A 72,089-nucleotide genomic window follows, 5' to 3' on the forward strand; every position below is an offset into this window, starting at 1 on the left:
TGGGAGGGTGGAAGAGACCTCACTATCTGCCTGCCAATATCTGGCCCGGCTCGTCGATATCGGATCGATTCCTCAAGTTGGTCAAACTCAACCTAGAAATTGCCCCCTCACTCAGGTGGGTAAGGTCACACCCCTTTCCAACCGACCACGACATAGTGGGAGACGCGGCCTACTGGTATACCACCCTTGCACGCTCGTGTATCCACTCGGTCTCGACGTTGGAGTCATCCTCTAGTACCATCGGGTTTAGGAATTTTCACCCAGGGACATCTATGGCGCCCGTATGCTAGAACCAAATATTTTCGGTATCCAATCCTGCCATCCACGATGTGTCTGTGGAGGCTATGGCCCTGATGTCGCTAGGGCATATAGTAACTACAATCACACAAATGCAAGTGCATGAGTCACACTATCAGTCATGCAACAGTCCTGCGTGTACCATGCACTTATATGGGGCAACTCCGCCTATCAGGGAGCCCATAAACCATCTACCCGAAGGCATGTGTAATGATCAATCAATCCTTACATCAGGCATACAATGATGCGTATGATCATGAATCATGAATCTATACTAAGCATGTTATGTGGTGATGGGCTCTGATCAAAACGAATATGGGCCTAGACGAACTATATGCTACAGGTATGGGCCTATTGATGGGCCTTAGGGGGAGTGATAATGCGGACATCTAACCAACATCATCATTACAATGTGGACGTCAAACTAACATTGTTCCCAAGGCATAGCCCACTACAATAGTCAACACATGAACCATGGTAGAATCACGTTGTAATGGGCCTTATATAGATCTTGTTGGGCCTCGACCCAAGGGCCCAAATACACCAAATGGGCCTCAAACCATGGGCTTATATATCTCAAGTGGGCCTTAGTGGGCAGGCCACAAGTACATTAAGCTGGGCCTAATCACACGAGCCTTACATACTTCACAATGGGCCTCATAATATGAGCCTTATACAAGTCAAGGTAGGCCTCAACAAGGACCACTAATACATCAAGATGGGCCTCAACAATGGGCCTTAAATTATCTCCAAAATGATTGGACAGTTGGATGAAACACATGCATCATGGTGGAGCCCACACTAATGGAGGGTGTGGATTACAATACATACATAGGTGGGTTCTAAGTAGGACTCACCATAATGTTTATTCTCCACCCAGCCTAGGGCTCAACATAATGTTTATTTTCCACCCAACTTAGGGCCCAACATAATGTTTATTTTCCACCCAACTGTTGATAAAGCCACGTGGACTAAGGTAGGGCCCACTATGATATTTATTTGCAATCCAATCCATTCATAAGGTCACGTGGACCTTGAGTGGGGCCCACTGTGATGTTTGCTTGCCATCCAGACTGTTCACGGGTCTCATGGACCATGGGCCCACGGTAATGTTTATTGTCATCCATCCTGCTCAAAGGGTCACGTGGGCCAGGGGGGTAGGGCCCACTGAAATATTTATTGCCACCCAACTGTTGAGAAGGTCACGTGGGCAGGGAGCCCACCGTGACATTTGTCCGCTCGACCTGTTTATAAGGTCACTTGGACATGGGGGTGGGCGTGGGGCCCACCGAAACGTGGTTCACAAATCCAGCCCACCCATTATGTGTCCCACTGACTGATGGTCCAGACCAAGTTTCAGCAACATCTAAAACTCAAGTAGGCCCCACCAAATGATTTTATATGTTTAGGCATGTCCTCACATGATTTTAGATGGAATGGCCCACCTGAGTTCCATATACGGCTGATTTTTGGGTGGACCGTAGCAAGGAGGATGGCCCACCAAATGTACGGTGTTGATGTTTGAAACGCATCACGTGGGGCCCACAGTTGGGGCCGTGAGCCCCAGCCCGGTCGTCCGTCAACAGCCAGCGCAGGCGCTGCCTGCGCCTTCTGTCAGCGGCAGCAGTTGCTGCTGCTGGTTATTATTATTTTTTTTAAATCTGTTTTTCCACATATTTTTGTAGGTGGGGCCCATATCAACAGAATCCACTCCGTCCACTTGCTCCCACGGCTCAAGACAAGCCCAACGAGTTTAATATCCGAGGTATTTTCGTGTATAGGGTCATCAGGTGAATTTTTAATGGTAAAGATCACCATTTTCCATGCTACGGCCTACCAGATGCCCGGACTAATTTCATTCCTCGGCTCAACACCTAAAATGATCCCGAGAATGGAATGGATGGCTTGGATTAAATATATACATCAAGGTGGGGCCTGCATGAGTGGCCCACCTCTTCTTTCTCTTTTCTTCTTTTTTCTTTTGCAAGTACACACCCATGTCATTAGACACAATCCATGTTAGCCTCGTCCGTCCAGCGTCCAGTGATGCTGGACGGTATGGATAGACACATGCATTGTGGTGGGTCCCACATGGATGTGGCCCACCAACTATATATATATATATGTATATTTATAAATTAGTATGGTATAGTATAGTATAATATACCATATATATATACATATATATATTCCCACCGGATGGTGGATTTTTGCCTAAAATGTGGTGGGCCTCACCATTGATGAATGGAGTGGATTTAACATGATTTGGTAGGGCCCACTTCATTCTAGTGAGGGGAAAGAAAGAGAGAGAGAGAGATATACGGTGATAGAGAGGAGGGACCCCGCCACTATGGGCCCTCCATTGATACAACACATACATCAAGTGGCCCTTAAAATTGAAAGCAACGGTAGATCACCCACCTCGTTGGCCTCCTTGATCTCTTGAACTCCTTTGCTCCTATGCTGGACTTTTAACGGTGGATGATGGACTTTTGATGGTGTAGATGAAAGATGAGAGGGTGGGCCACACTTGTTATTTAGGAGAGAGCTTGGATATTGGAGCTCTTATGAGATTTTGAAAAATTGCTAGAGAACGAGAGGGAGAGATAGAAATAATGGATGAAGAATTGGCTGGAGTGGTGGTTGTAAGAAAAGGATGATGAGAGGTATGACTTAGTTTGAAATTGGTGGGAAAGAGAGATGGTTGTGGTTGAAAATGGCAAAAAGAGGAATGGTGAGGTGGAAAGAGAGTGGAATTTTGAAAAAAGTAGGGATGGGTTGTTGTACTTGAGGTATGGTTGTACTTGACATTGATTGATGGGACATATCGTAGAGATTCTCTCGATAATCGCAACACGCGGCGTTTCTCCGGAATGAACGTAGGTTCACATCTCCTAGCCTGGGTATCGGTTCGGTGCGCAAGTTAGGCGTTGGAACTGCGGCGACGGCGCGGTTGCTATGATACAAGTTTCGGTTCGAGCCGACTTCGTTATACGGGACCCGGTTTAGGATCACGCGCAATCGTCAGATACGGTGAGAAAGTTATCGAAATTCGACCGGAAGGACTGTGGAAGCTAACGGAACGGTACGGACTAGGACACGGGTCTTACACAAATTGGTAGCCCTCCTTCGACGCTTTGCCGACATTTACGCGTGGTCCCATGAGGACATGTCAGGCATTGATCTTGCCATCATCACGCATCGCATGAACATCGACCCGTCCTACTGGCCAGTTTGACAGAAGTGACGTGCCCTTAGCCCGGAAAGATACGCAGTGATTAGAGAAGAGGTCAGCAAGCTCCTCAAAGCCAACTTCATCGAGGAAGTCTACTACTCAGATTGGGTGGCCAACATCGTACTAGTCGAGAAGACTAATGGGAAGTGGCATGTCTATATTGATTACATAGACCTGAACAAAGCCTACCCCAAAGACAGGCTTTGGGGCAGGATACAATCAGCTGGTCGACAGTACCACAAGCCACAAACTACTTAGTTTTATGGATGCATATTCCGGATACAATCAAATTGTAATGCACCCAATAGATAAATCTAAGGCCCACTTTGTCACTGACAAAGGTCTTTATTATTACCGCCTGAGTGACCTACCAGAGGTTGCTCAACAAGATGTTCGCCCGCTAGATAGGGCGAACCATGGAAGTTTATATTAACGACATGATCATCAAAAGCATAAAAGTCATAGATCACACGGTCGACTTAGAGGAGATGTTTCTCATTCTCTGAAAATACTAAATGAAATTAAACCCAAATAAATGCGCATTCAGCATAAGCTCGGGAAAGTTCCTATGATTTTTAGTCAGTCGGCTAGGGGTCGAGGCTAATCCCGAGAAAATTAAGGCCCTCCTCGACATGTAGTCCCCAAAGACGATCAAAGACATACAAAGGCTGGCTAGAAGGGTAGTTGCTCTCAACCGCTTCGTATCTAAAGCTACTGATAAATGTCTCCCTTTCTTCAAACAGTTGAAGGGGAGACAGATTGTTGAATGGACCAAAGAATGTGATATAGCTTTCCAGCAGCTTAAGGAATACCTGGGATCATTGTCGTTACTCTCTAAACCCGAGCTGGGCGAAACTCTGCTACTGTATCTAGCCGTGTCTGATGCAATGGTCATGTAATGCCCCAATTTTTAAAACCTGAGTATATGACTCATTTTTCAAAAATCCGAGTGTTAGCATTTAAAATTCAGTCTAAATTTGAACCACTTATCACTAATCAGAGTTTGTAGCAAATGTTGACGGTTAAATCATGCATTATATAAAAATATTTTGATCATCATAAAATTCCAAATGTAGTGCCCATACAGGACTTGTACAATCCCAAATAACAAAGTTCATTAAATAAAGATAGAAATCTATCGTTTAATGATGGAGCTCAGCATGGGCCATAGGGACCCCAACTAGCTCCTCAGTTACCCGACCTGCTCTAGCGACCTAGTGAACCACATCAGCTCACTCTACACCTGCATCAACCGTTACGGTTTGATAGTGTCAATGGCTATCGCAGTGAGGAGTACCCTCTAAGATTGCACACTCATCATTCATAATCTAGCATAAATCACAATGTATGAGAAGAGACATTTTAAACAATGCAATTTAAAATTATAATCATATATTCAGAAATAAGCTAGTCAACATAATTTCAATATTAAGAAAATGTAATAGAAATCACAATGCAAATGGACGTGTCCACATAGTCAAATAATCAATCATGTAAACTCCATAAAATGGCTAGAAAATCAAGCTTTAAACCTCTAGTTCACCCGAAAATCATATCGTATGTGAACACCGCAAGATGGGTAGAAAATCGATAAGCGAACTTCAGCTTCACCCAGAAATCACACACCGTAAGATGAAGAGAAAATTAACATACAAACATGTACTTCACCCCAAAATCATAACGTACGTGAACACTATAAGATGGCTAGAAAATCGATAAGTGAACTTCCACTCCACCTGAAAATCACAGTTCGATTAAACACCGTAAAATGAAGAGAGAATCAACATACAAACTCTAAACCACCCGAAAATCATATCGTAAGTGAACACCATAAGATGGCTAGAAAATCTATAAGCGAACTCCTGCTCTACCTGAAAATCACAATATGACTGAACACCGCAAGATGGCTAAAAAACCAACATACAAAACTCTACTTCACCCGAAAATCATATCGTATGTGAACACTGTAAGATGGATAGAAAATCGACAAGCGAACTTCAGCTCCACCCGAAAATCACCATATAACTGAACACCACAAGATGAAGAGAGAATCAACAAGCCACAAAAAGGCACCAATGTTCCATCAAGGCCACAAAGGGCAAATAAGCGATCCAAGTCATGTAAGGCAATGTGCGCTCAAGACCATATAAGTCAAATAGGGGCTGCAAGATGGTAAGTCCTTAACATGTTCTGTTTAGTCCATAAGATAATTACAAATGACAACATCTAATTAATTAACAAACCATACAACATAAGATAATATGTGGCAACCAAATCATTCATGTTTGCTAACATTAAAGAGACAACAATTATACATTACATGAATCAGTCACGCAACATATTGTAACACCACGTATTCTCAGGACTCGAATATATGACCCGTTTTCCAAATTTGAGTGTTAACCTTTAAAGCGCCAAATTACACGTGTGTGTGTGTGTGTGTGTGTGTGTGTGTGTGTGTGTGTGTGTAATCAACATAACGGAAAATTCGCATTTATATTAAAAATTTTCGAGCGACTGCCCATAATGACTTATACAAACCAATTTCTCATTACTTACAATTACAAAATGAGTTAACATTGCATGTGAAACAAAATACATTATAATAAATCTTGAACTATAAACTTCGTAGCAATTCTTAGCAGTACAATCATGCATCCTTGACGATCGCACCCTGCTCCTTGTCAATATGAACATGAATATCAACTAGGCCACCTACGCTACCTGTACGGTTATATATTCAATGAATGAGTGGCCAGCACTGTGAATTCTCCTCAAGATTACACATCATCGTATTAGGTAAGCATAGTTATAAAAACATGGCAAGGCATCCAAAACAATACATGATGCAGTCTTATTAAATGCATGGATGCGTGAATGCATCATCGACCTGAAGATGCACATCCCACTGTCGAAATAAAGGGTCGCCCTAAGAGAACTAGTCACCTGTAAAAATACATAAAGGTACGCCCAAGGAGAACCGGCTACCCAAAAAAGACCATAATATATATATCGCCTAAGGAGAATTTAATCACCTGGAAAAGACCATAATACATTTATCGCCCAAGGAGAATTTAATCACCCGGAAAAGACTATAGATTACCCAAGGTGAATTTAATCACTCGAAAAAGACCATAAAGTATAGATCACCCAAGGAGAATTAATCACTCGGAAAAGACCATATGCTATGAAAATGCATGATTAGCCCAACCATTATTATTCCAAATCCAAACAATCATTTTAAGAAAGCTCAAAGGTCACTATGGGGGGTTTGTCACCCAGCATAGGCTAACAGCTCGCGCATAGGTCTCATACCACCATCCCCGGCTCATGAGGCTACCACCTTAGGATGTTTAATGGAACCCGTCGGCTAGTGGCCAATCATATTTCAATATATGGGGCTTACCATCACATGGTTGTACAAAATCATTTATCGAAGCCATATAGGGCAAATATCAAACAAAGCCACATAGGGCAAGTGTCAAAACTATATGATAAAAGGAAATCCTTAGGCACAGCAACCCCTGGATGGTAGGCCCACATCAGTATCCCATCTAAACCATCATTCAAGTGGCCACTAAGTCAATGGTCTATTTCAATCATAATCAGTCGGGTTACATCCCAAGTATGAGTGTACATTTATAAATGGGGGTTTCCCACTAATGTACCGGTTTAAATTTCCTAAACAATCATAAGTAATCCACAAGCATGAGAAGTTATGCAGGGTAAATATTAATTAGCATGTAATTTAACCATTTAATTTTAATAATTACACATGTGATTATAAGATGGAGATAACAATTATCAATTGAAATTAAAATAAAAACTATCACTTAAGTTAATGGGAAAATGGAAAGCTCAAGGGGAGGAAATCATCACCTTATTCTTTAAATCGCCTTCGAGTGTCGTTAAGTGCTTGCGCCCTTAAAATTTAACCTAGGTAAAATTGGTTTGAGTCGAGTTGACTAGACTCAACACAACTAGCAACCATCCTCTTCTTTCTCTCTCTCTTTTTCTCTCTCTTTTTTTTTCTTCTTTTCTCCATACTTTCTTCCCTGCTGGAAAGTCCAGCAATGAGCTTGGACAGACCACCCAACTTGACTAAGCTGGACTCGGTCCCAGCTGAGCCAACACAGCAGCAACCCCTATCCACTCTCTCTCTTTCATTTCATCTTCTCTCCCTCTCTCTTCATTTCTTCTCACTCAGAAAGGCCCAACCACATCTAGCTTCGACTTAAGCATGGCCCAAACTTAGCGGAGTTGGCCTGACTCAGCCCAAACTCGGCTCAAACTCGAATGGAGTCCAGGCAGTCCAGCCCGAGTCACTCAACGAGTTGCTGGTTTGGTCGCACCCGACCGAGTTGGGATGACATACTCCCGCTCTCCCATTGGCCTTCTTCTTTATACTTTTCTTACATCAGACCTGTCCAACAAGTCTACTGGACTAGGGCTCAACTTGTCTCACTCTCAGCGAGTTGGACCTGCTCGACCCGGTTCGAGTTGAGCTAGAGCCGCACACAGCAGTTGCCCCTACCTCCCTCATACTCTCTCTTTCTTCTTCTTCCACCTGCTTCTTCCTCTTCTTTTCTGCTATTTCAGAGGCCCGATAGAGCCCATGGCTCGACCTGATTTCGCCCCAACTCGGGACAACTCAATGCAGCTTCAATGAGGAAGAAGGGCTGTTGCTAATGGCGGATTGACGTCGGGTGGGTCTTTCTTCAAAACGAAGGCTCTACGTGGTGCAGACAAGCCTCTTGAAGCTTTTAGGAGCAAAAGAGTGGAGCTCCATTGCTATTTTCATGGTGGGTTCGCATGGAGAGGAAGACGGCCCGGTTTTAGAGCTGCGGCTACCAAATGGAGGGTTATCCCCCGTTTCCTTGATCCTCACGTCTCTTATGCTTGCCCTAATCCTTCCTATACCGTCGGATGGAGAATGAATGACTCGGATTAGGAGGTTTTGGAACGGCTCTGAATACAGCCTGTTTTTACGAAACCGAGCGGTTTTGGTTTTGCCACTAGTGGAAGCCCTAAACTAGGGATTTTGGGTGGCTGAGATCTCATCAAATGGATGACAGAGATTTGAAGATGGGTGTTCACGCAGATTGCCAAGCTGGCAATGTAATAGTTTCTGTTTTTGGAAAGTTTGATTTTGTAGGGCCTGTTTCCACTGGAGATCGCGGTCACGTGCATACATTCCAACATGTGAGATGAGCTAAGTATTGGTAAGACCCAAGCCCTAAACACGTTTGATGGTTTAGATCTTCCAAATGGCCAACACAGGTGGGCCATAGGTCAAGGATGGACGTCCGTTCTCCCGTTGCTGTAAACCAAAGAGAAAGTGAGAAAATCTCTTTCTTTAAAGAGATTTCGGGTCAGCCCGGTTTGACTGGGCTCCCAGGACCGTTGTACTGCTGGTGCACACGGACTGTGCACTCACGGGATCAGTGGTGGGGTCCATCGTGATGATTTTGAGAAATCCAATCCATTCATTCATCCTGGAAGGCCCTATTCAGGGTCTCTTGACCAAAAATCAGGCGTATCCAAGCTCATGTCGGCCCCATCACTTGATTTGGGTTGTATTGGAGGATTTCTTGCCAATCTAGTGGTTGGATCTTCCCGAGATTGAACGTGAACGGTTAAAAGATCCTAATGGGCCATTTGTGAGGCTTCCATCATATATTACTGGCCAATTAATATAAAATCGATTACTATTGTACATTACTTATAGTTACATTGATTAAAACAATTTACACCTATATAAATATAATTTTAATATTAATATACTACTACATATATGCTATTGGCCACACATTCGTTAATTTATAATTTATAATATACAATATCACATTATACCTATAAATGAATTTGAAGATCGTACATGATCATATTTAATTAAAATCATATTTATATTTAATAATATTATTAAATAGTATCTAATAATTTTTGTACACACACTTGTAAAAGATATTTTAATACTACATTAATATTTATGATGCGATTATATATTGTAAAATTATTATTCATTATGTTTATTTAATATAATATTACTTTCACAATATCTTATCTACATTAAATACATACACATCACTCTATTACGATGCATTTTCATACATTATTTATTTGATAAATAAATTATCAAAATACATTTATAATCTTTTGATCCATGTCTGTGTAAAATTTATAATATAATAAATAACTAAAATAATATACTTATTATATATTATTTGACTACTGGGTGGTTTGATTCACCTATCGAGGTGATCAAAGTCTTAACAACGGGTTGTGCTGATGGTGTGATAGTCCGTCTCGAACGTCAGCGGCTGGATAGGCCAACATATGGACGGGGACTGTTTTGAAACGATCAGACCTAAACTTAAATGAACGTGAATATTTAAGTAGGTTAGGTTTGGATCCATAGTGAATGGGAACACTCGAGTACTGAAGAGTACGGGGTGTTACAAACTACCCCCCTTAAAGGGATTTTCACCCCCAAAATTCAGCACCCCAACTATGGATGTGGACAACAACCTATCTCACACTGTCTATATGCATCCGTTAGTTCTCTACCATAAGTTCATTTATATATGCAAGCGCTCATGACTTACAATTAGGGCAAGGGTCATTACAATCTACCCCCTTAAAGAAAATTTTACCATCGGGATCTGATGACGCTCATCCTGGTTATTAACGTAAGAGAATTATCCTAGTGGCATGTTGTATTCTCGATATGTCCAAGTGTGAAAACCCATCAAGCTGTATACAGACTTGCCACAACCCTTACGTCCCTCGTCTAGTAATTCAACTGAGGTGTCTAAGTCTCACTAGAGGTTAGAAATCATTCTAAACCTAACGAATCATCTTAATGCTTATCAACATTAAAATTTCTATAACGTTTCATACCTTTCTCTTGATTTTCTTTTGCCTTTAATGGTAGTTCCCCACTATCTAAAGTATGACACAATCTTCTAGTTTTTAGTGTTCGAGTTGTCACGGATAGATGATCATAGTAGGTTTGAGCCCGATATCTCGACCCTTCGCCTACATATAGTAGAGGATTTGGGTATCAATTCCTAATCCTGTTAAATCTTTGTCCTTTGCTTAATCAAAGCATTTGAATCATTGAGATCTGCTAGGACTTAGAATTTGAGTCAAACTGCGTACACCTCACATAAACATGGTTCCATTAGTCCATGATCCCGATTATTCTAGACTCATGGGGAGCATCCGGTAATCATCTAATGAAAGTGCCCGAAATTTACGTGAATAGACGCGAGCGACCATCATGCTTCTAGTGCGCACTCAAGTCAATGCACTGCTCAAAAATTTCTGGATCAAAGTTCCTACATGGAAACTTGAGTTTTAAAATTGCTAAATTTTATCTAGGTTCTTAAACCTAACTCACATGGGCTCAGCCTAGGGTTTAAGAGCTGCCCAAAATCCTATAAACTTCCCTCTATTTATTCCTAATTATTGGAATTTGCAAAGTCTGTTATTTCTAGCTAAAGAGGCGTACTAGGGAATTCAAATTACACTTCCTAATAAGATTTCTTTAAGTTTAGGGAGTTCTTAGATTTAGTTTAAGGTCCAGTACGGTGAGTGAGGAAACTCCCACAGGCCTAAGTTCAGTCCATTTGTTGATTATCACAAGAGTGTGATTTCAAACTATGAAATTTTTAGGAAAGTTCATGTTTTAGACTTCTAGAAAATTTTTGTTTGGAAGTCAGGTATAAGGGACGTCCTTATGTAGTCTTATGTACGTCGTAAAGGGTATTTGGTACACATTTAATTTCTAAGTTCAAACAACAATCTTGGTAGTTCACAAGGGAACCAAGCTTTAGTTCTAGGTTCAAATGACTAAAACTGAAATCTTCAAGGGAAACTTGGATCATTTCTAAGTTCTGTAGTTGTCCAAACAATCTTTTAAGGAGCCTAACCTTTGAATTTCTATATTCTTATGTCCTCCCACTTATAAGGGAATTCCACATTAATTTAAATAACCTTTCTAACAATTTCTGAGGGAACCTAGGTTCATGTTTCTACATTCTCAACTTTTCCTTTGCTCAGATGGAATTTCATATAAGTTTGGATTACCATTCAAGTCACTTCTAAGGGAATCTAAGTTTGGGTTTCTACATTTCCAATCATTCTTCTATATCTAGGGGAAATTATCTTATGTTCAATTTCTAATTTCAAACATCCTAACTTGAGACATTTGAGGCTTGTATAAGATTATTTCCCAAGGCCAAGTTTGTCCAAACTATGCTCTGATACCAACTGTAATACCCCGTGTTCTCAAGACCCGAGTATATGATTCATTTCCCAAAAACTCGAGTGTTAACTTTTAAAGCATCAAATTACACGTGTGTGTGTGTGTGTGTGTGTATATATATATATATATATATATATATTGTTTTATCAGAGTTAACAGATAAACGTAGAATGGACAAATCAAGATAACGAAAAATCTGCGTTTATATTAAAAATTTTCGAGCGACTACCCATAATGACTTATACAAACTAATGTCCCAATACTTACAATTACAAAATGAGTTAACATTGCATGTGAAACAAAATACATTATAATAAATCTTGAACTGTAAAATTCATAGCAACTCTTAGTAATACAATCATGCATTCTTGATAATTGCACCTTGCTCCTCGTCAATATGAACATGTATATCAACTAGGCCACATGCACTACTTGTACGATTATATATTCGATAAATGAGTGGCCAGCTCAGTGTGAAGTCCCCTCAAGATTACACACCGTCACATTAGGTAAGGATAATTATAAAAATATGGCAATGCATACAAAACAATACATGATGCAGTCTTATTAAATGCATGGATGCGTGAATGCATCATCGACCTAGGGATGCACATCCTGCTGTCGAAATAAAGGGTCGCCCTAGGAGAACTAGTCACCTGAAAAAATGCATAAATGTATGCCCAAGGAGAACCAGCTACCCAGAAAAGACCATAATATATAGATCCCCTAAGGAGAGTTTAATCACCTGGAAAAGACCATAATACATATATCGCCCAAAGAGAATTTAATCACCCGAAAAATACCATAAAACATAGATCACCCAAGGAGAATTTATTCACCCAGAAAAGACCATAGATCACCCAAGGAGAATTTAATCACTCGAAAAAGACCATAGATCGCCCGAGGAGACTTTAATCACCCGGAAAAGACCATAAAGTATAGATCGCCCAACGAGAATTAATCACCAGGAAAAGACCATATGTTATGAAAATACATGATTAGCCCAACCATTATTATTCCAATTTCAAACAATCATTTTAAGAAAGCTCAAAAGTTACTATGAGGGGTTTGTCACCCAGCATAGGTTGACAGCTCGGGCATAGGTCCTACACCACCATTCCCGGCTCATGAGGCTACCACCTTAGGATGTTTAATGGAAACCGTCGACTAGTGGCCAAACGTATTTCAGTATATGGGGTTTACCATCATATGGTTGCACAAAATCATACATCAAACCCATATAGGGAAAATATCAAACAAAGCCACATAGGGCAAGTGTCAAAACTATATGATAAAAGGAAATCCTTAGGCACAACAACCCCTGGATGGTAGGCCCACATCATTATCCCATATAAACCATTATTCAAGTGGCCACTAAGTCAATGGTCTATTTTAATCATAATTAGTCAGGTTACATCCTAAGTATGGGTGTACATTTATAAGTGGAGGTTTCTCACTAATGTACCAGTTTAAATTTCCTAAACAATCACAAGTAATTCACAAGCATGAGAAGTTATGCAGGGTAAATATTAAGCATATAATCTAACCATTTAATTCCAACAATTACACATGTGATTATAAGATGGAGATAGCAATTATCAATTGAAATTAAAATAAAAACTATCACTTAAGCTAATGGGAAAATGGAAAGCTCAAGGAGAAGAAATCATCACCTTATTCTTTGAATTGCCTTTTAGTGTCGCTAAGTGCTTGCGCCCTTAAAATTTCATCGTATGTAAAATTGGTTCGAGTCGAGTTGACTCGACTCAACACAACTAGTAACCATCCTCTTCTTTCTCTCTCTCTTTTTCTCTCTCTTTCCTTTTCTCCTTTTCTCTATCCTTTATTCCCTGCTGGAAAGTCCAGAAATGAACTTGGACAAACCACCTAACTCAGCTAGGCTGGACTTAGTCCCAGCCGAGCTAACACAACAACAACCCCTATCCACTCTCTCTCTTTCATTTCATCTTCTCTCCCTCTCTCTTCATTTCCTCTCACTCAAAAAGGCCCAGCCACATCTAGCTTCGATTTAAGCATGGTCTAAACTCAGCGGAGTTGGCCTGACTCAGTCCAAACTCGGCTCAAACTCGAATGGAGTTCGGACGGTCCAGCCTGAGTCACCCACCGAGTTGTTGCTTTGGTCGCACTCGATCGAGTTAGGATGCGATACTCCGGCTCTCCCATTGGCCTTCTTCTTTATGCTTTTCTCACATCAAACCTGTCTAACAAGTTTACTAGACTAGGACTCAACTTCTCTCATGTCTCAGCGAGTTGGACTCGCTTGACCTGGTTCGAGTTGAGCTAGAGCTGCACAGAGCAGCTGCCCCTACCTCCCTCATACTCTCTCTTTCTTCTTCTTTCACCTGCTTCTTCCTCTTCTTTTCTGCTATTTTAGAGGCCCGATAGAGCCCATGGCTCAACCTGATTTCGCCCCAACTCGGGACGACTCAGTGCGGCTTCAACGAGGAAGAAGGGCTGTTGCTAATGGCGGATTGACGTTGGGTGGGTCTTTCTTCAAAACGAAGGCTCTATGTGGTGCGGACAAGACTTTGAAAGCTTGCAGGAGCAAAAGAGTGGAGTTCTATTGCTGTTTTCATGGTGGGTTCGCATGGAGAGGAAGACGGCCCGATTTTGGAGCTGCGGCTATAAAATGGAGGGTTAGCCCCCGTTTCCTCCATCCTCATGCTTCTTATGCTTTCCCTAATCCTTCCTATATCGTCCCTAACCCTTCCTATATGATCAAATGGAGAATGAATGGCTTGGATGAGGTGGTTTTGCAACGACTCTAAATATAGCCCGTTTTTATGAAACCGAGCGGTTTTGGTTTTGCCACAAGTGGAAGCCCTAAACCAGGGATTTTGGGTGGCTGAGATCTCATCAATTGGACAACAGAAATTTGAAGATGGGTGTTCACACAGATTGCCAAGCTGGCAATCCAGCAGTTTCTATTTTTGGAAAGTTTGGTTCTGTAGGGCCTGTTTCTACTGGAGATCGTGGTCACATGCGTACATTCCAACACATGAGATGAGCTAGGTTTTGGTAAGACCCAAGCCCTAAACACGTTGGATGGTTTAGAACTTCCAAATGCCCAACGCAGGTGGGCCACAGGTTAAGGATGGACGTCTATTCGCCCGTTGCTGTAAACCAAAGAGAGAGAGAGAGAGAAAATCCATTTCTTTAAAGAGATTTCAGGTTAGCCTGGTTTGACTGGGCGCCCAGGACCAGTGCATTGCTGGTGCACACGCACTATGCACTCACGAGATCAGTGGTGGGGTCCACCGTGATGATTTTTGAGAAATCCAATCCATCCATTCATCCCGGAAGGCCCTATTCAGGGCCTCTTAACCAAAAATCAGACGGATCCTAGCTTAGGTGGGCCCCATGACTTGATTTGGGTTGTATTGGAGGGTTTCCTGCCGATCTAGTGGTCGGATCTTCCCGAGATTGAACTTCAACAGTTAAAAGATCCTAATGGGCCATTTGTGAGGCTTCCATCATATATTACTGGCCAATTAATATAAAATCTATTACTATTGTACATTACTTATAGTTACATTGATTAAAACAATTTACACCTATATAAATATAATTTTAATATTAACATACTACTACATATATGCTATTGGCCACACATTCGTTAATATATAATTCATAATATACAATATCACATTATACCTATAAATGAATTTGAAGATCGTACAATATTATATTTAATTAAAATCATATTTACATTTAATAATATTATTAAATAGTATCTAATAATTTTTATACACATACTTGTAAAAGATATTTTAATACTACATTAATATTTATGATTCGATTATATATTGTAAAATTATTATTCATTATGTTTATTTAAGATAATATTACTTTCACAATATCTTATCTGCATTAAATACATACACATCACTCTATTACGATGCATTTTCATACATTATTTATTTGATAAATAAATTATCAAAATACATCTCTAATCTTTTGATCCATGTCTGTGTAAAATTTATAATACAATAAATAACTAAAATAATATACTTATTATATATTATTTGACTACTGGGTGGTTTGATTCAGCTATCGAGGTGATCAAAGTCTTAACAACGGGTTGTGCTGATGGTGTGATGGTCCATCTCGAACGTCAGCGGCTAGATAGGCCAACATATGGACGGGGACTGTTTTGAAACGATCAGACCTAAACTTAAATGAACGTGAATATTTAAGTAGGTTAGGTTTGGATCCATAGTGAATGGGAACACTCGAGTACTGGAGAGTACGGGGTGTTACACATATTTGCATATTGAGACAAGTAAACTATGAAATAACTTAGAGCTACTAACTGCATAAGATTAAAGCATCATTTATGTCCAAATTGGTGAATTTTAGTGGGAAGCTCAAAGGGCGAGTCCTTACCTTATGGTTTGGTTCATGTTGCTAGATGGTGTGTGCTTCTTAGAATTGAATCCTGCTCAATTGGAATCCTAAGAGGTCGGCTCGGTCCTAATTAAGGGACATCTTGAATTCCTACATGCTCAAATAAAATTTAGAGTTAAATACTTTCAATTATCATAAATGTATAACTTAGGATATGGATATGATTCTTACCTATCCCACTGAGTCAACCCAACTCGGATTTGAGTCCAAACACCACTCAGCACCAGCTGATGTTCACTCCCCAAGTATAGGGTTGTGATGTAGTAATAAACTCGGTAAGACCGAGGTCGAATCCACAGGGACTGAACCTGTACGTTATCTGAAAATAAGTAGAACTAGAACTAGACTAAGATGTAATTTAAACCAAATAGAATTTAAGAAATAATTGTGGAATAATTGTCTAAAACTTTAAGGAATTTAGAGGAAGGGAAACTGGGGATTCAGAGGATCCACTTGTAGAGATCAGGGAGATCTTATGCCATCATCATCTAAACTAGACTGAAAATATAGTTTTTAAAGAGATGAAAGATATATGAATTAGAATGGATTCCATCATCAATCCATGCCCATGAGGCAAAGTAAACAATAGAATTAAACTAATTACCAACCAATCAATAATGCAGGGAAGTTAGGAAGGGTATCATCATCCGACCATGCCCAGGAGACTATGGCGAACAACAGGGCTTCCTGACTTCATAAACATAAAAAGGGGAAAGGAATACTCAAGGCCATTGCAGATCCATTGTAATTTTAGTCACAATGGACCATTAAAGACAAAAAAAATATTCCTTTGATTTAACTAGAAACATCATCAGTCAGTTTAAACAAAAAAAACATAAGTAAAAAAAAAACTCCCATCAGGCCACAAGCTTCACCTCTTAGCCCCAGCTAAGAGGTTTAGCCAAGAATAAACATGTTTAGGCTCAACATCCTCTTAAAATAAAGAAAAAAAACAGTAATAAACAAATTCAAAAGAATAGTACTCTCTCTCTTACTCTGTCTGCTAGTCCCACGGTCCAGCAACCCTTCACGTTCCCTGTCTTTCTCCCAAACCGTGCACAGCAGCAGCCGATCCTCGTTACTCACCTCCAAACCGAGCCTCCTCCTTTCTTCCCGTTTCTTCCTGACGTCCAGCAGCAACTGACTCTATTCCTCTTTAAAGATGGCCAGCTCCCCCCTGGTGCTGTAGAGTCCCACCACCATCAATAGCCTGCGGAAACAGTCCTTCCGCAACCAGGAATACACGTCCTCTGCTGCGGAATACCTTACGCAGTCCGGAGTTTCCTGTCTCCCTTCTTTTTATTCTTTGCTTTTTTTTTCAAAAGGACAGCGTCCCCTAGGAGATTTTTGGCCCACCTACATGATGAACGGTTCAGATCAGCCGTTCGACCACCCCTAAGGGCGTACAACTCACCGTGAAAGTCGGACGGCGTCCGGTTGCCAAAACAGGGTAGCGTCATTGACGCTGTGACGATGGTGGGCCCCATTTCACTGTCTTTTTGGAAAATTCGATCCGTCCACTGCGTTCTACTCGAAAAACCAGGTGGAAAGCACTATTTTTGGACCAAATCCTATGTGGCCCACGTTATCTTTCAAGTCACCGTCCATCCTGTGCTTAATAACTAAGAAAGTGAGGAAATTTTCATGATGCCTAAAAGGAGACCTAGGCGTGGGTTAAACCCCCATTCCGAATGCATTGGACGGTTCAGATCTTCCATAGGGATGATGGGTGGGGCCCACTAGCCAAAAACGGTCGGCCAGCGTCCGTTGCTGCGTAAATAAAAAAATTTGAGTTTTGAGTCGGTCAGCGCCTGCTGACCGACTTCCTTATTTTCTATGTTCGTCCGGTGCACTTGTGCACCTTGCACGTGCACTGCATGTGTGGGTCCCATGGTGATGTTTGTAAGAAATCTACTCCATCCATCTATTTTGACACGCAGTTTAAGGCGTTGAGACCAAAATTGGAGTATATCCAGATATCAGGCGGGGCCCACATAATGATTAAAGGGGCTGATCTGTCCGTTGGGCCACTTTCACAGTGATCCAGGAGCTGAAATTTTATGTGTACGGTTTATTTACGGTCCTCAGGCCACGTATGAAGTTTCGAACTGATCAGATGTTGGGAACCCTATGATCTTTCATTTTGGACGTCTTTTGGGCCACTTAAGCTTCAGCTTCTCGATTTTCGTGGACCCCTAGTGTATAATTCCTTCGTTCTTGGTCTTCTAGAGTCCGTTCCTTGCCTTGGTGCTTCTGGAGCTTCAAATCCATGCATTTACCACCCTTTTTCAGTCCAGGCTCTTAAACACACCCTGCATTACAAACACGATTAAATTAGTCCGATAAACAGTATCATGCGTGTAAATCTATGCAACAACTGGGTCTGATATGCAATATTTGACCCTCAACACAACCCCCAACCAGCATCTTGCTAGTCCTGAGCAAGGTATGCGAAAAATAAGTTGAGAAATACAGGACACTTTTTATGAACTCAAGAGATTTATGAAGAACAATTCAGATACTCGAATTCTAAGATTTATGAATGTTGGCATTACTTTCTCTCCTAGACTTAATCACACGGTAACTTCGTAATTAAGTTCAAAATATTAGTCCATCAATTTGAACAATTCTAAACATTAAATTCTATGGATGCATAGTCTAATCTTGAAACATTAAAATTCACTTCTCTATTTAAGGATATCATTGGTAACCAATAAGAGAATTCACGATAACCAGAACTTGCCTCACACATTATCTTTTTATTCTTTTAATTTTTGACTTTTCCATTGAAAGTAATGTCAAGAAGGGGAATCAAATCCTTACCTATAGGGAGCAAACCTAAGGTAAAGACTGTACACCCAACTTTTTCACATATCATTCATGGGGAATTAAATCTACACCTATAGGGAGCAAACCTATGGTGTAGACCATTCGCCCAATCCTTTCAATTTTCCAAGTTGGTTCCTTTCATGTTTAGTGATTACTAAGTTAATCCTTTAATATCGAACTGAAACCTTAATATGCAAGCGAGATGTGTCCTGCGAATTTATGACTCAATCAATGTTTACAACTTTTAATAATGGATTAACAATTCAAACTTAGCTCTGAAATTTGATAGATGACTGAATCCAAGAGTCATAAAGTACCAACATCACGCATCTTATAGTTCTAAATCCAAGATGGCCGTCAAAATCGCTTCGAATTCATATGAAATTCTAAAATTTTTTTTTTTTTTTTTTAAAAAAATTTTCACAATCTCTGCTCAAGACTAGGAACATACTGATTAGGAAGCCTAATCTCCCACCCCCAACCTAAAATCTACATTGTCCTCAATGTAAAAGAAATAAGCATGCAATGCACATGGGACAAAATAAGTAAATGAGAAGTGATGGGAAGATAGTACCTGGATGATGCATAGAGAGACACTTTTCAAGAGATCACAGCCTGGGCACCGATCAGCACGAGAGAAAAGGTAACAAAAATAACACAAAATAAAATCCTACCTATACCACTTTCGTAGGTGCTCTCGATTGCATTTAGCGTATGCAACAAGCCTTTAAACCCCTAGGTTACCCCTAGTGGACGAGTTGTAGTCTCGTGAGGGTTTGCAGTAATGTTACCCACAAACATTGAACTAACTAATGATAAAAACGAAATGAAATGAAGAGCTGGGTTGCCTCCCAGGAGCGCTAAGTTTACCGTCTTCAGCCAGACAAATAAAGCAACTACTCTAGTCCTATGAAAGCGATAAACCTACCTATACCTCCATCAGACTAGGAGATCAATCCTGGTAAACAGGATCAGTCAGAGGCATGGACATGTCCTCTGAATCAAATTTCTCGACAAATGGTTTCAATCGATGTCCATTGACTTTAAACTCCTTGCCATTGTCGGGATCTCTTATCTCAACGGCCCCATGCGGAAAAACAGTAACAACAATGTAAGGGCCGGTCCAACGAGATCGAAGCTTACCCGGAAAGAGATGTAATCGAGAATTGTACAAAAGGACTTTCTGACCAGGCGTGAATGATTTTCGCAAAATGTGTTGGTCATGAAATGCTTTCATCTTGTCCTTGTAAATTCTCGAATTATCGTACGCATCATTCCGGATTTCTTCAAGTTCATTCAATTGAAGTCTGCGTAGCGAGCCAGCGTTGTCCAGATTGAAATTAAGATTTTTGATCGCCCAGTACGCTTTATGTTCCAGCTCCACAGGCAAGTGACAAGCCTTCCCATAGACAAGTCTAAAGGGAGACATTCCAATAGGAGTTTTAAATGCAGTACGGTATGCCCATAAGGCATCGGTCAATTGGATTGACCAATCCTTACGATCTGGGTTAACCGTTTTCTCCAGAATGTGTTTGATCTCCCTATTGGAAATCTCAGCTTGTCCACTTGTCTGAGGATGGTATGGGGTGCTCACCTTATGAGAGATACCATATTTCTTCATTAAGCTCTCAAATGGTTTATTACAGAAGTGTGAGCCCCCATCACTAATGATGGCTCGAGGCGTTCCGAATCGAGAAAGGATGTTTTCTTTTAGAAATTTAATGACCGTGCGATGGTCATTCTTTCGACACGGAATCGCTTCGACCCATTTAGTGACATAATCCACGGCGAGCAAAATATACAGATTCCCAAACGATTGGGGGAATGGTCCCATGAAATCGATGCCCCAGCAATCAAAAGCTTCAATGATAAGAATGGGATTCAAAGGCATCATGTTTCGATGGGACAATGCTCCCAATTTCTGACAACGCTCACAAGCTTTGCAAAACTCATGAGTGTCCCTAAACATAGTGGGCCAGTAAAAGCCACACTGCAGAATCTTGGCCGTGGTCTTTTTGGCAGAAAAGTGACCACCACAGGCCTCGAGTGACGAAGGAGATGACGCTCGATGCTCATCGTGCAGTACACATCTCCTTAGAATTTGGTCTGGGCAATTATTAAATAAATAAGGATCATCCCAGAAAAAGTTGCGCACCTCGGTGAAAAATTTCTTCTTATCTTGCGCAGTCCACTGTGTCGGTATGGCACCTGTAGCAAGATAGTTAGCAATATCAGCAAACCAAGGTGAATGGGAGACTCTGAACAGTTGTTCATCAGGGAACATGTCATTGATATGGGTCGCCTCAAGGGAATCAGAGGTATTAAGGCGAGAAAGGTGATCGGCCACTACGTTCTCTACTCCCTTTTTATCTTTAATTTCCAAATCAAATTCTTGGAGTAGAAGGATCCATCTTATCAAGCGGGGCTTAGAATCATTCTTAGAAAGAAGATACTTCAGTGCCGCATGATCTGTATATATAATGATCTTGGATCCGATCAGGTAGGACCTAAATTTGTCCAAGGCGAACACTACGGCTAAGAGTTCCTTTTCCGTAGTCGAGTAGTTCACTTGGGCAGGATTTAGAGTCCTACTTGCGTAGTGAATGACGTAGGGCTTCTTGTCTTTTCTCTGGCCTAGGACCGCCCCAAGAGCATAATCAGAAGCGTCGCACATAAGCTCAAAAGGAAGGTTCCAGTCGGGTGGCTGCATGATAGGTGCAGTGGTTAATGTGCCTTTAAGCTTGGTGAAAGCTTCCTGGCATTGCTCAGTTCACTCGTACAGAACATCCTTTTGAAGAAGATTACATAATGGACGAGAGAGGAGACTAAAGTCCTTTATGAATCGCCTGTAAAATCCTGCGTGTCCTAAGAAGGATCGCACGTCTCTGATGTTCTTGGGTGGAGGTAGGTTAGAGATAAGATCGATTTTTGCCTTATATACCTCGATTCCTTTGGACGAGATGATATGTCCAAGGACAATTCCTTTCTGAACCATGAAATGACACTTCTCCCAATTAAGTACCAGGTTCTTTTCTTCACATCTTTTCAGCACACATTTAAGACTTTCCAAGCACTTGCTGAAAGATGGACCGTAAACAGAGAAATCATCCATGAAGACCTCTAGATATTGCCCTACCATATCAGAAAAGATACTAAGCATACATCGCTGAAAGGTGGCAGGGGCATTACATAGTCCGAATGGCATCCTTCGGTAAGCAAAGGTGCCGTAGGGACATGTAAATGTGGTCTTTTCCTGGTCTTCAGGGGCTATCTCTATCTGGTTATAGCCCGAATACCCGTCAAGAAAACTGTAATAGGAATGACCAGCTAACCTTTCCAGGATCTGATCAATGAATGGTAAAGGGAAGTGGTCTTTCCTCGTGACGGTATTCAACTTCCTGTAGTCAATGCACATTCTCCAACCAGTAGTGACTCTAGTTGGCACGAGTTCATTATTAGCATTGGCTACGATGGTGATTCCGGACTTCTTAGGGACCACTTAAGTTGGACTCACCCATTGACTATCAGATATAGGGTATATAATACCCACATCCAATAGTTTAAGAACCTCGGCCTTAACCACTTCCTTCATGTTGGGATTTAGTCTACGTTGTGTTTGCCGAGCGATTTTTGCATTATCCTCAAGGTATATGTGATGAGTACAAATCGAGGGATCGATTCCTTTGAGGTCCGCTATCGTCCATCCCAGGGCTCCTTTATGCTCAATGAGAGTAGATATAAGCATACTCTCCTGTTCTTTCTCCAGGTGGGCAGAGATCACCACCGGGTATGTCTCATCTTGACCCAAATATGCATATTTCAAATCAGAGGGCAAAGGTTTTTGGTCAAGCTTCGGCGGCTTGAGGTTAGACGGTAGAGGCACTACATCAGTTTGTGGTAATTCTTCAAATTGTGGCCTCCATCGGTTAACTTCAAGTACCGGTGCAGTATCAAGCAAGGCGCACGTCTCTCTAATCATGTCATCATCAAAATCATGGGAGTGGGCCAGGCACGTCTCTAGATGATCGGAGGATAAGGTCAGAGGTGTCGTATCTTCCACGAAAGAGTCAATCATGTTAATGTCGTGGAAATCGTCATCATCCTCTGAGTTGCTGCCGTTATTGAAAAAAATGTTTGACTCCAATGTCAAATTTCCAAAAGACATAGTCATGATACCATTCCTGCAATTGATAATTGCATTTGACGTGGCAAGGAATGGGCGACCAAGAATGACAGGAATCTGAGTGCTCATGTTATTGATGGGTTTAGTGTCCAGGATGATAAAGTCTACAGGGTAGTAAAATCTATCAACTTGGACCAACACATCCTAAATTATCCCTCTTGGTACACGAACAGAGCGATCAGCAAGTTGTAGTGTGGTTAGGGTGGGTTTTAATTCACCCAAACCTAACTGTTTGTATACCGAGTAGGGAATCAAATTGACGCTCGCTCCTAAGTCAAGAAGTGCGTAATCAATTCGATGGTTCCTGATTACACATGATATGGTTGGGCTACCGGGATCCTTGAATTTCTGCGGCACGTCTTGCTTCAGGATGGCACTCACTTTCTCAGTCAAGAAGATTTTCTTTTGAATAATTTTCCGTCGCTTAGTCGTGCATAAGTCTTTTAGGAATTTGGCATATGAAGGTATCTGTTTAACGACATCAAGCAGAGGAATGTTGACTTTCACCTGTTTCAACACCTCTAGGATATCCTGAGAGTTAGAGAGAGGTTTTGGTGAAACCAACCTTTGGGGGAATGGAGCAACTGGCTTCTCTAGAAGTTCCGGTTCTACTTTTTGGGGGGCATCACTGGATCCATCATTGTTGTCCTCTTCTGGTTCTTGAGGCTTTTCGGGCCTAACCGGAAGAGTTTTATCAATGATCTTCCCACTCCTAAGAGTGGTGATGGATTTAGCATGCCCCATCTGATTTGAAGAGCTGGGATCATTATCTCGTATCGCGGTTTAGGATTGGGGAGAGGTTGTGCAGAAGCATCCCCTTTTCTATAACCGTCATACGAGAATCTATCTTTGGCATAAAATCTGTTTCCACGCATTGCCTGAGCCAGCTCTTGTATGGGATTTTGAACCAGTTCCTCTTGAGGTTTCACTTGATTTGGATTTTGATTGAAGAAACCTGGAGGAGTCGCCGTTTGTCCATTTCTCCAACTGAAGTTTGGATGATTTTTCCAGCCAGGATTGTATGTGTTGGAGTTAGGTCTAGTAAAAGGTCTTTGATAATTATTTACGGCATTGGCTTGTTCATTCAACACTCCTCGAAAGGCAGGTATTGTAGGACAGTTTTCAGTTGTGTGAATGTTGCAATCACAGATACCGCAAACAATTTCATTGACCTTATCCTTCTTTCCTTCCATGGCTTCAACTTTCCTTATGAGCGTAGTCACTTTACACTTGAGATCATCCTCTTCTTTCAAGAGATATAATCCACCTTTTTCCTTTAATTGAGTCGGCCTAGACGTGGTGTTCGCCATCGGGTAATAGTCCCATGATTGTGTTTTTTCAGCGAGACTATCGAGGTAATCCCATACCTCGTCAACATCTTTGTTGATGAACTCTCCATTACACATTGTCTCGACCATTTGGCGCATGGAAGATGTCAGTCCATCATAGAAAAAATTTGTAATGCGCCACGTTTCAAATCCGTGTTGTGGGCATGAACTGACCAAATCTTTAAACCTTTCCCAACATTGGAAGAATGTTTCATCTTCCTTTTGGGCAAAGTTCATGATCGCTTTTCTGAGGGTAATCGTTTTATGATGTGGGAAGAATTTTTTTATGAATTCCCTCTGCATATCGTTCCATGTGCCAATGGATCTAGGACGCAGTGAATGTAACCACGTCTTAGCTTTCTCTTTTAAGGAAAAAGGGAAGAGTTTTAGCCTAATTGTATCCTCAGATACATTAGGAAAACATAATGTAGCTATAATCTCATCGAACTCTTTCAAATGTAAATATGGACTTTCTGATTCAAGTCCATGGAATTTGGGAAGGAGTTGGATAACTCCTGGCATGATGTCCATTTGTCCTGTATTTTCAGGAAAAATCATGCATGAGGGCATACTCACTCCCGCCGGTTGTAGATAATCTCGTAAAGTACGAGGCGGGGGTGCTTGTTGCACCTCATTCTCATCTTAGGTATCCTCCACCCTGGGTGGAAGTGGAGGAGGTTGGTCTTCAGCCATAACCTCAGTTAACTCAGGGGATTTCGAGCGGTGTCTAGTCCTGCGATGGATAGTCAACCCCTCAACCAATCCTCCTTCAGTCAAGAGACGTCGAGTGTCGTCACGGGCCCACTTGGGCATGAAAACACTCGCAGCCCTCAATTAAAAACTTAACCCTAAGAAAGGAAAAGAAAATCTAGCAAGAAAGAGAGAGTTGGAAAGGAATTACCAAATTGGAGTCCTAAGTTAAAAACCTGCAAAATAAAATAAAAATAAGTTAGATTCTAAAAAGAGAAGAATGATCCTTTAAAAGAAAAATAACAGTGAGTTAATTTCTAAAAGAAGGTATTCTTAAAAGAAAGTGAAAATTTCAAAAATAAATTAGGAAAGATCTAAACTAGAAAGTAAATTATTAAAAGAGAACTGCAAAATAGAAAATAGGGAAGGAGCTTACAGAATTAGAAATTTCTATCTTAAAGGCCTACAAAATAGGAAGGTTAGTTTCTAAAGAATTCTAAAAGTAAATTAAGAAACAAAATTAGATTCTAAAAGTGTCAGAATTAGAAAGTTATTAAAATAAAACAAAAATAGAAAGTTAATTTCTAAGAAGGGAAAGAAATAACCTAAATTCTAAAAATAAACTATTTCCTACAGAAGGGAGGATACTAGAATTAGAAAATTTCTAAAATTTAAACCCTAATTCTAAAAATATGAAAAAGTAGAGAGATTAGGAAGGAATTACCAATTTAGAAACTTATGTCCAGATCCTATAAAACAGGAAACAAGTTAAGTTCTAAAAATAGAATAAAATAAAATAAAAAAAACTTCTATCCTAAAGTAAGTAAAATCCTAATCCTAACTTAATTCTAAAACTAATTAATTTCAGAAAAACACGGCGCCAAAAACTTGTTCACTCCCCAAGTATAGGGTTGTGATGTAGTAATAAACTCGGTAAGACCGAGGTCGAATCCACAGGGACTGAACCTGTACGTTATCTGAAAATAAGTAGAACTAGAACTAGACTAAGATGTAATTTAAACCAAATAGAATTTAAGAAATAATTGTGGAATAATTGTCTAAAACTTTAAGGAATTTAGAGGAAGGGAAACTGGGGATTCAGAGGATCCACTTGTAGAGATCAGGGAGATCTTATGCCATCATCATCTAAACTAGACTGAAAATATAGTTTTTAAAGAGATGAAAGATATATGAATTAGAATGGATTCCATCATCAATCCATGCCCATGAGGCAAAGTAAACAATAGAATTAAACTAATTACCAACCAATCAATAATGCAGGGAAGTTAGGAAGGGTATCATCATCCGACCATGCCCAGGAGACTATGGCGAACAACAGGGCTTCCTGACTTCATAAACATAAAAAGGGGAAAGGAATACTCAAGGCCATTGCAGATCCATTGTAATTTTAGTCACAATGGACCATTAAAGACAAAAAAAATATTCCTTTGATTTAACTAGAAACATCATCAGTCAGTTTAAACAAAAAAAAAACATAAGTAAAAAAAAAACTCCTATCAGGCCACAAGCTTCACCTCTTAGCCCCAGCTAAGAGGTTTAGCCAAGAATAAACATGTTTAGGCTCAACATCCTCTTAAAATAAAGAAAAAAAAACAGTAATAAACAAATTCAAAAGAATAGTACTCTCTCTCTTACTCTGTCTGCTAGTCCCACGGTCCAGCAACCCTTCACGTTCCCTGTCTTTCTCCCAAATCGTGCACAGGAGCAGCCGATCCTCGTTACTCACCTCCAAACCGAGCCTCCTCCTTTCTTCCCGTTTCTTCCTGACGTCCAGCAGCAACTGACTCTGTTCCTCTTTAAAGATGGCCAGCTCCCCCCTGGTGCTGTAGAGTCCCACCATCAATAGCCTGCGGAAACAGTCCTTCCGCAACCAGGAATACACGTCCTCTGCTGCGGAATACCTTACGCAGTCCGGAGTTTCCTGTCTCCCTTCTTTTTATTCTTTGCTTTTTTTTTCAAAAGGACAGCGTCCCCTGGGAGATTTTTGGCCCACCTACATGATGAACGGTTCAGATCAGCCGTCCGACCGCCCCTAAGGGCGTACAACTCGCCGTGAAAGTCGGACGGCGTCCGGTTGCGAAAACAGGGTAGCGTCATTGACGCTGTGACGATGGTGGGCCCCATTTCACTGTCTTTTTGGAAAATCCGATCCGTCCACTGCGTTCTACTCGAAAAACCAGGTGGGAAGCACTATTTTTGGACCAAATCCTATGTGGCCCACGTTATCTTTCAAGTCACCGTCCATCCTGTGCTTAATAACTAAGAAAGTGAGGAAATTTTCATGATGCCTAAAAGGAGACCTAGGCGTGGGTTAAACCCCCATTCCGAATGCATTGGACGGTTCAGATCTTCCATAGGGATGATGGGTGGGGCCCACTAGCCAAAAACGGTCGGCCAGCGTCCGTTGCTGCGTAAATAAAAAAATTTGAGTTTTGAGTCGGTCAGCGCCTGCTGACCGACTTCCTTATTTTCTATGTTCGTCCGGTGCACTTGTGCACCTTGCACGTGCACTGCATGTGTGGGTCCCATGGTGATGTTTGTAAGAAATTTGCTCCATCCATCTGTTTTGACACGCAGTTTAAGGTGTTGAGACCAAAATTGGAGTATATCCAGATATCAGGCGGGGCCCACATAATGATTAAAGGGGTTGATCTGTCCGTTGGGCCACTTTCACAGTGATCCAGGAGCTGAAATTTTACGTGTACGGTTTATTTACGGTCCTCAGGCCACGTATGAAGTTTCGAACTGATCAGATGTTGGGAACCCTATGATCTTTCATTTTGGACGTCTTTTGGGCCACTTAAGCTTCAGCTTCTCGATTTTCGCGGACCCCTAGTGTATAATTTCTTCGTTCTTGGTCTTCTAGAGTCCGTTCCTTGCTTTGGTGCTTCTGGAGCGTCAAATCCATGCATTTACCACCCTTTTTCAGTCCAGGCTCTTAAACACACCCTGCATTACAAACACGATTAAATTAGTCCGATAAACAGTATCATGCGTGTAAATCTATGCAACAACTGGGTCTGATATGCAATATTTGACCCTCAACAGCTGAGTCAACTTAAACTGGCCTTGTGTGTTAACCAACGAGTCGGGGTATCGGCATGCTCTCTCTCTGTCTCTTTCTTATTTTTCTTCCTCTTTCTCTTTCTCCTCCTTCTCTTCTTGCTCCCTCTTCCCTTTCTCTTTGCTAGAAGCTTGGAATGTCTAGCAATGGTTTGGATCGAGTCAACTCAGACTCAACTTGGTAGCCACAATCTGGCAGTGAGTTGACTCGATTCCCAACTCTCTCTCTCTCTCTCTCTCTCTCTCTCTCTCTCTCTCTTTTCCCTACCTCCTATTGCTAGAACGTCCAACAACGCCTGGACCGATTCTGACTCGGTCGAGTCGGGTGGTGCAACAGCCAGTTGCTCTCTATCCTCTCTCACATTCTTCTTTCTCTCTTCTTCTTTCTTTTATGTGTTCTTCTCCTTTCCTTCTTCTCCTATTGTTTGAAGGTTCAAGAGGCCTACATGATCCAGACTCAGATAAACCGAGTCCGAGACTCAGTGCAGCAGGAGGTCACAAGAAGAAAGAGGACCACGTCCTCTCTTCTTCTTCTTCTTTATGTACCGCCCAACAACTATTAGACCAGACCAAGAGTAGACCCAATCCAAACTCGGTTGGCTCAGCCCGAGCTCGAGTTGCTGCGGCAATGGCAGCGGCAGTAGCAACAGTAACACTTTCTCTCCCTCATTCTCTTTCTTTTCCTCTCCTCATCAACTGACTAGGACGGTGCTCTCTCTCTCTCATTTTCTCTTTCTTTTCTTTTCTTTTCTTTTCTCTCCTTTTTTTGAATGGGTTGCCCTAACGAGCATCCTTTATAGGCCCTATGAAAATCCCAGAAACATCTGCTACTAATCTCAGGATTAGTCGCAGCTTTGCAACAGTGGCTCGAACAAGAGCTCACATTGTCGCTGATTTAATGCAACCCTAGCTGCATGGAGATAATCCACCTATACTGATGTATCTCTGAATCCCTGGCCCATCGAATGGACAGTTTAGGTCAACAAGTGGGCCACATCCCAATCAAGTGGGTCTTCTGCAGGAATGGGGAAAATGACGGCCTCACTAATGGTAGATTTGAGTCTGCGGGTGATCTTTCGATCTAAGTCTTATAAATGGCTTGGATTTGACCCTTGGACACTATGAGACCCACCAGATGGAAGGTCATTAGTGTATTTGCTCGATGGGTTCAATTTCCACTCGCAGCAACGGGTGAAGAAAAGTTTCAAGTGTAGATAGGAAAACCTACTTTGAAGGGCTAGGATTTGTTGATGTGGAGGGATGGGATGATAAGGAGGAGGTTTCACGCGGATTGCCAATGTGTAAAGTTAAGAAAAACAAAAAACTTTCTGTTTTTGAAAAATAAATGGTTGCACTCAGCCCGCTTGCGCCCGCGATTGTACAGCTGTACGTGTGATACCACGTGCGAAACTTTGGGGTTCAGTCTGAATCCCCCGTTCTCTAAGATGGATGGTCCAGATCATTTGATCAATGGCCAATGGTGGGCCATCTCGTGACCAGAAATAGACGTTGTCCGCAAGCTACTCGCGGGCGGGAAAATTTTGAAAGAGAAAGTTTTTCTCTTCTTCGAGCGGGCCCAGTCAGTGCCCGGTTTAACCGAGTTCTCAGTCTGGTGCTCGGCGGACACACGCACACGTTGTACACTTGCAACAAATGTGGGGTCTGCAATGATGTCCTGACAACATCCACTCTGTTCATAAAGTTTCGTCGGTCCTGTTAGGAATTTGGTCGAAGGTGAGGCAGATCTAAGGTTTAGGCGGGCCATACATGCAGATTTCGTGTTCAATTAGTGATTTATGGAACCCACCGAGTCATTTCAGTAAATCCAATATGCCCATTCGTTTAGCAAGGTTAGTTAGGGCAGGGGAGCAGCTGTGTGGCCGATTAAAAGGTTCTGGTGGGCCATACCTTTAGATCTTGGTACTTGATGGTGGATTCTTGTCGACCCAATGGCCAGATTGTATTTAAATCTGACCATCAATGGTCATCAAAGTTTCTAGTCTAATCTAAACGGATTCTTGAGGGTTGTTTCCATAACTAGGTGGTTGAATTGCACGATCAGGTAATGATTTGATTAATAGGGTGTGGTGGCGACGACGGATGGTGGATATAATGATCCGGGTTCCTAAATCTAAGATGGTCGGTTAGATTTGTCTATTAATGAAATTTAGATCCTAAGAATAGGTTTTTCTAATGATGGGGTGATCCATCTTGTAGTATATCGGATGGGTAACTTAATATATAAATGGGAACTGTTTCCAATGGTTGGATTTAAACTAGGAAGCACGTGAATGTTCTTGTAAGTTAGGTTGTATTCATGCTAAATTAGGTTACATGATAACACTTGAGGACTAAAAAGTGTGGGGTGTTACAATCTACCCCCCTTAAAAAGAATTTTGCCTCGAAATTCAATTATTCAATTATGAATAGAATTGAGAATAGCTTCTTACTTTCTAAGGTAAAAGTATATTTTTGTTTTCATTATTCGGGCAACCATGGACGGACGGTTGTAGTCAGTCTGAACCTGATACTCCACACTTTTGCCTAGCCAGGCAATGAGTTTACTAGTATCCTTCTTATTACTAGTGAGTATCGATCTTCTACTTGATCAGGGCATTGAGATCATAGTAATCATTAGGATTTAGAATTCATGTTAAACCGCATATACTTTGTTTAGACATGGTTCCATTGGTTCGTGTTCTCAATCATTTTAGTCATTTGAGATATATTACTTAATTTCCCATTTTCCTAAAGAATGAGCCTAAATGGTTCATTATACTTTAACATTGCACTTTAACTATCTGGGTTGCTATTCTAAAATCTACAATTTAATTATTTCAAATTGTTAAAGTTGTATTACTACACACTCACAAAGCTCTTAATCCTTATTAACTACTCTGTAACTACTATGGAAGTTTTGTAAAGATCATACCTTGATGGACTCACTTAGGGTTGGGTGTATCCAAGGCGTACATGCGATGAGTTCCTCATTCTCGTGCTTGAGGTTACAAGGCTTGAGCATGATTCGAAGAAGCCTGAATCGGTGGCTGAGGTTGTCGTGCTGGAGGGAAGATCCTCTCATCTCATTGTTTCTTAAAACACCGCCTTAAGATATGACCTAATTTTCCACAAGAGCTGTAAAGCTTATCCTAACTCGAAGAATGAGTTAGGTGAGGCGTGAATTTCACCCTCTTATAAGGCGTATGAGATGCAAATGGTGCCGACCTAGCTTTACCCATAGAACCTTGAACAAAAATGCGTGTTTTAGCCATACGCTCGAAGTCCTTTTATATTCGCATGGCTTTGTCCACGATATCAGCAAAGTCAGTAAAGTCGAAGGTGCACAATCTCGACTGAATTTCAGGTCAGAGACCTTCCTTAAACTTCTGCAATTTATATTCCTCGTCCTCAATGGCATTCGGTGCATATCGTGACAATTCGTTAAAGCGCACTTCTATTGAGACACTATCGTATTCCCTTGTTCCAACTTGAGAAACTCATATATTTTCTCGTGACGATAGCATGGAGGAAAGTATTTTTTATTGAACCTCCTCTTAAACTCAGTCCAGGTCCACTCATAATCAGATGTGACTCTTCTTAGCATGCTTTCCCACCATATATCAGTCTTACCTTCCAGGGCATAAGTGGCGAGAACAACCTTCTAGGAGTCCAAACAACTTAGCGATTTCATCATCTTGACCATTCTATTCCGCCAGTGTTCTGCTAGAACTGGATTTGGTGCTCCTGAGAAGGATGGTAGCCTCAACCTCTGAAACCTTTCTAAAAAAGGTAAGCTAACAGTCTTAGAAGGGGGGAGGTGAATAGGACTATGCCAAATAAAAACTCAAAGTACTGAAATAATAAATAAAACAGAATAAATCACAGATCTCAATAGCAGTAGTATTGAGAAATTGATTCAAACTTAGTTCGTAGGACAACCTTGCGGGACCATCCAACGCCCAAGTTCTTCCCAACCCTTCACATGGACTCTTTACGTTGATGGCTAATCCAACTCTAAGGCAAGCAGGGTCAGGTAGTCCTGGAAACCCCTGACCATACATGCATACAGTATGCCTTAAGATTCGAATTTCAAGCTTCCAACAATACAGCAAAATATGAAGCCTTGATCGTTGGACTCAAACTAGCAACAAACATGGGGACTCGGCATCTAGAAGTCTTCAGTGACTCACAGCTGATCGTCAACCAAATAGCCGACGTTTACCAAGCCAAGAAAGAACATTTCAAAGCCTATCTCCAAAAAGCCAGAAAATTAATCGCAAGTTTCCAAAAGTGTAACATTGCATTGATTCCACGGGTGGAGAATTCCAAAGCCGACATGTTGGCAAAGCTTGCTACATCAAATGAGGACGAAATGCTAAGATCCATCCCGATCAAGTTCTTGGCCAAACCGAGCATTGAGGAGGCCAACCCTATGTCCATCCTTCCGGTTAGTTCGGAACTAACGTGGATGGATCCGATTATCCAATACCTCACCAAAGACCGGGTAGAAGCATGATGAATGAAACTCAAGGCCGCCCGATATACCATGCTTAACGACGTGCTCTAAAAAAGGGTTTTACCTCCCTTACTTAAGATGTGTTCGACCAGAAGAAGAAGAGTACATCCTAAAGGCGATCCATGAAGGAATTTATGGAAATCACTTGGGAGGACACTTACTACTACACAAAGTTATCCAGCAAGGATATTACTGGCCAACCATCCAGCACGATACCCGAAAGCTCGTCCAGAGATGTGATAAATGCTAGAGATTTGCAAACATTCCTCAGTAGCCACCAGAAGAGCTCAAGCCGATGTCCGGGCCTTGACCATTTGGTCAATGGGGGATCAACATCATCGGCCTGCTCCCTACAGGCAAAAGCCAGACCAAGTTCGCCATAGAAGCAGTCAATAAAATCATCAAACACCATCTTCGAACCAAGCTTGAGAATTCCAAAGGAGCATGGGCTAAGAAACTTCCTAAAGTTTTGTGGGCTTACGGAACTATTGCTCGGACCGCTACTAGAGAGACCCCGTTCTCTCTGACATACGGAGCGGAGGTGGTCACCCCCGTAGAGATTGGATTTTCTATGGCCCGAACGGGCTCATTTGATGAGCCGACCAATAGTGAACTTATGTCTCTCAGTCTCGACCTCTTGGAAGAGCGAAGTAAGTAAGCTCGACTTTGAACCGTTATTCGCTCGATTAAAAGGTTTAGAGTTGGAGATCTGGTTCTCCAAAAGTTATTCTAGAACACCAAAGAAGCAGGAACATGATCATTGGGTCTAAACTAGGAAGTGCCCTATGTAGTATCACATAAAAGCCGACTCGGGTTGTACCGAATGGAAGACCTTGGCGGCCAGTTGCTCTCGCACCCATGGAATGCCGAGCATCTGAAGATCTACTACCTATAGACAGACCGGCGTGATACTCGTTTCTTGTATTAGTTAGAGTTATGTTAATAAATCCACCTATTCCTTGACCGACCTATATCTGACTAGAATCTGTTGAAGATCTGACCAAGATTAATTTAGCTACAAAGACCTTGACTAGCGCCATATTGATGTCTGAGCAATAACTCGACTTCAATCCGACCAAAAGTGGCAAAGCTAGAAGGTCAATTCTAATTGCTCAGCTCAAACAGACAAAGGTCAACAAAAAGGAATGATTTCATTAATAAAACCCAAAATGGTCTGATTACATCGACTTTACATCAACTACAACGTCAAGTTTTGTATATCGGATAATAACAAAATCTTAAAGAGGAAGACAACGCTGGATGTGCTTGAAGTGCCTAAAGGTCGGATGCCTGGTGTGCTTGAAGTGCTTAAAGCTGAAAAACTCTAAAAATTAACTTCAAGACTCGAGCGCCGACTCGAGAACCGCATCAGGAGCTGCATCATCACCCAACCCATCAGAGCTCGACTCCGCCTCGTTGAAGGCAGAGAGATCAAGGTCAGAGAAGGAAGCCCTCATGTCCTTCGTACACTCAGCGTAACCTTGGCAAAAGAGGGTGTCTCTCTCATCTATGAACTCTTGGGAGGATATGAACTGACGGACGCCTCCTCCTGAGCCTTGACGATGACGCCTTTGGTCTCTACCTTCAGCTTGTCGAGCTTCCCTTTGGCCTCAAATAGTTCGGCATGACACTTATTAAGCACGTGCTTGGCCTCCTCCAGCTGAGCCGTCATCGCAGCAGTCAACGCCTCAAGGGCAGCCTTCGCGACCTCAAGTGCGGCATCCAACCCAACTACCTTTTGCTCGGATCCCTCCACCTGCTCGCGCATCTGAGCAAACTTTGCACGTGACTTCAGCACACATAGAGCGAACTATAGAAGAAAAAGGAGAAAGATGAGTACAAGCAAATTAGAAAAATGAAATTCACTTCGAACGAGATACTTACCCCAAGTAAGGTGGTGGTCACGTAAGGGCTGTCTCGGTCAGAGCGTCAAACAAAGTGACATACTCCACGTCGGATGTATGGTGATCGACCCAGGGGAGGATCTCCTCCACAGTCTGATGAAGTCAGCTCCCTCGCCCCTCTCTAGCCTTCGCCCCTTAAGAAGGCCGAGCCCCAGCAAGAAGCTCCGAGGCTCCTTGAGTTTCGGTAGGAGCAGGGCAGTCAGGGACGACCGTACCCGCCTCCCTGGAGGAAGTCTCCACCTCCCTGCCCTCTCCCTCATCCACAACGACAACCAGGTGAGGGGGGCTAACCTTCCCCTTGGACTTCGAAGAAGTCTTCTGCTTCTTCTTCTTCGGGGCCGCCCTCTCTTCTTGAGGAGGCACGTGGACCTTGGAGAGAGGGCGGATATAAGGCTGAGCATTATGCATCTTTGTACAAAAACGAGTGCATTAGAAAAGGTTTTCAAGTAAAGGAAGTTCTCAAAGTTGTGAAGCTCGACTGAAGATCTTACCGAAGGTCGTACCTGTGAGGACCGAGTCTAAGCCTACTTGGAGAAGTTGCTCGGGCTGAAGAAGGACCCTCTAAGATTGCCGACCTTCATCGAGGGCATGCAGATCTTAGATCCGAGCCAAGGACCCACTGTCAAGCAGAGGTGGATTCTTAGGAACAACTGAAGCAAGACAAGTGAAAAGGGTCAGTTAACAGTATAAGCTGATCAACGAAGGACGATCTACCGCTGCAGTATGAACCTGGTTTGGAGAAAGCCCGGGGGATGAGAGATTGCATTGATTTTGGGTTGGCCGTCTCCCATCATCCATAGATCTAGAACCACTTATCCCTCTAATGCTTATTGGATGAGGAAGGGTCAGTTATTAAGGCCCCGCTGGTATTCTGCCACCTGGAGAAGTAGTACCAACCAGGCTGAAAGGTGTTCGGCTTCACCTGATACAAGTGAAGGAACTTGTCCACTTATAGCTTGGGTTGCTCCAGCTCAACCCATAAAACTGCACAGCCGAACAAGTCCCTCCACCTATTCGGAGTTAACTGTCCTAGGGCCAAGCCGAGACAGGTCAGGAGACGCCGAACAATTCCCTTAAGTGGGAATCGCAGGCCGCATTGGAGACCAACTTGAAAAATTGCCACTGCCCCCTCAGGAGGTCAGTCCAGGAGTTCATCCATTGAAGGAAGCCTAAAGATCACAAAATCGGGGATGTGATACCCGAGCCTAATTCAGACTAATTGCTCCTCGGACAAAGTCGAGGGCACTGGCCCCCTCGGATCCTCCTCCCCCGCTCCATCCTCGTTAGGTGGATCACGCACCTCAGCGACTTGGTCGGTCGCTAAAGACACATTTAGTCCTTGCGTCCTAGGCACCGTCTCGTGCCTAGCAAATAGGTTTAATGCCCTAGTAGCGGGCACCAGTCTCTGTGCTAGAGGCCTCTCCTCTACCTTCCTCGACGACGAATACCGAAAAGCAGCATCCGCCATTACTACCAGTGGTGAAGGTGGGTTCGACATTACCTTAAGGTGACTGCTTGCCCCACTTTCGCCACTGGAGACCCCCTCCCGTGAGCTCCTAGAACCGGACATTGAATGGGAAAATGAAAGGGAGAGGGAGAAAAGAGCTCACCGGAGTTAGGATTGCGGGAATCCGACTGGAGTGTGGTGGGAACAGTCACCGGAACGCACGTGAGAAAGCAAGGAAAGCAGAAAGGGGGAAGAAGATGAAATGCAGAAGAGAAGAGCCCTAAGCGTTAGGGCTCTCCTTATATAGTCGTGTCATGTGGCAACGAATTAATGCACCCATTAACTCTACATCGTACGAACGCTCCATCATTTATCCCAACTCGCCACGTGTCACAAACCGATGCACCGCTCACCGCTAACATCAAGTACGACGCCATGCATCAAGACCTCGTTGGGCTATCACTGAAGTGACGGCTTGATGCCCCACGTGACCTTGATCCATGCGATGACACATCATGATGACAGGCAAACGATGCTTCAATTGTCATGTTGGTCACCATACCTGCCATTAATGATAACCCATCTCGACCTGGTCCATGCATAACTCGACTTAGCGATGACAGAGCTTACTTTCCGAACTTCGTTCAGAAAGCAAGGGGGCTCACTGTTGGGGAAAAATCTCTAAGTCTAAAGTCAGCTTATGGAATGGACCAACTCTACTAAGCTAGCCTGAGCCCATGGGGATCTGAGCCTAACAAGGCCTTTGCGTCCAAAAAACAAAGCACCCTCCAAAGAGAACGATGCAAATATATGGACACACAAGGAGCTTTCATGCTTGCACCAGTGGTTGAAAGACCGACCTAAATTAATAGGTTGGATGTAGATCGATCACAGACTGGCCATAGCTCAGTCATAGATCGGTCATAGATCAGTCCCAGATCGATCATAGGTTGGCCATAGTTCGGTCATAGATCAATCATACATCAATTATAGATCGATCACAAACCGTCCATAGATTGGTCATAGATCAGTCATAGATGAACAATACCCCTAACAGGGTCCGAAGGTCTTAACACCTAGAGGAAGGGAACTCAAACCTTCCGGTTTGTCTGACGAACAAAAGCGGTGAATGCCAATTTGTCGATCGAGATAGCATTATTCAGATCCAACCTAAAGCCGAGCTGTAGATTCAAAGATTCCTCGCAAAGACTCGAAGGAGAGATCTTTGGGAGATAAGAGCGAATCCCGACAATCTCGAGACTCCGTAATCTCGAGGAGATCCTAGATCAAATCAAATCTCCAAGATATTAGGGGAGAGCCATTTTATGACTGGGTTCTCTCTTCCCTATAAATAGATGAGCATCTCCCACCGTTGGAGGTATGTTCACTAAAACCCTAATACTTGCCTGGTCTCTTTTCTGGAGATCCTACTTCCAATACCGTGAGCCTGACTTAGGCATTGGAGAGTCCCCTAAATAAACCAGGGCCTCCTTTGTCTCCCATCTTCGCCTGTGCAGGTTCAAGGAGGTGCACCGTGGAGGGTCTGCTGGAAAACTGCATCAACAACCACCATATCAATAGTTCAGATCATTGCATGTTTGCAACATGCATCTTGAGGAGGGAACAACACTTATGCAGCGCGGGCTTTTTCAGAATTTATCAGGAGCTTTTTCTAACTGTATGCCTCACTTTTAACCCACCATCATTTATCTGCATCTCAAACCTTACTTTCCCAAACTATTACCATGCTGTACACGGATGTGGTTTTACCATACGAAACTACTGTTGTCCAACGGTAGTGCTGCCGGACCGGTCGTAGTACCGCAGCCCCCTTGAACATTCCGGCGGTAGTGCCGCTGGATCAACGGTGTTACCGCCGCTCCCTGCCTTGTCCAGCGGTGATGCTGCCATTTTCATGAGGTATATGTTATATCCAAACCGTCCATCTATTTGGCGAGCTTCTTGTAAGGCTTGAGCCAAAAAAAAAAAAACAAATCTAAAGATCAAGTGAACCACTCTGCAAAAAGCAGTGGGGGATTGAACATCTTACCCTTGAAACTCTTTTGGGGTAAGAAGTTTTGGATTAATATGATATTCGTTTCTCCTCTTCATCCAGGTCTTTTTGACCTTATGAACAGATTGGATGGAAAATAAACAATATGGTGGGACCTACAATTGTTTTAACAGTGAAAATCATTATCTCCACTGCTATTTCTGGTGTGCTCCATTTGAGCTTTGGATATGATTCATTTTTTAACTCATGCTCTAAAATGGTCTCTACGAATGGATGAATAGTGTGAATAAAATAAATAAGTCATTTCGGGTTACATTTAACTAAGTGAAATTGACCACAACCTGATTTATAGCTCAAGTGGTAGATTGAGTGAAAGATACCTTGTTTCAACACTGAGGTCTTGGTATCGATCCCTAGTGGGGGTGGCTAACAGTGAAGTGTGAACTGCTAGTGGGGTGTACTAACAAAAAAAAACTAAGTGAAATTGGCCGTGAACTAAGTGACTGATAGGAGACAGCCGTGGCCCATTTGGGTGTTGAGGTACCGGTTTGTGGCAAAGTTAAGTTTTTCATGTTCCATTCTTCCCCCTCTTTCCAATTCCGACTCCCTTTTGTTCACTCCATGGTCGAGGTGGACCAGAAAAAAGCCCGACAGGTGGCAGAGATGATTTGGACCGTCAGAACTTTAAACGGACTTATCTCATAAAACTAAAATGAGTTGTCGGACATACTATATATGATTTTCAGGTTGGACGATCTACTTTACTGACCCAACCCTACTACAACAGGTTGCGTACACTGAATTTGTGAGCTCTCGCCTGATTGTGGATTGAAACACGTTTTAATTGTGGATTGAAATTGACCTCGAAGTGAGTAAAATTGATCGAGAAGTTAGGAAATCGACCGATACTTGAGTAAAATTCACTGATAACTGAGTGAAATTGACCAATACCTGAGTGAAATTGACTGATACCTGAGTGAAATTGCCTGCGAACTGACTGAAATTGACAGCGAACTGAGTGAAATTAACCACGAAGTGAGTGAAATTGAGCGCGAAGTGAGTAAAATTGATCGAAAAGTTAGGAAATAAACCGATACCTGAGTGAAATTGCCTGTGAAGTGAGTGAAATTGACCGCGAAGTGAGTGAAGTTGGACGTAAAGTGAGTCAAATTGACCACGAAGTGAGTGAAATTGATTGCGAAGTGAGTGAAATTGACTGCAAAGTGAGTGAAATTGGCCGTGAACTGTGTGAAATTGACCGCGAAGTGAGTGAAATTGATCGAGAAGTCAGGAAATTAACTGATACGTGAGTGAAATTCACCAATAATTGAGTGAAATTGATTGATACTTAAGTGAAATTGACCAATACCTAAGTGAAATTGGCTGTGACTTGACTGAAATTGACTGCAAAGTGAGTGAAATCGACCGCGAAATGAGTGAAATTGGTGGTGAACTGAGTGAAATTGACCGCGAAGTGACTGAAATTGACCGCGAATTGAGTGAAATTGATCGAGAAGTTAGGAAATTGACCCATAACTGAGTGAAATTCACCGATAACTGAGTGAAATTTACTGATACCTAAGTGAAATTGACCGATACCTGACTGAAATTGGTCACGAACTGATTGAAATTGACACCGAAGTGAGTGAAATTTACCACGAAGTAAGTCAAATTGGTCGCGAACTGAGTTAAATTGACCGTGAAGTGAGTAAAATTGACCGTGAACTAAGTAAAATTGGCCGCGAAGTGAGTGAAATTAGCCGCGAACTAAGTGAAATTGACAACAAATTGAGTGAAATTGACCGCGAGTTGAGTGAAATTGACCACGAATTGAGTAAAATTGATCACAAAGTGAGTCAAATTGGCCGCGAACTTGGTGAAATTGACTGTGAAGTGAGTGAAATTGACCACGAATTGAGTGAAATTGGCCGTGATGCTTTTTTGAGCACTAGATAATTTTAAAGAGCTACCAAATACCTAAAAAATAATACATAATATAGTTGAGGAGCCACGATCCTTCTTTAACACCCTAGATTCCACTTCATTCCAACATTTGTGCTCATCAGACATGAAAAATGTCAACTTAGAATTTACCTTTTCATACTAAGAAATCCACTAGTTCCTAACGGGAACACTTCCACTTGTTCCCGATAACTAAGTCATGGATATTACCACTAGAACATCGGCCTCATCTTTTCTACTAAGAACTTTAAAAAATATAACTAGGTCATGGAAGGAAGTGAAATTGACCCTGAAGTGAGTGAAGTTCACCGCGAAGTGAGTGAAATTGACCGAGAAGTTAGTCAAATTGACCGCGAAGCAAGTGAAATTGACTGTGAAGCGAGTGAAGTTCACCCTAAAGTAAGTGAAATTGACCACGAAGTGAGTGAAATTAACAGCTTAGTGAGTAAAGTTCACCGCGAAGTGATTGAAATTGTCCGCAAATTGAGTGAAATTGAACGAGAAGTTAGGAAAATTGACCGCGAAGTGAGTGAAGTTCATCGCAAAGTCAATGAAATTGACCGCGAAGTGAGAGAAATTGACCGTGAAGTGAGTGAAGTTCACCGCGAAGTGAGTGAAATTGACTGCAAAGTGAGAGAAATTGACCGCGAAGTGAGTGAGTTTACTGCGAAGTGAGTGAAATTGACCGTGAAGTGAGAGAAATTCACCGCAAAGTGAGTGAAGTTCACCGCGAAGTGAGTGAAATTGACTACGAAGTGAGTGAAGTTCACTGCGAAGTAACTGAAATTAACCACGAAGTGAGTGAAATTGAACGAGAAGTTAGGCGAATTGACCCCGAAGTGAGTGAAATTGACCATGGAGTGAGTGAAGTTCACTACGAAGTCAGTAAAATTGACCGTAAAGTGAGAGAAATTGACCATAAAGTGAGTAAAGTTCACCACGAAGTGAGTGAAATTGACCACGAAGTGAGTGAAATTGACTGCAAAGTGAGTGAAATTCACCACAAACTAAGTGAAATTGACTACAAAGTGAGTAAAATTGATCACAAAGTGATTGAAATTGACCAAGAAGTGAGTGTAGTTCTCTGCGGAGTGAAATTGACCGCGAAGTGAGTGAAATTAACCACGAAGTGTGTGAAATTAACCGCGAAGTGATTAAAATTGACTGATACCAATTCACAAATAAATCACCATTCACAATGAAATCAGTATTCACAAATAAATTAATTAACAATTCACAAACAAGTCTTCATTCACCATGAATTTTATACAAGACATCATTCACAACAAATTACAAAATTTCACAAAATTTCCTCATTCCTCTCATGCCTAAGACAAATATCATTTATCGTGGACACTCAAACAATCATAGACTATTGAATCCCTAAAAATGGGAGTGAATTTTTTCAAGTCTGTTCCCAACAAAATTCGACTGCTGCACAAAATGTCAATATATTTCATGACAAATATGTCATAATCATATCCATTCGTCTGCTTTGGTAGGGAAATCTCTTCTCTGACGGTCCAATCCTTCTCGTCCAGCACAGACGTATCTCATGTGACGTGGAATATAATAGGCAGTCCCTCCTTCATAGTATCAAACCACCACGTTAGTGAACATTGATCTGCAGGATAGGTTTGGGACTCTAACATCAAATCCCTTACGCGAAGACTTGCCAACTATAAGGTTGGATTGGAAAATATATCAACAATAATGTTCAATATTTAATAAAGCATAGTGTGAAAGTAGATTTGTTGTAGTGAAAAATCATAAAGTATAGTGTCAATTTTCTGAGTTGGGGGTCATTTTTGACGAATTCCAAGTCAAAATGCCTGACTTATATGTGAATTTCAACAAGTTTGCGGCATGTTTCACTCAGTTCTCGGTCAATTTTCCAAGTTATATGTTGCATATAAAAAGAACATTGCAAAACCTAAGTCAGAATCGATACCATAGAAACAGAAAAAGATCACGGTTACAAAATGAAAGTCTGATCTGGTTAAAAGTAACTCGCCTTAAAATCAATTGGCAAATAAATGAAATCATAGGTCCCTTGGTGATGCTCATCAATCGTGGCCAACAGCATCCTAGAAGTGTATATGTAATTATGCCCAATTCAGAGTAAAATGATCAAGAAGAGAAAACAAACAAGAAAACACTGTGCATGTGAATCTTAAAATTGTCTTGTATCATGGATAGTATACAAAGGAAATAAAGCAAGTTCAAACATTATTACATAAAAGATGCATTATATGATGACGCTTAATAGAAAGGAACTGCATCTTTTGTTCAACCCAGCAGTGGTACAAGTGGGGTCCACATTTCACTGATCACATTCATCTGAAGGGTTCCCGTTACCTTCCGTATCAAATGAACTCAGAGATCTGATTGGTGGCTCATGAAAAATGGTCCAGTTTTAATAGGGTCTAATCAAACGGTTAGGATCATCCTATGGGAGGTTCTGGGGTGCTTCCCATTCACAACCATGGGGCCGTCAACAGGTTGGTTTTGGTTGGGTCCATTAGTAACCATACCTGGGCTCGTGGTTCAAATACCTTTGGATTCGGGTCTAGTTATTGAATACCTAGATCTGGATCTAATCAGGTTCAGGTGCTTGTCAGGTACATATTGTTATATTTTGTTTTAAAATAGTAGTAAAATTTGAATTTTCAAATTTTCGGTAATTTCCCTCCATTTTTGAAATTGTAGTACTTTTAAGTTTGGAGTTTTGTCCCACATCGGATTTCACAAAGTTAACTATCTTGTATATAAGATAGTATTTTTGCTTAGGGCTTGAGCCCCTTTCAGGGGGCATGTGAATTTGGTCCTGTGGGGGGCTATGCCAATAGCTCTAATCTATGCCATTAACCACACACGCGCGCGCGCGCCGAGCCGAGCCGAGCCGTGCCGTGCCGAGCCGAGCCGAGCCGAGTCCGTGTCCGCGTGCGCGACGCGACGCAACGCGACGGGACGGGACGGGCTGGGCTAGGCGTGGGCGCGGGTGCGGGTGCGGTGTGTGTATACTCGCGTGGTTGTGTGTATGGGTACTCGCAGGACTGTATATGCGGGAGTGTACTCGCACTTGCGCCTTTTCGTTTTAAACCAGAGAGATGCGTCCCTTCCGGTTGGTCGCCTCGGTTGGGTTTAAACCCAACGGACCTAACCTTTTGAAAAGGGTGCTTATGCACCACTTCGGAGTCTATAAAAAGACATCCGATTCCAGTTTCAAAGATATGAAAAATCCTTCTCTTATAAAACACTCTCTGATATTCGGTTTTAAGCATTTTCTGCTGAGTTCATCGCTGAGTCAACTCAGCACTTTCGGATTAAACTGCAAGTGGTTCGAGCCCGTGTACAGTGAGTGCACCGCTGGGACCGGGTCATAGTCGTTGTATCCTGGAGGTCGATTGCTCTGGAAACCTGTTGCACTTGGGACGCTGTCCAAGGGGAGCAAATTCGATTTCAAGCCGAGTGACTCAGTCACGCCTCGACTCAATTCAATAAGTTCTTCTTTCTCAAATTTTATTTTATTTTTTGGTTCTCGATTTTTAATAGTCTATTTAATTCAACCAAATATTCCAACAATCTTGAAATCGAAAATTGTTGAATTACATAGACTATGGCTACAGTAACAGTAAATGCTTCTACTGAGTTAGTCAAAATCGAACCGTTCGCTGGACAATCATTTAAACGGTGGAAACAGAAACTGATGTTCGCTCTGACCACTCTGAAAGTTTCATACATATTATCTGAATCATTTACTATAGATCCAGCAAATCAAAATGAAGTAACAGATGAAAATAATTGTAAAAATTATATTCTAAATTCTTTATCCAACGAACTATATGACGTGTATGCTTCTTACGTGTCTGCTAAAGACATATGGACTGCTTTGGAAAAGAAATACATATTAGAAGATGCAGGCGCTAAGAAACATGCAATTGCTAATTTCCTTCATTATGAAATGACAGACGATATACCTGTCACAAATCAGATTCATGATTTTCAAAGTTTAGTTCATGAACTATCGACAGAAGGAATTAAGTTGGATGAAGTGTTTCTTTCAGGAGCACTAATAGAAAAGTTACCGCCCTCCTGGAAAGAATATAAGAATAGAATGAAACATAAAAAGAATGGTGTTTCTTTGGAAACAACTATCGTACACATACGAATAGAGGAGGCCAATAGAATCAGGGACCAAAAAGAAAATAAAAATAAGATAGATTCAAAGGCAAATCTTGTGGAATCAAGTCGGGCAAATAATAAGAAAAAGGGCAACTGTCATAACTGTGGCAAACCTGGACATTATGCAAATGAATGCAGGCTCAAAAAGAAGAATGCAAACAGTCAATTCAAGAAAAAAGGAAACTGCTACAACTGTGGAAAGCCTGGGCATCATATCAAAACCTGTAGGCTCAAGAAAAATAAAGATAAGCCGCAAGCTAACCTTACAGAAACAGGCAATGAGTCTGACATGATAGTAGCTGTGGTGTCAGAAGTCTTCCTTGTAAACAACTTGGAGTGGGTACTAGACACTGGTGCAACTAGGCACGTGTGCAAGGATCGTAGCATGTTTACCTCCTACCAAGTATCAGGAGATGATGAACATGTGTTCATGGGTAATGCTAGAACGTCTCCAGTTGTAGGGAAATGGAAAGTACTTCTGAAACTCACTTCTGGAAAGACTCTGATGTTGAATGATGTCCTACATATGCCCGACATTAAAAGAAACTTGGTCTCTGGTTCACTCCTCAATAAGGTTGGTGTTAAGTTAGTATTTGATTCAGATAAGCTTGTAATGACTAAGAATGGAACTTTTGTTGGTAAGGGGTACTGTAGCGATGGTTTATTCATTATAAATGTATCCAATGATAATAATAAGAAGACATTCAGTTCTGTTTATATCGTTGAACCTTTTTATCTATGGCATAGTAGATTAGGTCATGTGAATATAACATCATTGAAGAAAATGAAAAGATTAGGTTTATTACCTAATATATCTAATGAAGAATTTGACAAATGTGAAACATGTGTCGAATCAAAATTCATTAGAAAACCCTTTAAACAAATAGAAAGATCATCTATTCTATTAGAGTTAATACACAGTGACTTAGGTGATTTTAGAAATCACATGTCTAGAGGTGGAAAAAGATATTACATAACTTTTGTAGATGATTACTCTAGGTTCACTAGAGTCTATCTGTTAAGGAACAAAGACGAAGCTTTAGATGCTTTTTCTAAATACAAAATTGAAGTTGAAAATCAGTTAAATATAAAAATTAAAAGACTTAGAACAGATAGAGGAGGTGAATATGAATCTTCTCAATTTAGAGAATTATGTGAAAAGAATGGAATAGTTCACGAAACTACAGCTCCTTATACACCAGAACAGAATGGAATAGCAGAACGTAAGAATAGAACTCTAAAAGAGATGATGAATGCTATGTTAAATAGTTCTGGCTTACCCTCAAATATGTGGGGAGAAGCAATTCTATCTGCTTGTTATATTCTAAATAGGATTCCTTCTAAAGCTTCTGAACAAACATCATATGAACTATGGAAGAATCATGTTCCTAGTTACAAATATATTAAAGTGTGGGGGTGTCTTGCTAAAGTAGGATTACCTGAAACTAAGAAAAGAAAGTTAGGTCCTAAAACGACTGACTGTGCATTTATAGGTTACGCACAAAACAGTGCGGCCTATAGGTTTCTAGTTTTAAAAACTAAGGATAATATTCTAGATCCTAATACAATTATAGAAACTAGGGATGCAGAATTCTTTGAGAACATATTCCCTATGAAATCTAAATCTATAGGAATAGAGGAAGTCAGTGAATCAGATATTGCATCTACTAGTAAAAATGCATACGAGAAAGTAGTAGAAGAGATACAACCAAGAAAAAGTACTAGGGTTAGAAGAGAAACTAACCTAGGAGATGGTTTTTTCACTTTCTTAGTAGAAGATGATCCTATAACCTATATAGAAGCAATTAACTCTCCAGATGCAACCTTTTAGAAGGAAGCAATAAATGATGAATTAGAATCTATTATATCTAATAACACTTGGGAAATTGTAGACCTACCTCCTGGAAATAAACCAATAGGTTGTAAATGGGTGTTTAGAAAGAAACTAAAACCAGATGGGACTATTGATAAGTTTAAGGCTAGGTTGGTAGCAAAAGGCTTTAAACAAAAAGAAGGAATAGATTACTTTGATACATACTCTCCTGTAACTAGAATCACAACTATCAGGGTCTTAATAGCGATAGCTTCCATATATAAACTGGTGGTACACCAGATGGACGTTAAGACAACTTTCCTAAATGGAGACTTAGAAGAAGAAATATATATGGAACAACCTGAGGGTTATAAGATATCAGGAAAAGAAAATAAAATATATAGACTAATTAAATCATCATATGGTTTAAAACAGGCTCCTAAACAATGACATGAAAAATTTGATGGTGTTTTAAAATCAAATGGTTATCATATAAATGATGTAGATAGATGTGTATATAGTAAAATTTCTGGAAATGATTATGTTATTATATGCCTTTATGTTGATGACATGCTTATTTTTGAAACTAATATTAAATTAGTTAATACAACTAAGAAATTCTTGTCATCTAAGTTTGACATGAAAGACTTAGGAGAGGCTAGTGTAATCTTGGGTATTGAAGTAACCAAGAAAAATGGTGTTATTATATTATCACAATCTCATCACATTGAGAAGATATTAAGAAAGTTTAACCATTTTGATTGTTTACCTGTCAGTACTCCTTATGATTATAGTGTGACTCTCATGAAGAATACAGAAAATAGTGTGTCTCAATTGGAATATTCCAGAATAATTGGTAGCCTTATGTATCTAACAAACTGCACTAGACCAGACATAGCTTTTGCAGTATGAAGGCTAAGTAGATATACACATAACCCTGGAAAAGAGCATTGGAATGCTTTGTCTAGGATTTTGAGATACCTAAAAGGCAGTATAGCCTATGGTTTACATTATAATGGTTTTCCTGCTGTATTAGAAGGATACAGTGATGCTAACTGGATTAGTGATTCAGATGAGACAAAATCCATGAGTGGATATGTCTTCACTTTAGGTGGAGGAGCAGTCTCTTGGAAGTCTACCAAGCAGACATGTATCGCTCGGTCTACTATGGAATCCGAGTTTATTGCCTTAGAAAAGGCTGGAACAGAAGCCGAGTGGCTTAGAAATCTCTTAGCTGATATACCATTGTGGCCAAAGCCTGTATCGGCCGTATCTATTCATTGTGATTGTCAAGCAGCTATAGCGAAAGCAAATAGTAAAATATATAATGGAAAGAGCAGGCATATTAGACTCAGACACAACATAGTGAAACATATGTTGCGTGATGGAGTCATATCTATTGACTTTGTGAGGTCAGAAAAGAATCTAGCAGATCCTCTGACCAAAGGACTATCTAAAAGGTTAGTCAATGATACATCGAAGGGAATGGGGCTGAGCCTAATATATGAGCTGCCAGTGTCGGCAACCCAACCTATACAAGTGGAGATCCCATGAGATAGGTTCAATGGGTAAACAACAAGACACGAGGTAGACGATTGCACTGAGTTGTATGAGCCCCTTCTATGGTGTACAGTGCGAGCAGCAACGTAGAAGGATGAGTTGTTAGAACTCTTAATGAATCCATAGCCATATATTTGGTGGTGTATACAGTTGCTACATACACTTGATGGAATTCACCTATATGGGTGTGGAGGTGGAGGCCGCTTCCTATGAGAATCTAGGCGAATTCTCTAGAGCACTCATGAAATCCAGGTAATGGTGTATGGCCGAAACGCACCGAACCGCAGAATCACTTGCAGAGGAAGAGTTGTGTGAGTGGCATGTACTTGCGATTTACATTAAAAGGATTCAGGTTCAAGACTATGGTGTCACCTGATTCCTGTAGACCTATCTTGCTTACTCTAATGTCGGTTCAAGTCTATGGTGACACCGGCACCATTGCACAACTATTACGCTTTAATCCGAAAGGGCTTTATTTTAAAACATGTGGGGGATTGTTATATTTTGTTTTAAAATAGTAGTAAAATTTGAATTTTCAAATTTTCGGTAATTTCCCTCCATTTTTGAAATTGTAGTACTTTTAAGTTTGGAGTTTTGTCCCACATCGGATTTCACAAAGTTAACTATCTTGTATATAAGATAGTATTTTTGCTTAGGGCTTGAGCCCCTTTCAGGGGGCATGTGAATTTGGTCCTGTGGGGGGGCTATGCCAATAGCTCTAATCTATGCCATTAACCACACAAGCGCGCGCGCGCCGAGCCGAGCCGAGCCGAGCCGAGCCGAGTCCGTGTCCGCGTGCGCGTGCGCGACGCGACGCGACGCGACGCGACGGGACGGGCTGGGCTGGGCGTGGGCGCGGGTGCGGGTGCGGGTGCGGTGTTGTATACTCGAGTGGGTGTGTGTATGGGTACTCGCAGGACTGTATATGCGGGAGTGTACTCGCACTTGCGCCTTTTCGTTTTAAACCAGAGAGATGCGTCCCTTCCGGTTGGTCGCCTCGGTTGGGTTTAAACCCAACGGACCTAACCTTTTGAAAAGGGTGCTTATGCACCACTTCGGAGTCTATAAAAAGACATCCGATTCCAGTTTCAAAGATATGAAAAATCCTTCTCTTATAAAACACTCTCTGATATTCGGTTTTAAGCATTTTCTGCTGAGTTCATCGCTGAGTCAACTCAGCACTTTCGGATTAAACTGCAAGTGGTTCGAGCCCGTGTACAGTGAGTGCACCGCTGGGACCGGGTCATAGTCGTTGTATCCTGGAGGTCGATTGCTCTGGAAACCTGTTGCACTTGGGACGCTGTCCAAGGGGAGCAAATTCGATTTCAAGCCGAGTGACTCAGTCACGCCTCGACTCAATTCAATAAGTTCTTCTTTCTCAAATTTTATTTTATTTTTTGGTTCTCGATTTTTAATAGTCTATTTAATTCAACCAAATATTCCAACACATATAGGGTCCTTGGATCTAGGTTTTGGGTCTTTGGATCACTTTGGATCACTTTGGATCAAGGTCTTTGGGTCTTGGTTCAATTTCACTTCGGTCTTCATTCTTTGATAAAAAAGTCTCAATGTGGGTCATTTGAGCATTGAATTTGCCTCATTTTTCGGCTCATGCCATAAAATGTTTAAATAAAATAGCTGAATTATGGACGGTGTGGATATATTATATAAAATACGGTGGGGTCCACATAATAAAGTCAAAACTTTGAAATATACCTGTCATTCATAGCTTCTTTGATGGAGACACTATTTTCATCCTATCTTGAGCTGGCAAAACTCGAAAATAACTTGTGGCAAGTGTATTCTTGACTAAAAGAAGAAATAGAAATACATTAGAAGATTTCAGGAAATAGGTTTTTTGTGGTAGAGTATTCTTGTACCAAGATGAGAAAAGAAAACATGATTTTTGTGTTATGGTGGACAAACATAAAAATGATAGAAGAAATCAGAAAATGGGAGTTTTACTGATAGAGTTAAACCATGTAAAGGAAACAGAAGCTTTCAAAAATTACGTTTCCGTTGTTGCAGGAGCATTTTCATCCAGTAAAAATGCATCGGTACAGAAGGTGATAGTTCGGAAAAGTAAGGTTCGAGAAGCACAGGATGAACGGTGGGTTAAAAGTGAGGCATACGATCCGAAAATGCTCACTTTCTCAGACAACTATTACAGACGGCTTCCTCTGCTTCTGTCGGAACTTATATTTCAGCGTGTATCGCCACCTACGCCTAGATTCTTAGATCATCTGATGATTTTAACTGTTCATAATATATTTACTTCCATAAATAAACTATCATATCAAATTCGTGCTTCATTGATCTTTCCTGGCCTTCGATTTATAGACTTGAATGAGATCCATTGAATATTTTCTTTTCATTGTTCTCAATTTGTCTACATAGATTGAAGTTCACAATCATCCGCTCAGATTAAGTTTATTTGATTGGCCCATATAAAATAGATTTCAAAAACGGACGGTTCAATGTTCAACGAACCTTTTCACATGTGTGGCCCTGCCTGTGGCGACGAACAATGAAACCTCAGTCGCGCAGATCCAAAACGAACTGCTCCTAATAAAAGTCTACGTAATTAATTGCATGGAAATTGCATGTCACATGGAAGATGCATGCATCTGAGGATAATTATAGACGCTGGGGGTGCACCCCAATGAGTCCGCGTGATGGGATGATCCTGACCGTCGGTCAATAGACTTTTGGTGGATGACCAAGGAATGGGATTCAGAAGAATAGTCATTATAAAAGAATATAACCGTGTTTGTTGTGCAGAGAGATGCCGAGTCAGACTTGAACTTGTGACAAGGAAGCCAACTCAGGCAAAACTCTTGGGCTGCCCAAATAACAAGGATCCTCCAGCTCTGGATTTTTAATCAGTGAGCCATTGCTGAGTGATCCAGGCCGTTTATCTATGGGCCCCAAGGTGGAGATGTTAAAAATATCTACGGCTCGATATAATTCTTCAAGTAAGGGGAGATTTATGTACCAGCAACTAGAACATAAATTATATCACGTGGAAGAAAACCAATAGACCTCAAGAAAAATCTTTCAGATGAGATTGGTGGTTTGGAACCGCTGAATTTTTCAAGGAGCAGACTTAGTTGAAGACATTTGAATCTCTCCTTAACCACCCTTTCCCTTTAAATACTAATGTGCAATCTACAATCCATATCCCATACAACACCTTAAACTCTCTCTCTATCTCTCTCTCACACACACCCGGTCTTGATAGAAGCCATGAGCAAGCTCATTGAGATATTCAAGTCACTCTATTCTCCTCGCCATCAAATCAATGAAGTTCATAAGAGAATGACTCTCATCGACAGGCTACTTTTATTTGTGAGTCACCAGTAAAACTCTCAATGCATTTTCATGAGAAAAAGTTAAGGAGTTTCACGACCATTTCCACCGTAAACTTGGCATTTGTCCAGGGCAATATCTACAATTGGTGGGCCACCATGATAATGGGCCAATAGTGAAAAATCATTGGGTTACAATCCGATCAGTATCAATTGTCATCCACTGAATTTCGACCATTTTATTACGCTAATGCAATTGATAACATAGTTGGATTCCTGTGATTTTTTAGCTATAGAACCTTGATGGAGAAAAAAAAAAAAAAAACCTTGATGGAGAGACCCACCAGACCAACCTCGCCATCACCCTATAAGTATTCAACATTCAAGATGATGGGGAGATGGGCTCGCAAACCTCTATTTTCATTTATTTTTCCATAGGTTGTGATATGAATTAGAAACAATGTTTTTAATCATATTCATGTTTTTTTTTTTTTTTTTCGCAGGTTGTCCAATTTGTAGACAGTTTTGGGATTTGGCACAGATTGCCTGTGTTCTTGGGCCTTTTGTACCTAGCCATAAGAAGACGTCTGCATGAGCGATACAATCTCCTCAATGTGGGAGAGTCCCCAACTAGCTTAGGGCATAACCCCGCAAGTCATGCCTATAGAACGGTGGATGGAAAGTATAACGATCCATCAAACGCTCTAGCTGGTAGCCAGGGGACATTTTTCGGACGGAACATGCTTCCTTCTCCACAGAAAGACATGGTAAAATCAACAAAAATTTCTCACTTTGATCCTTAAAATGCTTAGTTTATGTTAAGAGTTTGTTTGAAGACATCCAGTTTGCAACACCACCATTGGTGGTCTCACATGCTGAGATGGTCAGGTGATCAGAACTGTCGATCTTATTGGAGCTACTTGGGTGGCCATAGTTCAAAACTCATGCTGATTTGATGATAATTTCGATAAATTTAAGCAGTTCACATTTAAATCCACTAAAGAATGTCAGGATCATCCTTTCATCGTGATTACTGGTCATGTTCCATCACAATATCACCCAACTGATTGATGGTTCTGATCATCCAACCATCCCTTCATGAGAGTCTCTTGGCGCAACACGTTGGATGAGCCTGTATTGTAATTCATAAAGAAGGAACTCTTTAAAGTCAAGATTTCATGTGGCATTTGGGTTAATTGAACAGGTTATGAAGCCAGATCCCGTCGTTGTTGCAACAAAGCTACTTGCTAGGAAGAAGATGGTAGACACAGGAAAGCAATTCAACATGATAGCTGCATCTTGGATCCAATTCATGATACATGACTGGATTGACCATCTTGAGGATACCAAACAGGTAGAGTATGCCAACTTAATTAAATTAGGGTGTGTTTGGTTGCACCAAATATCATGATTAGCCAGTCTAATTTGGTTGAAACAAACAAACCCTTACAAATTAATGATCATGTATATGCATTGGTGTTATCTAGGGTAGATGGTTCTGATCTCCCAATGAGTGTAACTTATGGGCTAGGTTTCATCTACAAGAGGGGACATGATTTCGAATTATGTGCATATCTGTATTCTTTATCGATTTTTAAGGGTTTCCTAATTTCCAAATGATACAGATAGAGATTATAGCCCCTTCATCAGTTGCAAACGAATGCCCGCTCAAGGCATTCCGATTCTACAAGACGAAGGAAGTCCGTACAGGCTCTTATGAAATCAAGAGTGGGCATTTGAATACTAGGACTGCATGGTGGTAAGTGTCGACATAAACTAAATCGCATTTGGATGCAATATTCTATTTAATTACAATGGTTTGTTCAATATATAGAGAGGAAATAACCAAATTGCAATTACCTTTTGCACTAAACTATCCTCCAAATCGCGATTATTTTAATTAGGAGTTGGAATTGAAAGGAATGAAATTGCAATTTGAAGTCTAATTCCTCATTGTGAGTAGAGAGTCAATACATTGGTGCCATTTCTTCTTTATCAGATTTGTTATTGAAAATGAATTCAATAGTGCATACAAACGTCACTTAAGCCATATTTAAAAAAACAAAATAAAAATAAAAAAAATAAAAAATCATTCTTCCCTTCTCTAGAGTTGTTTCCTTATTAGGTGGTGATTAACATGGATAATCACAGGGATGGTAGTGCTATCTATGGAAGCAATGCAGAGAAACTGTCACGTGTTCGGACCTTCAAAGATGGGAAGCTTGTCATCTCCGATGATGGTCTTCTTCCTCACGATAACAATGGTATTTTGATCTCTGGCGACGTGCGGAACAGTTGGGTTGGTGTTTCTGTGTTGCAAGCACTCTTTGTTAAAGAACATAATGCAGTATGTGACAAGCTTAAGGTGAGAATCAAACTCTCATTTGATAACTGGCGTGAGGCGGACTGTGGCGTATCACAGTGCGAGCAATTTTTGTAGCCGTCTAATCATCGATCAAATAAGTTTCATTGTGGGGCCCACCACCTCAAAACTGTCCGCGTGAACCATGAATTACTTTGGTCCCCACATCTGACATGTTGATCGATAGAGCAGTCGCAAAAAATGTTTCACAATGATGCTAGCATGGGTGCTTTAACTTCCTATTTTTCTTTTAAAAGGGATTGGGCATCAAACCCTACGATTTGAGTGTTAGTTCTAAAGCACTATAGATATGTATGAGATCCAGGCTACTCATCTGCTGGTACCTACCATGGTTTGGATCATCTGGTTAGAGTAAATTTTCGGGATACGCAGATGAAGGATCCAGATCTCCTACACGTATACACCTCTTATCTACATGGGGGCTTAACTAGCTTAATTAAATGCATTGATTATAATCATCTTTCATTATTCGATTGAATTTGAAACAACCATTCAGGACAACTACCCGGACCTCGATGATGAAGAACTATACCGTTATGCACGGCTGGTGACGTCTGCAGTCATCGCAAAGATCCACACCATTGATTGGACGGTCGAATTACTTAAAATGGATACTCTCCGTGCTGGATTGCGAGCTAATTGGTACGTACTTTTCTGTTGCAGTCCAAATAACACTGAATGTGAATTTGTTCATTTTGAGATGGGTTTTCTCATAATGCAGGTATGGATTGCTTGGGAAGACATTCAAAGACCGTTTTGGGCATACTGGGAATTCAACACTGAGTGGGTTCGTTGGGACAGGAAAATCTGAGAACCATGGTGTCCCTTATTCACTTACAGAGGAATTTGTGGGTGTTTATAGAATGCATTCTCTCCTTCCTGATGAGATCTTGTTAAGGGATATAGGTTCCACTCCAGGGAAGAACAAGTCCCCTCTTGTTCTTAAAGGGTATGTTTCTCCACATGTTTCATTGCATGCATGCATACGCACATACATGCGTAGATTCAAAGATGTATATACATTAACGCATGCAAATGTACGTATGTAGATAGAACTACTAGGGCCTGTTTGGATCAGAAGTCATTTTTTAAAAAAGTCTACCTAACCGCCAGGTAGCTTATTTTGGTTTCTACTTATTCAACAAAAAGTATGTTTGGTAAACAATTAGAAAGGTTTATTCAGTTTTCAACGTCACAAACGTAATGTTATATCTTTTCCATTAATTTCTCTTTCCTGTGCTTCTCTCTTTTATTCCAATTTTTATTTATTCATATGGGTCCACATTTAATATCCTCCGTTTATCATGTGGGACCAACTTTATATGTAGACTGTTTATTATGTTGGGCCCACCTTGGCCTTATTTGAACCTGTATATCATGTGGAGCTTACCTTTAATATGGACCATCCACCTTGCAAGTCCCACCTCCTACGATGTGGGCTATCCATCATTGCAGGCCACCTTGGATGTGGGTTGTCCATCATGTTGAACATAGGATGTGGATCATCTAGCATGATGGGCCCACCTTTAATGTGGACCATCCATCATCCTAGGCCCAACTTCAAAGTGTGTATCCATCATAAGGGGTTGACCTTTGATGTGGACCCTCGATTCGTGGGGTCAACTTTGATGTGGGTCATCCATAATGTGGTGCCTACATTCATCATCCACCGCACCTCATGTGAAGCCCACCTTTGATGTGGACCATACATTATGTGGGCACTACCTTTGAAGTTGGCCATCCTTCATGGGTGTTTCTCGAATCATGTTGATTCAAATTAATAGGGAACATTTCATGGGTGAGATCATTGGTGCATCTCCATACTTCCACAGAGTTAACGCTCATGGCTAACTCATTCCAAAAACTAACAGAAAGCCACCACATGAACAGTTCAGATCACCAAAAGCGGGGCCTTATATGCAAACTTGCCAGACTGACAAAACAGCTAGATCGAGCATTGTGTATTTCCTCAAGTATCCATGCATATATACTTGCTACGATAGAAACATAAGTTAATTGCACTAATTATATATCTTAGTATGTTAATTAAATGGCAATCGATCCAATGGTAAGCTCAAGCGTTGTGGATTTGATGTAGGGTTCCAATGAAGGAATTGATTGGACTTGAAGGGGAGAAGAAGATCGGTAACATCGGATTCGAAACCCAGATGGTGTCGATGGGCCACCAAGCTTGCGGCGCACTCGAGCTATGGAACTACCCACAATGGATGAGGGACATCATAGCTCAAGACATCAATGGAAAGAACAGACCTGACCATGTTGACATGCCGGCGCTTGAAAGTAATCTTCATGAATCCAACTTAATTAGTATTTTCAACACAATAGAATACTAAGGTCGCACTTACAAGCAAATCGCATTTCCTTCAGTGACCAAATTGCAGCATTTTTAGTTCTTAGCCATGACCAAACCATGATTTGCAATTTCCTGTGCTTAAAGTTGGAGTTGAAACGACAGTAATTGCAGTCTGGGTCGTCATTTAGTCTCTAATGAAGTGAATTATCAAAATTCAATTTGATTGGACATCCAAATGCAGCTTATGTTTTTTAATTTGCCCACATTGTCTAATTTTGTAATGTGTGTCCTTAAAAATAGTATATAGAGACAGAGAGAGAAACGTAGCACGATACAACCAATTCCGAAGGAACATGTTCATGCTGCCAATCACAAAATGGGAAGATCTGACCAATGATAAGGAAGCCATCGCTGTTCTTCATGAAGTCTATGGTGACAATGTAGAGAGCCTGGATTTGCAAGTTGGTCTCATGGCTGAGAAGAAGATCAAGGGCTTTGCAATTAGCGAGACCGCCTTCTTCATTTTCCTTCTCATGGCATCCAGGTACTTTCTTTTCTTTCTTTTTCTTTTTTTTTTTCCTCATAGGAAGGAATGAAAAGACTCTTATTTCTTCCAAAAGGACATGCAACCCAAAGATTTTCACACATGCATGGTTTAATGGGGTCTTTTACATGTGTGTGACTTAGCAAACTTCATTTCATTGCTAGAATGTTTAATATATATTAAACATATAAAATATTATTAGTAAAGTTAACTGGAATTGACCTGCCCGATTTTAATAGGGCCCATGATGGTGGACCCAACTCAAACCTAACTAGACCTGGTTTTTAATCAGGCACAAAATTTCTGACCCAACCTGGTGGAAGACCCAACCTGTTTTCTAAATCGGTCTATGAAATTAGACCTGGACCTGTTGAAATTGAGTGGGTACATCAGATTCCATAACAATTTCAGACTGGGCACTTGGCCTGCAGGCCATTTCGAGCCTGGACCAAGATGCTTAACTAACAGGCTTCACTGGGACATAGCCCTTTCCAGCCCATTTACAACCCTACCTCGATCACATGTGAAATCCCAACAAGCCAGCCCAGCCCTCCGTCATAAGTAGCTTGATTACCTTTCTTTCTTTGTGTGTACAGGAGATTGGAAGGTGATCGATTTTTCACGAGTAACTTCAATGAGGAGACATATACCAAAGAAGGCTTGAAATGGGTGAATACAACAGAGAGCCTGAGTGATGTACTCGGTCGTCACTATCCGGATACGGTCGATAAATGGATGAATTCTACGAGCGCGTTCTCCGTTTGGGATTCAGATCCGTCACCAACTAACATCGTTCCCCTCTACCTTCGGATTCCTAATTAAGTTATCATTCATTGTATTAGTGTGGCTTTTTATTTTTTATTTTTTACTTTTTTTAAATGTTATGCATTTCACTTAGCAATAATGTGTTATGGTTATTTGTTATAACTAAATAATATTTTTTTTTAAAAAAAAATTTACCTTTGTATAAATTACCTCTTTAAGAAAGACAATACATGTGGGGCTACGGAGATCCAATGGGTCATATTTCATATGGAAGAATTTCTATCCAGTCGTAGTGGATCTTGACCATCTTCTCAAGGATGCAAATAAGTCTTGTTGGCAACCTTGATCCCACTGTTCTTCTACAAACAACAGGGTCTCGATCAGTGCTTCTTGAGTTTGAATTGCTCAACGATATCTTTCATCTTCTAATTTATGAAGGGTGTCTCATTGTCTATCATGATGACCTACGGGACTGTAGTGACTAATAATGTTCTTGTCATGTCTCGAAATTCAGTACATGAGTACAGATACTCTGATCTCGAGTTCTTGTACATGAGCTTAAGAAATGCATGTGTATTCTCATTAAGGTTTACATTCATTCATATATGAACAATTAGAGCAACACATTTCAAATTAGCAGATTCAAAGCAAGGTATAGATAACAAATCCAATAATATAGGGCTATCGAAGATAAAATTTCAAGTGTGATGACCACCCAAAAATACGAAAGCTTTCAAACTGTATATGGCTTGGACAATCACATGCAGGGGCAGAGACAGCTATTGGGCAGCGTTCATGAGGGAGAAATACCCCTAAAAATGTGTTAGAGCCAGGGGGCACTAGTTGAGCAACGTTTGCGTCGACATTGTGGAAGAAAATATGCAAACTTCTCCCAACGGCCTATGCCCACACCCGCTGGCTGATTGGTCTTGGAAACTGTCTTTTCTAGGATGACAATTGGTCTAGCCTAGGCCCCTTGAAGGAATGGAAACTTCAAACTCCAACCCACTAGCCTCATCGGGTTCTAGATTGGATTGGGCCTAACAGCTGGCGTAATCCTTCTCGTATTCGGCCTTTCCTCCCCCAAGTGGTGCTCGATCACATCTCAGATGAGGGAATTTTCAGCTCAACCTCAGAGGACAAATGTGTCTAGACTGACTCTTCATTGAGTGAATTTACCATTTACTCAGCCTGGTTGCTCTCTAAACCGTTAGGGACGAAGGTGTGATCAAAATGGGTGTGACACCCAAATCTCCCGCCAAAAATCTCCCTCTTCTCTTGGAAGGTTATTCTCAATGCAATCCCAGTCGATACTAAAACTTAAGAAAAATGTATCTCCATGGCTTCAAAATGTGATTGCTGCCCACCCCCTCTCTCGCCCGAAGTTGAGACGATTGATCATATCTTCTCATCGGGTGCCTTGGCTAGGAAAGTGTGGGAAAACTTTAGAACAATTTTTAATACTCCCTTCTCTCCTCACGCTTCAATGGTTAGTAGGGCTATCTTATGGTGGGCAACAACGTCCACGTTTAATCGCTTCCCGTCCTTTATGGGTCTCTCGCCATCTCTGATTTTCTAGGAATTCTGGTTGGCAAGAAATGCAACTCAGTAAGAAGGAATCTGTGCAGATAAAGTTATTACCAGGGTCAATCACTGGATTAAGCTCTTAGCCCCATATTTTCCTCTTCACAAAGCCTTCAATCGCACCACAGCCAACGCCCTTGATAGGTTGGGGCTAAATGGAGCGGCAACGATCTCAAGAAAGGTTCAAGTGGTGAAGTGGCTTCGCCCTCATTTTGACTGGATTAAAATCAACATGGATGCTTAGCCCTCAGAAATCCAAGCCTGTCAGGGGGTGGTGGTATTGGAAGGAATAGTGTGGAGGATTTCGTCTTTGCCTTCTCATCGGGCTATGGTTTTAGTTCCAACGGTAGGGCTGAAATCAAGGCGATCTGGGAAGGTCTTTCCCACTGTATGGGTCTGGGTTACACCAATGTGGAGCTAGTTAGGGATTCCAAATCGGTGGTGGATTTCCTCACAAAAAAGGACGCCCCTTCCTGGTCCATGTGGTATTGGTGGATGACTATCTCCCACTCCCTTTGGGAGACAAACGTTGTGGTTGACAAGCTCGCTCATATAAGTAGTGGCAGCTAGTCACACAGGCTATTCCGGCCCTCCACCACACCACCCCCCCCCCCCCCCCCCCAACACACACACACTAAAGGTCTGATCTTCCTGGATAGAGTTGGCTTAGGCTATTTGAGAGAGGTTTAATAGTTAGCTCTTTCACTTGTTTCTTTTGGTTGGTAGACCTATTTTTCCTTTTTGTTAATAGGTCCGCCCAGGCTATGTACAGATACTTCATGAATATGAAAAGCTCTTTGTTAAAACAATTTTTTTAAAAAATAAAAAGCGTGATGACCACCCATATGAGAATTATGCAAATCACAATAAATGCAGCAGAAATGAAAAATATAACTATTAAGAAGGAAAGAAGCTAAAGATCTACTGGGGTGCCTCAAGCACACTACAAACTGGTCTTATTTTTGAGTTATTTGCATATGACAAATATAATGCATCAAAAACCAACATAGTGAAGAAATATCTCCAAAATTTTACTCAGGACATTTTAGTGATAATCAAGTTCATGAAAAAAATATATTCCTACATATAATACTCTTAAACATGTTATATCTAATGCACAACTACTAAGCAAGTTGTACATGTTACCAATGCAACCAAGCGAAGGTAATGATGGCATAACAAACAATTAGTTTTTTAATCTAGTTGTTAAGTGCATTAATGCTATTATGAGATAATACATGATCCTCACAATCCAACACTCCATCAACATGTGACTTCAACGCTTATTTTGCAGAATGCTAGCACTCCCTCAATAAGCGACTCCAACACCTTTCTCAACTACCTATCTTAGAATATGCATAATTAGCCAAGTGATTATTAATCCAATTCATACAGTAGGTTAGCGAAGCAAAGATACCGTTATTATATCACGAGTCATTATCCAAACCACGTGGCTCATTGGAGCACGTAGCGGCTCCTCACCAATGTTTCTTGATCCAAATTAAGGATTCATCACCCAATGACAACTACAAATAATGTAAGGGTCGTCACTCAAATATAATTATGATGAAGTCATGACATCAATTTCATTAACAATATGGTAGACTCATATCCTTCATTAACGCTTAATGGTAATTACGGAGAGGCTTTTCACCTAATTTGTACCAATATAGCAAGTTCATGATCTCATTTTTTACCAATATGCATGGCAGACACATCACTCAAACATATGCCGACAGCTCGACAGCTCAGACACAGTGTCCCATACCACTATGATCAGCTTATAAGCCTTTGTAGGATCATAACACACTAATACTTATGAGTATACTTAAATCAATGGTAATAGTTCTTTTCGTATATCTTGCAAAAGTCAAACTAAGAAGCTGTGAGGAGCGTGGGGCTGTGGAGCAGGTTCCATGAGCGGTCATTCCCCTCTTCGGAGATTCAAGGGAAAATCTGATCGTCTTCCCTCCCCTAAAAATCAGCCCCCTATCATCCCCAAATCTGATTTCAGCCTATTTGTGGGGAACATTTCTTTTCACACCACTAGCAAAGACCTATGGGGAATTTTCAACAGATTCGGCCATCTCCTAGACATTTACATCCCAACAAGACCTGACACCAAGAAACCCTAGGGATATGGATTTGTGAGATTTACTTATGAGCAAGACACCATTAATGCGATTGTCATTCTTAATGACAGACGGGTAGATGGCAGAATCATCAGTGTGAGCTGGGCTAAACATAAAAATAAGGCGGAAAGAAATGCCAACCAGGGCCCCATTCCTGTTGGGGTAGAGCCGACCTAAGAGCGTCTTGTCTTTAACTCAGAGAGGGGGGATTACTCATATTTGGAAGCAGCAGCCTCTGTTAAGCACAGGAAGCATCACATAGGCACCAGTCCTAATATCCCATCCTCGGTAGCAGATCCAAGGGTAGTGCAACAAAAGCTACAAAAACTTCAGTTGGATTTAATCTGAAAGGTGGCCCTGCCATCTACATCCATATTGCAATTGATCGATGCTTTTCGGGAATCGTCATATTCTGTGGATGCAATATAGATCATCAGGTTAGCCCCATGGAGTTTCTTATTGGTCTTCAAATCCAAACAGGAACTCAATACCTTCCAAAATGATGACACTCTTCAGGCCCAAATGGGAATAATATCGATATCCCCCTGGACTTTGAATATGAACTCAGCAGATGTAGGATGTTGGTTGAGGTTATTCGGAATCCCCATGCACGCCTAGTTAGAAGCAGTGATTATTGATCTGAGCAATTATTTTGATAAGGTTCTCCAAATGGATGCCAATGTCAAGCTCGGTATCTTACAGGTTTTCGCTAGGATTAAGGTTAAGTTGCGCATAGGAGTGGACTTAAGTCGGGTATTGGGGTTGAAGGTGCTAGATGGGGAATTCCTTATTTATGCAGTATTGGAGCCAATGGAATCCATACAAGGTCAGTTTACACACCTTCTGACTACCAAGAGGATGGGCAACACGAGAGAATGGGTGGAAAAATCATTTTATAGTCCCGCCCATAAGCATTCCACCAGGTGTTCATGAGGTGAGGTGACTAGATTAGTAGGAGGTTCACAGGACAATCAGCTAATCTCGTTTCAGCCTCAGTTTCAGCCTCAGAAGTCAGTAACAGTTAGCTCCCTGGAACGCATTCCACCTGTTCGACATAATGTCCAAGACAGAGATAGCGCTGGGATGGAAGAAACCTCGGCGCAGTCTACCAGCATTTCTCAGCCATGCTCTATGGAGGCTACTAGTCTACTTAAACCATGCTCAGAGATGGCTCCGCCCAACACCTTAGATCGATTAGCGCTACCTCTAGTCAGATTCTCTTCTCCTTAGGAGATTAGCTCGATCAATAGGGTGATTGCGAGTAACAAGTCAGAAGGGAAGATCAGCAAGGAACCTCAGATCCTAATGCCGTTACAAGTTGAAGTGGTAGTTCTTCGGTTTGATTATCGGAAGCCCGTGGTCTATCGACGTTCTAGATCAGCTAATAGCTCCCCTTTATCCTCTATGGGGCCTGAACACAGGAGACAGAGCCCTATCACTAACTGCCATCCCTGCTTAGCAGTGGTAGAAACTCTTCACAGCTAGGGGGATCTGGCAGCAGAGTATGCAGTTGCAGAGCCAGCGGAAGATGCTACTACCTATGGGGATGCTAGAGATGATCTCAGAGTCCTCCAGGAGCCAGGGGTTAACTGCGACCAATCTAGTCTCTTTGAGACCCCTGACCACTCACCACGCAGAGATGAACTGGAGATTGATCTGTCCCCATTCTTTTCTCCTAAAGTACGAGGGGATAGGCAACGAGCAGAGCTATCCTAGGCAGGACCTCCAGCATTCACGTTCAAATCCTCAGAAATAGTTGGCTCTATCGTAGGTCCTAAGCAACAGTCAGGGGAATGCAATGAATCCCCTTCCCAACAGGTTCACACGTATGATCCAGGTCAGGTCTCTTTAAATTTTGAGAGGCTGCTATCAATAGCTCCACATAAGGAAGCCAGGAAATCCTGTTCTATGAAACGGGCCAAGGTTCTATACATAAGAGGGGATTGGGAATCTTGGTTCAGAAGGTTAAAAAGAAGGGCGGTTAATTCAGGTTGTGTTACTGATGTATAGAGTCATTGTTTGGAACGTACGCGGCATTGGGAATCGCCGCTTAGTATTGTCTTCTAAGAGAATCATTCAGAAGTTCGATTCATTCATTGTGGCTTTACTTGAAGCTATGCTCTCGGATGATAAGCGAGTGGGGGTTGGTTTACCGCGAGGTTTTCACCAGTCCTTTTCTAATGGAGGCTGTGGGGGAAAGATCTGGTTCTTTTATAAATCCCAAATCTCGTCGTCCCTTGTTAATTCTACTAACCAATCCCTATTTATTGCGTTTTCTTTGCAAAATTCTACCACGCCTGTTACGATGACCTTCATTTATGCTAGCCATGACAGGCTTCAAAGAAGAGCCCTTTGGAGTATTTAGCTTCGATCTCTTCATCCATTCACAGCCCCTGGGCTGTGTGTGGTGATTTTAACACCACCATTGCAGCTGAAGAAAGGAGAAGTAGAAGGGTGTCTGACAATGCCAGTTCGGTTGACTTTGCGGCAGCAATTAACAGTGCGGGCGTGCAGGATCCAGGTTTCTCTGGGAATCAGTTTACTTGGACAGATTGGACAGGGTCTTCTTGAATGTAGCCTGGTCCGCTTCGTTTCCTGGCTTTCATGTCACCCATCTTCCTCGGATTAATTTGGATCATGCTCCTCTCTTATTAGAGTGTCCCCAGCCGTTAACCACTATTGTGAAGCCTTTCAGATTTCTCAACATGTGGATTAGACACGAAACCTTCAACCAGGTGGTAAAATCAGCTTGGGAGTCTACAGGGTCTAGTCACCTGATTTACAACGTTTTGACGAAATTGAAGAATGTTAGGCATGCTTTGAAGGTGTGGAATAGAGAAGTATTCGGCAACTTCTTCTCAAAGCTGGCTCTAGTAGAAATCAAAGTAGAGAAATGTGAACATATGATGCAAGATCCACCAGGTACAATGAACAGTGATAATGACCTGCAGTTGAATCTGAATACAGTGTTCTCGAACCTTTCCCGTCATTAACTGCTTGAGGAATCCTTTTGGAAGTAAAAATTGAGAGTTACATGGCTCAAAGCAGGTGATAAAAACACAAAAAATTTTCACGCTACGGTGAAAGAAAAATAGAGGAAATCAGTTATTCACAGCATAACTCTTGAGTCTAGGCAAACGCTGGTTGATAATAAAGCCATCAAACGATCAGCGGTGGAACATTTTAAAGGCATGTTTGAGGCGGAATAGTGTATTCTGAGTAATGACCTGCTCGAGGTTATCCCAACTTCCATATCTCCTAAGTAGAATGATTTGCTGATGGCTCGTCCGTCTGAGTTGGAAATTCAGTAGGCTTTGCTGTCTATTCCAGCTGAGAGTGCCGCTGGACTAATGGTTTTTCGTCATCTTTTTTCTCTGCCTACTGGACTGTTGTGTGCAAAGATCTATTACAGGCTACCACATTCCTCTTTCAAGGTGGCTGTCTCCCTTGAGCGGTTCATGGCGTCCCTGATATGTCTTGTTCCTAAAGCGGCCTCGCCAAAGAAATTCTCGGACTTTAGCCGATCAGCCTTTGTAACTATCTCTACAAGTTGTTCTCTAAAGTCATTGCTAACAGGCTGAGCCATGTTCTCCTACTCCTGATTTCTAAAGAACAAGGGGCTTTTATGCAAGGTAGATCAATTGCAGAGAATATTGCTATTTCCCAAGAGCTTCTCAAAGATTTAAACAGAAAGGTTCGGGGTGGTAATATTGTGCTTAAGTTGGATATGGAAAAAGCCTATGATAGGTTAGATTGGTATTTCCTAAAGCAAGTTTTATTCAAATTTGGTTTCTGTTCCTCGTGGATCACGCTAGTTGAGAAATGTTGGGCCAATGCTTGGTTCTCAGTGCTTGTTGATGGGGAGGCTTCAGGATTCTTCAAATCCTTGAGAGGGATGAGGCAAGGAGACCCGATCTTGCCCAGTCTATTCACTATTGCATCTAAAGTTCTTAGCCGAAGTCTTAAATCTCTATGCATCTAAGGTCGCTGTCAACCTTTCAAGCTTAGGATTGGCTGTCCTATAGTCTCCCATCTTCTTTACATGGATGACATGCTATTATTTCTTAACAGGGGTCTTGCATCCTTGAGGGCTTTGAAGTCGTTCCTTGATGGATATCAACAAGGCATGGGGCAAAAAGTCAACCTTCAAAAGAGCTCTTTCCTCCACTCTCCTAAGCTGGGTGAAGCTAGGGTGAGAGCAATTGAAGCGATTCTTGAGATTGCTAGGGCGTCAAGGGTGTTCATGTATTTGGGAGTCCATTAGATGGAGAATGAATGGCTTGGATGAAGTGGTTTTGCAATGACTCTAAATACAGCCCGTTTTTATGAAACCGAGCGGTTTTGGTTTTGCCACAAGTGGAAGCCCTAAACCAGGGATTTTGGGTGGCTGAGATCTCATCAATTGGAAAACAGAGATTTGAAGATGGGTGTTCACATGGATTGCCAAGCTGGCAATGCAGCAGTTTCTAGTTTTGGAAAGTTTGGTTTTGTAGGGCCTGTTTCTACTAGAGATCGTGGTCACGTGCGTACATTCCAACACGTGAGATGAGCTAGGTTTTGGTAAGACCCAAGCCCTAAACACGTGAGAGCTAGGTTTTGTAAGACCCAAGCCCTAAACATGTGAGATGAGCTAGGTTTTGGTAAGACCCAAGCCCTAAACACGTTGGATGGTTTAGATCTTCCAAATGGCCAACGCAGGTGGGCCACAGGTCAAGGATGGACGTCTGTTCGCCCGTTGCTGTAAACCAAAGAGAGAGAGAAAATCTCTTTCTTTAAAGAGATTTCAGGTCAACCTGGTTTGACTGGGCTCCCAGGACTAGTGCACTGCTGGTGCACATGCACCAGGCACTCACGAGATCAATGGTGGGGTCCACCATGATGATTTTGAGAAATCCAATCCATCCATTCATCCCGAAAGGCCCTATTCAGGGCCTCTTAACCAAAAATCAGGTGGATCCAAGCTTAGGTGGGCCCCATGACTTGATTTGGGTTGTATTGGAGGATTTCCTGCCGATCTAGTGGTCGGATCTTCCCGAGATTGAACGTCAATGGTTAAAAGATCCTAATGGGCCATTTGTGAGGCTTCCATCGTATATTACTAGCCAATTAATATAAAATCTATTACTATTATACATTACTTATAGTTACATTAATTAAAACAATTTACACCTATATAAATATAATTTTAATATTAACATACTACTACATATATGCTATTGGCCACACATTCGTTAATATATAATTCATAATATACAATATCACATTATACCTATAAATGAATTTGAAGATCGTACAATATTATATTTAATTAAAATCATATTCATATTTAATAATATTATTAAATAGTATCTAATAATTTTTGTACACATACTTGTAAAAGATATTTTAATACTACATTAATATTTATGATTCGAGTATATATTGTAAAATTATTATTTATTATGTTTATCTAATATAATATTACTTTCACAATATCTTATCTACATTAAATACATACACATCACTGTATTACGATGCATTTTCAAACATTATTTATTTGATAAATAAATTATCAAAATACATTCATAATCTTTTGATCCATGTCCGTGCAAAATTTATAAGAAAATAAATAACTAAAATAATATACTTATTATATATTATTTGACTACTGGGTGGTTTGATTCACCTATCGAGGTGACTGAAGTCTTAGCAACGGGTTATGCGGATGGTGTGATGGTCCGTCTCGAACGTCAGCAGCTGGATGGGCCAACTTATGGACAGGGACTGTTTTGAAATGATTAGATTTAAACTTAAATGAATGTGAATATTTAAGTAGGTTAGGTTTGGATCCATAGTGAATGGGAACACTTGAGTACTGGAGAGTATGGGGTGTTACACATATTTGCATATTGAGATAAGTAAACTATGAAATAACTTAGAGCTACTAACTGCATGAGATTAAAGCATCATTTATGTCCAAATTGGTGAATTTTAGTGGGAAGCTCAAAGGGCGAGTCCTTACCTTATGGTTTGGTTCATGTTGCTAGATGGTGTGTGCTTCTTAGAATTGAATCCTGCTCAATTGGAATCGTAAGAGGTTGGCTCGGTCCTAATTAAGGGACATCTTGAATTCCTACATGCTCAAATAAAATTTAGAGTTAAATACTTTCAATTATCATAAATTTAGAACTTTAGATATGGATATGATTCTTACCTATCCCACTGAGTCAACCCAACTCGGATTTGAGTCCAAACACCACTCAGCACCAACTGAGTCAACTCAAACCGGCCTTGTGTGTTAACCAACGAGTCGGGGTATGGACATGCTCTCTCTCTCTGTCTCTCTCTTATTTTTCTTACTCTTTCGCTTTCTCCTCCTTCTCTTCTTCCTCCTTCTTCCCTTTCTCTTTGCTAGAAGCCTGGAATGTCCAGTAATGGTTTGGATCGACTCAACTCAGACTCAACTTGGTAGCCACAACCTGGCAGTGAGTTGACTCGACTCCCAACTCTCTCTCTCTCTCTCTCTCTCTCTCTCTCTCTCTCTCTCTCTTTTCCCTACCTCCTATTGCTAGAACGTCCAACAACGCCTGGACCGATTCTGACTCGGTCGAGTCGGGTGGTGCAACAGCCAGTTGCTCTCTATCCTCTCTCACGTTCTTCTTTCTCTCTTCTTCTTTCTTTTATGTGTTCTTCTCCTCTCCTTCTTCTCCTATCGTTTGAAGGTTCAAGAGGCCTACATGATCCAAACTTAGATAAACCGAGTCCGAGACTCAGTGCATCAGCAGGTCACAAGAAGAAAGAGGACCACGTCCTCTCTTCTTCTTCTTCTTTATGTACCGCCCAGCAACTATTAGACCAGACCAAGAGTAGACCCAACCCAAACTCTGTTGGCTCAGCCCGAGCTCGAGTTGGTGCAGCAATGGTAGCGGCAGCAGCAATAGCAACACCTTCTCTCCCTCATTCTCTTTCTTTTCCTCTCCTCATCAACTGACTAGGACGGAGCGGCTTGGTGTGGCAGTGAGTAGAGAGGACGGCGGTCTCTCTCTCTCTCATTTTCTCTTTCTTTTCTTTTCTTTTCTTTTCTTTTCTCCTTTTTTTTGAATGGGTTGCCCTAACTGGCATCCTTTATAGGCCCTATGAAAATCCCAGAAACATCTGCTACTAATCTTAGGATTAGTCGCAGCTTTGCAACAGTGGCTCGAACAAGAGCTCACATTGTCACTGATTTAATGCAACCAAACAAGAGCTGCATGGAGATAATCCACCTATACTAATGTATCTCTAAATCCCTGGCCCACCGAATGGACAGTTTAGATCAACAAGTGGGCCACATCCCAATCAAGTGGGTCTTCTGCAGGAATAGGGAAAATGACGGCCTCACAAATGGTAGATTTGAGTCTGCGGGGTGATCTCTCGATCTAAGTCTTATAAATGGCTTGGATTTGACCCTTGGACACTATGAGACCCAACAGATGGAAGGTCATTAGTGTACTTTCTCGATGGGTTCGATTTCCACTTGCGGCAACAGGTGAAGAAAAGTTTCAAGTGTAAATAGGAAAACCTACTTTGAAGGGCTAGGATTTGTTGATGTAGAGGGCTGGGATGATAAGGAGGAGGTTTCACACAGATTGCCAACGTGTAAAGGTACGAAAAACAGAAACTTTCTGTTTTTTAAAAATGAATGGTTGCACTCAGCCTACTTGTGCCCGCGATTGTACAGCTATACGTGTGATACTACGTGCGAAACTTTGGGGTTCAGTCTGAATCCCACGTTCTCTAAGATGGACGGTCCAGATCATCTGATCAATGGCTAATGGTGGGCCATCTCGTGACCAGAAATAGACGTTGTCCGCAAGCTACTCGCGGGCGGGAAAATTTTGAAAGAGAAAGTTTTTCTTTTCTTCGAGCGGGCTCAGTCAGTGCCCGGTTTGACCGAGTTCTCAGTCTGGTGCTTGGCGGGCACATGCACACGTCGTGCACTTGCAACGAATGTGGGGTCTGCAATGATGTCTTGACAACATCCACTCTGTTCATAAAGTTTCGTGGGTCCTGTTAGGACATTTGGTCGAAGGTGAGGTAGATCCAAGGTTTAGGTGGGCCATACATGCAAATTTCATGTTCAATTAGTGATTTGCGGAACCCACCGAGTCATTTCAGTAAATCCAATTTGCCCATTCATTTAGCAAGGTTAGTTAGGGCAGGGGAGTAGCTGTGTGGCCGATTAAAAGGTTCTGGTGGGCCATACCTTTAGATCTTAGTACTTGATGGTGGATTCTTGTTGACCCAATGGCCAGATTGCATTTAAATCTGACCATCAATGGTCATCAGAGTTTCTAGTCTAATCTAAATGGATTCGTTAGGGTTGTTTCCATAACTAGGTGGTTGAATTGTGCGATCAAGTAATGATTTGATCAATAGGGTGTGGTGGCGACGACGGATGGTGGATATAATGATCTCGGTTCCTAAATTTAAGATGGTTGGTTAGATTTGTCTATTAATGAAATTTAGATCCTAAGAATAGGTTTTTCTAATGATGGGGTGATCTATCTTGTAGTATATCGGATGGGTAGCTTAATATATAAATGGGAACTGTTTCCAACGGTTGGATTTAAACTAGGAAGCACGTGAATGTTCTCTTAAGTTAGGTTGTATTCATGCTAAATTAGGTTACATGATAATACTTGAGGATTGAAAAGTGTGGGGTGTTACAATCTACCCCCATTAAAAAGAATTTCGCCCCGAAATTCAATTATTCAATTATGAATGGAATTGAGAATATCTTCTTACTTTCTAAGGTAAAAGTATATTTTTGTTTTCATTATTCAGGCAAACACGGATGGACGGTTGTAGTCAGTCTGAACCTGATACTCCACACTTCTGCCTAGCCGGGCAGTGAGTTTACTAGTATCCTTCTTATTACTAGTGAGTATCGATCTTCTACTTGATCAGGGCATTGAGATTATAGTAATCATTAGGATTTAGAATTCACGTCAAACCGCATATACTTCGTTTAGACATGGTTCCGTTGGTTCGTGTTCTCGATCATTTTAGTCATTTGAGATATATTACTTAATTTCCTATTTTCCTAAAGAAGGAGCCTAAATGGTTCATTATACTTTAACATTGCACTTTAACTATCTGGGTTGCTATCTAAAATCTACAATTTAATTATTTCAAATTGTTCAAGTCGTATTACTACATGCTCACAAAGCTCCTAATCCTTATTAACTACTCTATAACTACTAGGGAAGTTTTGTAAAGATCATACCTTGGTGGACTCACTTAGGGTTGGGTGTATCCAAGGCGTACATGCGATGAGTTCCTCATTCTTGTGCTTGAGGTTACGAGGCTTGAGCAGGATTCGAAGAAGCCTGAATCGGTGGCTGAGGTTGTCGTGCTAGAGGGAAGATCCTCTCATCTCATTGTTTCTTAAAACACCACCTTAAGATATGACCTGATTTTCCACAAGAGCTGTAAAGCTTATCCTAACTCGAAGAATGAGTTAGGTGAGGCGTGAATTTCACCCTCTTATCAGGCATATGAGATGCAAATGGCGCCGACCTAGCTTGACCCATAGAACCTTGAACAAAAATGCGTGTTTTAGCCATACATTCGAAGTCCTTTTATATTCGCATGGCTTTGTCCACGATATCAACAAAGTCAGTAAAGTTGAAGGTGCACAATCTCGACTGAATTTTAGGTCAGAGACCTTCCTTAAACTTCTGCAATTTATATTCCTCGTCCTCAATGGCATTCGGTGCATGTCGTGACAATTCGTTAAGGCATGCTTCTATTGAGACACTATCATATTCCCTTGTTCCAACTTGAGAAACTCAGATATTTTCTCGTGACGATAGCATGGAGGAAAGTATTTTTCATTGAACCTCCTCTTAAACTCAGTCTAGGTCCACTCATAATCAGATGTGACTCTTCTTAGCATGCTTTCCCACCATATATCAGTCTCGCCTTCTACGGCATAAGTGGCGAGAACAACCTTCTGGGAGTCCAAACAACTTAGCGATTTCATCATCTTGACCATTCTATTCCGCCAGTGTTCTGCTAGAACTAGATTTGGTGCTCCTGAGAAGGTGGTGGCCTCAACCTCTGAAACCTTTCTAAAAAAGGTGAGCTAACAGTCTTAGAAGGGGAGAGGTGAATAGGACTATGCCAAATAAAAACTCAAAGTACTGAAATAATAAATAAAACAAAATAAATCACAGATCTCAATAGCAGTAGTATTGAGAAATTGATTCAAACTTAGTTCATAGGACAACCTTACACCAAAAACAAAGTTTTAGGTAGGACAACTTGATTTCATGAACGTTTGTAAGGATCAAGATCACAAACTAAGCAAGTGATAAGAGAGCTATCTATTACAAGAATTCACCACTTATGCATAAACAAATTACAATCATTCACCACAGATATAAAACTTAAATCATTCATCACAAACATCGAGAGTTATAGTGGTTCGATGTGTACACCAACTATTCTCAAACAGCCACACCTACTCCACTCCCACTAATCATAACCCACTTGATATTGACGTTCACTAATAAACAAGGTTTTCATGGGTTTACCTTAAAACATATACAATTGTGATTTTAGAAGGGCTATCACAAACAAAACCCCACGCTGAGATTTTCTAGCTATCTCAGTCAAAACCAATATATGATATTTTCTAAATATAATACAAAGATATAAAATGATACCTATCTTCTCTTTGAAGACGTTCTTAAAGTAGTCAGTAGAACCGCTTTACTTGAAGTAGAATGTTCAATGTCCAATGACACAAACAAGGGATCTAGATTCTAGATTAATTTTAAAGTAATTCAAATCACAGGCTACTTGTTTAAATCCCTTAGATATCAAAAGAAGAGTGATTACTCTCTTTAAAATATATGATTCATGAAAAGAGATCAAGGAATTAAAAAATAAAAGCTATATAAACAAAATACAAAATACCGTACGTGCAATAGCTCGATGATAGTAGGGGCTTCTCTCTTTCTAAGTGAAGGCTTTTCTTAGCTTGCATGAGTAATTTCGGATTAAAAGAAAGCCTCTATTTATAGGTTGAAATATTATTGCTTCAACTCGTCTAAGGTATCCTTCAACTCGTCTAAGATCTAACCAAATTTCAAATTTTGGGCGCGATCGGATAAAATAGTCTTTCGACTGATCGAGGGCCCTCTTGGACTAGTTGAGCATAGGCTTCGATTGGTCGAGTGTACTAAAATATAGTTGCTAGACTTCAAGTCGAGTAACCCGCGACTGGTCGAATGTGCCTCTTCGACTGGTCGAGCAGTCTGCTTGACTCGTTGAAAAACCACTAGAAA

The 72,089-nt window shown here is 41.3% G+C and overlaps 2 protein-coding genes and 1 non-coding gene across 3 annotated transcripts; all 3 read left to right on the forward strand.

Moving 5' to 3' along the window:
* Positions 1-24,717: 24,717 nt before the first annotated feature.
* Positions 24,718-24,824, forward strand: LOC131219616 (small nucleolar RNA R71). The gene has a single exon (XR_009158266.1). It is a non-coding gene; the product is annotated as a small nucleolar RNA R71 (small nucleolar RNA).
* A 26,081-nt stretch (positions 24,825-50,905) lies between these two features.
* Positions 50,906-57,135, forward strand: LOC131218908 (alpha-dioxygenase PIOX-like). Its single transcript, XM_058213786.1, has 10 exons — positions 50,906-51,092; positions 51,556-51,819; positions 52,257-52,406; positions 52,678-52,811; positions 53,204-53,417; positions 53,932-54,077; positions 54,157-54,384; positions 55,534-55,736; positions 56,050-56,293; positions 56,890-57,135. Exons 1-10 carry the CDS (start codon positions 50,991-50,993, stop codon positions 57,113-57,115), a joined length of 1,911 nt encoding a protein of 636 aa, XP_058069769.1. The 5' UTR covers positions 50,906-50,990; the 3' UTR covers positions 57,116-57,135.
* A 7,264-nt stretch (positions 57,136-64,399) lies between these two features.
* On the forward strand, positions 64,400-65,038 carry LOC131218048 (uncharacterized). Its single transcript, XM_058212732.1, has 2 exons — positions 64,400-64,674; positions 64,846-65,038. Exons 1-2 carry the CDS (start codon positions 64,400-64,402, stop codon positions 65,036-65,038), a joined length of 468 nt encoding a protein of 155 aa, XP_058068715.1.
* Positions 65,039-72,089: the final 7,051 nt, after the last annotated feature.

Source organism: Magnolia sinica, chromosome 11, assembly GCF_029962835.1.
Source record: "Magnolia sinica isolate HGM2019 chromosome 11, MsV1, whole genome shotgun sequence".
Classification (NCBI taxonomy): Eukaryota; Viridiplantae; Streptophyta; class Magnoliopsida; order Magnoliales; family Magnoliaceae; genus Magnolia; species Magnolia sinica.

Bases quoted from the DNA above. Each gene is read 5' to 3' on its own strand.
- LOC131218908 (XM_058213786.1), top strand. From the start codon at position 50,991: ATGAGCAAGCTCATTGAGATATTCAAGTCACTCTATTCTCCTCGCCAT. The intron at 52,407-52,677 runs GTAGAGTATGCC...CAAATGATACAG, and splicing joins ATCTTGAGGATACCAAACAG to ATAGAGATTATAGCCCCTTC. The intron at 52,812-53,203 runs GTAAGTGTCGAC...GGATAATCACAG, and splicing joins AATACTAGGACTGCATGGTG to GGATGGTAGTGCTATCTATG.
- LOC131218048 (XM_058212732.1), top strand. From the start codon at position 64,400: ATGCAAGGTAGATCAATTGCAGAGAATATTGCTATTTCCCAAGAGCTT. The intron at 64,675-64,845 runs GCAAGGAGACCC...ATTTCTTAACAG, and splicing joins AAATCCTTGAGAGGGATGAG to GGGTCTTGCATCCTTGAGGG.